General features: G+C 41.1%; 2 protein-coding genes across 2 annotated transcripts; one reads left to right on the forward strand and one right to left on the reverse strand.

The window, feature by feature from the left end:
• The first annotated feature begins 19,463 nt into the window (after positions 1–19,463).
• On the forward strand, positions 19,464–40,856 carry gsg1l2b (gsg1-like 2b). Its single transcript, XM_075457083.1, has 5 exons — positions 19,464–19,764; positions 20,858–20,905; positions 23,271–23,423; positions 36,127–36,238; positions 37,133–40,856. Exons 1-5 carry the CDS (start codon positions 19,464–19,466, stop codon positions 37,431–37,433), a joined length of 915 nt encoding a protein of 304 aa, XP_075313198.1. The 3' UTR covers positions 37,434–40,856.
• Positions 40,857–42,409: 1,553 nt separating this feature from the next.
• On the reverse strand, positions 42,410–57,782 carry hs3st3l (heparan sulfate (glucosamine) 3-O-sulfotransferase 3-like). The gene is made up of 3 exons (XM_075457453.1): positions 57,301–57,782; positions 43,786–44,015; positions 42,410–42,904 (listed from the first exon to the last, which is right to left on the reverse strand). Exons 1-3 carry the CDS (start codon positions 57,780–57,782, stop codon positions 42,516–42,518), a joined length of 1,101 nt encoding a protein of 366 aa, XP_075313568.1. The 3' UTR covers positions 42,410–42,515.
• Positions 57,783–60,948: the final 3,166 nt, after the last annotated feature.

Raw genomic sequence — 60,948 nt, forward strand, 5'->3', positions numbered from 1 at the left:
CAAATAATAAAACGAAAAATGTACAAAAATCCGTTATATTTCAAGGTGTTGTTGAAATATTTATAGATCACCATGAATGCATTGAGGTGTTGTGTTTGGATCCTGGCAACAGGATTTAGCAATAGGACAGATATATAACAGATATGAAACTGAATTACAGGACATTTACTTAGCTATGTAGTGTTACAGCTATTTCTTTTTTCTTATTCAGCTTCAGCTGAACAGCTACTGTGACAGTGCCCTGTCAGGTTCTTTGATAGACTACATCAGCCGAGGTTCCAAGTGAGCTGAACTGATACCATGAGAATAATTCGGACCACTGATCAGTCAGAGAATCATCACCTCTGGGCATGAACAACCGTCTACAATAATGTCATATGTGCACGGTGAGAACAAGAGGTCACCCAGCAGTATAGGCCTATAGCAGCATAACTATGGGATGTTTCAGGGTCACCTGAGCCATCCTCAACAATAAGATGAATCAAAAAGGAAAGTTTCAAGTCTAATCTTAAAGTTAGAGAGGGTACCTGCTTCCCAAATGCATACTGGCAGCTGGTTTGACAAGAGTGGGGCCTGATAAAAGCCTGTTGCAAACTCATTCACTCAATGAGTACTCTATACTCCTCTATCCTTTCGAGTTGCTTTGATTAAAGGTGACTACTAAATCGATGTGTGTGTTGTTGTCTGTGTTGCCGCAGCTTCACACACGCTGCAGTGATAAGTGGCTGATCCTGTCCGTGGTCAGAGATACTGTCTCTAATGGAAAACAAAGCATGGAAGGGCTGTGCCATGCGATTGAAAACTTCTCCTCATGTGAGCGGTTCAGACCCAGCGGTAACAAAGCAGCCCCAAACCATGATGCCGCCTCTACCATGCTTTGCCTTTGGGATGATGTTTTCTTGATAGCCTCATTCCATCACGCTTTAGAAAACTTCAGCTTCCTTTGTGGTGTATAGATTTGGTGGTTCTACTCTGCTTTTTAGCATTAATTACCCCACTGAGCATTCTGTGCTGTTGGAGTCATCTTAGCTGAGCGTTTACCTCCAGGGAGAGTAAGCATAGTCCTAAATCATTTCCATTTGTAGATCATCACATTCAAAAAGGCTGTAACACAAACTCCAATCCTATTTCACTTCTCCTGTTCAACAACAGGCTGGCCCTTCCCTTAGCCTGTACTTTCACACACTTTTACAAAACAATACCTTTACATACATTTAAGAAAATGTATGTATTGGTATTGTTTTGTAAAAGTGTGAGCATTCCATATATATGTATATGAACAAGAATTCTAGTTCTTGCTCCCCATTATTTTTTGTGAAGCTGTAACTTGTGGCTACTAAAGCAACAATATAAGTAAGCCCAGAAACCCATTCCCCCACTACCCCTTACAGCCTGCAGGACCAGTGTATACAGCATGTTTAGAATTGATTAATGATTTGTTTAGCTGGAGCTCCACAAGCAGGCAAAAGGAGTAATGACTCCCACAAGCTGCCTCAGAGGAAGACGGCAGCAAGCGTCTCCATTAGCAGGGGACATAACGAGTCAGTGATGCACTTTGGATATTATCGTCTGCAGTAAATCACATTTAAGGGAAGATGGGCTTCTACCTCATTTGAGTTAGTTTATTAGGAAGAACAGCTCTGACATTCAGCAATGACAGTGAGAGACTGACACACAGCCGGGGACACACGCTGGTACAACTCGTACACTCCTATTGACGTTTCTGGAACACTGACATGCAGACAGACACACTCGCTCACACCCCCAGACACTCAGAAACAAGCCTTGAGTGGAAATGCACCTCTCAACCTTGAAAACGATTGTCCATTTCACCAAATGAGACACATCAGGGATGTGAGTCATTACAGGTGCTCATAAGCAGCCAGAGAGAGCAGAAATAGTCAGCAACAGGGAAAAACATGGAGGGCAGGGATGACACCAGGGATGAAGGTGGGCTGGACGTGATGAGCTGCGTCCCCCTCAGTGAGCTGGACAGGGCAGTCAAAGGGCTACTGGGTGTTTGTGTGTGTGTGTGGTATGTCTGAAAACAAGGTCATTATGGTGGAAAATTGGCATAGCAGGTGTCATTAAACACAACATTTGCACAAACAACATTGGCAAATTTTAACAGCCCAGAAAGCGTTCCACTAAAAACATGCAGATTAAAGGAATAAATGTTATCTAACAAAAGCAGTAGTAGCACTAAAGATCATCTCCAGAAGAGATCACACCAGCCACAACACCCATCAGCTAGAACAATTGTAATGATGTAGTAATTACAAAAGGATTACATCTTGCCCAGGTATCTGTCCATCACATTTTGAGGGCTGTAAGTCTGTGGGTGGATACACTGTTTCCCTTCATTGACGAAACACAAAGAAAAATATTGAGTTTTCTTATCGGCTAATCGTCAGTTGGGCCGATTTCCTGGTTCTTTTCCTTTAACTGTGATGCTGGTGTAGCGTTATTGGGCATTTATATATGTATTAAATATAAGGATTTATAAGACGCTCTCACTGTCTCAATAAACCTTAAACCTCGAATATAGGGCACCACCTTCCTGTTGTTTTAACTTGTTTTAAGTTACAGTCCAGGGAGGACAACTGTTAAAATCTTACGATCCTGGTATGTTAAATTAATAATCAATTAATAATCAGTCTCATATCTCGCTACTTTCGTGAAAGTTCTTGTTTGGTTGGACAGACATTACGTAAAGAAAGCATACGACACAATCTGTGATCATAAGATATATATAGATATATGAACTATTTATTAAAATGATATGACCAAAACATGAACCTTAAACAAACAGGAGATGCATTGAATATGGGTGATTATATAAAACACTTAGTGCATGGAAAATAAAATAAGGGAATGGAGGGATACTGGATTCAAATAGTTTGGGTTGGCTGACTATTTGACGCTAAATACTGACATTTCGGATTAATGTATCATTCTGTGAAAGCCTCGAGACATCCATCAAACCCACTTTAAGGTGAAAACGGGTCGGTCTTACTGCGCTGAAGTTCTGTTTAGTCAGCTCGGAACACGGCAGCGGCCACGCGGGGTCCGAGGGGATTTCTCTTCCGCTCTCTGGGCCTTCCTGGTTGTGGTGGCTGACTCTAGCGGACTTCTCAGCAGCTGCCTGGATGGTCGCTTATCTTCACCAGGAAACGGGAACGCTGGTGCCAAAGACTTCACTGTGCATGATTAAACTCGTCCGAGCATCAGAATTGGTCCGTTGCTTCTCTGATGAAGTGAACTTAAGTTCACAGAAGATTAATAAAAGATTGCTTGGAGTTGGCTTTCTTGGTAGGAAGAACTGTGATGGCGTGCCATAGCGGAGGTTAGAACGTGCGACGTAAAAAGGACATGGATGACGATGGACGAACAAAAACACGGAAAATGTGTATCTTCAGACTTTATTCTGTATCTTTCTTCGGGTCTTTCTTCCTCGTCTTTCCTTGGGTCCTTCTGCCATCTCCTTCCTCCCTTTTGTCGTCTTCTGCACGGCTCATCCTCTCATCTTTCCGCTCTCTTCAAATCTCTCCAGATCTGAAAAACTGAACAACTGAAAATCAAATCCAATCTGCTCTCAACTCTGATCTGCGTTCTCCCATCAAGTCTGTCTGGTTTCGCGGGCTCCGGGGTTTGACCTAAGCTTACACTACTCTTTCAGCCAATGATATGCCTGAACTGTGGTGACGTCTGCCTTGGTGATACATTTTTTTTATACCAGATTTATCTTACTTTAAGTTACTTTAAGTTACTTTAAAACCCCTTAACGCCTGAATTTATATAGCTGTATATAAAAAAAATGTTTTGTGTGTATTTTAGCCTATAAGTAGATGGTAAATAATGCTGAGATTATTAATTTCACTTTTGCACAAAAAATAAATAGAAATTTTGGTATGTTGCAAATTTGCGACAACAGGCATCCTGGTCAATTTGGAGCCAATTTGGTATGTTTGGTGTGTAATTTGGTATGTTCCTTATTTGCAACACCAGGCATAATGGTCATAAATTAGATAACAACAACACAGTAATATAACAGTGAAAAAACAATGTGTTTTTATTCACCCTTTTTTTTTACGTATTTATTTATATAAATCTGCAACAGTAAATAAGTCCGTCACTTTGCGGTCGTAGTGAATATGGACTAACCGGCATTGGGGGAATAAAGATGCTATCTCAGCTGGTTGATTGAGTCAAACGGTTTGTAGCATATATGAGACAATAGGCGTTAAGGGGTTAAGTTACTTTATTAACTCTGACAAAAACCTTGTATAACTCAGCATTGCAGTTAATATGATGTATGATTTGATTTACAGCATATGAAACAACTCAAACTTTAAAAATGTCATTTCAGTTGAAGAAATTGCTTATGTAGTCAATTTTACTCCATGTCCCTTTTGCATCAGACTTTTTTTGTTAACTTAAGACTGTCAGTGTTGCTGCGCTTCGCTGCTTGCACGGTTGCTGCCCAACATATTTTGCCGATGATCCTGGAAAAATCTCAAATCTTTGCAGGAGTAATGCACAGTCAGCTTTCCAACGAGTCTGACACAACTCCTGATGGAGTCAGCTGATGAGTGTTAGGATATATTCCGCAGCCAACGTGCATGCTAATGACGAGGAGCAACACGAATGGTTGAGAAAATGGTGAAAAAAGTACAGAACTTACTATTGAACAGTGACACAGTGTAAAAATCTATCCATATCATGTTTGCGGGATGAGCTGGGAAAATGATATGGTTTGAGTTCTATGTACTACCCATCACAATTCTTCCCTGATTCTCCATTCTGTCTGTATGTGTGTGTACGTGTGTGTGTACTTAACATGTTACATGAATGTGAGATACTGACATTGATTCACAAAGAATTACAGTAGAGGTAGTGAGAGACAGCAGAAGGGGGAAGCCATGACAGGAAATGACTCACCTGCCTCCACTGTTGCATACAAGCTCTCGGGCATATTCACTGCCTGCAGAGGCCTGTCAGGCTTTTTAATCATACAATAAAACTATACAAGAAGCTTATTTATAACTATAGTGGAAATGTGTTCTGCAAATTGCACCCTGAGCTTGCAGATAAGTGAGTCTTGAGAGTAAAATCCAATCAAATTAATAAATCTAAAGGTATTTTACAGCCACAGACCTATTCAAATGAGGCTGTTATATAAGTGAAGAAATCTTTGTACGGAACACCGCTATTCCTCTGACAACAAAACATTATTGCTTTCCCTGTTAATGTCTTCATTTTGTAACTCTATCAGCATCTTTTACAACGTGGTCTGAATTAGCCACTGCACTAAAAGTGGAGTGTAAAACTGCAGTTAACCATCAAAATGTAGTTACTTTCAAAACACTGCACAATCATATCATTTAATCCAACATATAGATATATATATATATATATAATATATAGGGAAATATATCTGTTTAGTTTAAAGATAAGTCTTGCAATGTGGCAACAGAGTTTTGCTTGTGCAGAGACTGTACTGCCTTCGAAACTTTTGGATCCACAATCTTTTTCTGCTCATGGCAAAGGGTTGGGATCCCCTTGGAAATCTCACAAATTTCCAATTATGTTTTTAGGGAAATGAAACATTTCACTGCCTTGTCACTGTGTTTAGGAGTCAAACTCTGCCAAACAAACTGGGTCGAGCACTGCCTTTTGCCCCCGGTGTGAGCACAGGAGGAGCTCTGTCTGTACCTGAGAGTTACCTCCGCAGTGGAGCAGTTTCATGGATCCCATAAAAAAGCAGAGCGTCAGTAGTCTACAGGGAGTGCTGATTAACTTAGAGAGACAATGCAAGGAGTGCAGAGTCAGCGCAGAGTCAACTCTGAAGCAGGGGAATTCTCTAACTTTCCCAAAAGTTGCAGATAATCTTTTCAGTTAGCTTTCCATCTAATGCTGAATATTACTTTAAAGTCTCGCCTGTGTTGTTTAAGCTAAGTTATCATGGCACCGGTTTGATAACAGTCTTTCTTCTCTTGTTATTCATTAGGCTGCATAACAGAAGCAAGAGAGAACCAGAGACAAACGTTTGTCAACGCTGTTTAAAGCAATGAATAAAAAAAAACAAGCATTCTTGGATGTGGATGAAGCATTACTAAAATTTGAACTATTTTGTAGCTGAAGATATGATGCCCTTTAGAATTGTAGGGAGGACCAGAGTTTAAAGAACTGATGAAAGCAGTGGCGTCAAAGTATTCTCCATGCAAATGATATAGTTCCAGTCGACAATCTAATGATTATTGAGCCTTTTGGGGCTTCTGTTGCTTCGTGTTTGTCCTTACACTATATATAAAGTAAAACTTGTTCTTTTTGTGTACACTGTTGTAGAGTTATTAGCAGCTGTGCACACATCTCCACACTCATATTTTCTGTGTAATTAATGAACAAAGGAGCATCAAAGAACCCCCCATAATATTATCAGAATCTGATTTTGTGACACCCCTTCCTTTCATCACAAATAATTGTTTGCTGCAATATTAAAGCTCAAGACATTGTTTGTTTAACCTTTAAAGCTAAACTTTGTCACACACCACTCACATTTGGTGTCGTATCCAAGGTTTAAGTACCAGTCTCAACCTGATATTTGCCATACTTACAAAAGTGTGAGTAGAAAAGGTTGGTTTGTTCTTGTTTTGCCAACACTGGGGTAGTGGTGACTTTTAACTATTCCAACTATTCCAGTACAAACACAGCCACACTGTTCATTTGAATAAGGACAATTTAGAGGTTTTATATACAAAAAAGAAGGGTTTTCCAGCAAAAAAAAAGTTTAAAGGTGCCATGGCATGAAAATAAATGGAGGCTTTTATATATTTTTATAGGCTTTAGTGGTCCCCTAATACTGTATCTGAGTTTTTTTCCCCAAAATTCTGCCTTGGTGCAGAATTACAGCCAGTCCCAAAAATTAGCTTTCCTTATGATCCTTAGAATGAGCTGTTTAGGGTCTGCAGCTTTAAATGCAAATTAAGGCTGATTTATGGTCGGAAACCAGGTCGTCTGCGTGTGTGTCGCAGTTAACGCAGACATGCCCCCGCCCCTTACGCAGACACTCTGGTGCACCTCCCCAAAATTGTATCTCACCGCAGACAGTGCCGCAGACATCGCCGCAGGGAGGAGAGAAAGGAGGCCTCTGATTGGTCAACTCTACATCCGTTCTACACTATGCGTATTTCCAGTTTGCTAACCGGCTAATGGTGACGCTAACCGTGCTAACCGTGACGATTCTTTCGCCTCTCTGCCAGCTCCAGTAGTAGCAATATTTCATCTATTTCTAGATCGATCAGCTGCATCTCAATCAAAGTGCGCATTCGTCCAGTCGCCATTTTTGTTGAATGACCTCCGTAACCGTAACACCCACAATCCTAGCTTGTTCGTGATTGTCCCTCTTGCGTTGTGGCGTGGGATTAACATAGCGCAGACAGCGCTTCAAAAGTAGACATAAATCAAAAATAACTGCGTCGTGTCTGCGACAAGCTCACTGCGACACACTGCTGCGAAGTATACACGAGCCTTTAGGAGGAGAAAGGCGGGGCAAAGATTGCTCTGGTTTGCAAAGATGCACATAGCGCTAGTCATTTCAATCAGGGGAAAGGCAGATATCGTGCGCGCCATAACACCAACAGCAGGACGGCTATCAAAACAACAAATAAGTACACAACACTCGCGTTACAGTAAATGAGGTGTCCACTTGCATACCTCATGCTATTTACCGTAACATTAGCGACAGTGACTGAGCTATTAGCTGCAGAGCTAACGACACAGACAGACTGACCGTTTTGACTGGAACCATGAATGAATCATTATCCTGATGAAATGCACTGAATTTGCGGATTCATTGTTCTTCTTCTTCTGTGGGCAGGGAAAGGCAGTTTTGGCATAGCCATATATGGGCTCTGGGGGGAAATAAGCTCAACGTCATATGAGGCGCTACGTCATAAGAGGCAGCTTTCCTGATCAGGCCATCTGCATGGTCACATTACCAAAGGCGGAGAATAATTTCCAGTGCATGGTTTAGGTCTATCGTCATTTTTAGCCACTGGGGGACCGCAGGCAGGCTAGAGGAACTCATATTAATGTTAAACAACCTTAAAAAGCGAAAATTTCATGCCATGGCTCCTTTAAACAGTTTAATTTAAATGTTTGCAAGTTCTCACTCCTGGCAAATGACAACATATCTCTGACTGGCCATGTGAAATCTTTCTTGGTCATAATTATAAATCTTCTTCCAAAAATAAAACATTTTAAAAGTGTTTATTTTCATAACTTAAAATAAAAGAAACCATTTGCAAAGTTTTGTGTAATTTACACATCTGGGTATGTAGCAAATCACATACGGTACAGTATGCATGTTACTTTTGTATGAACATGCAGTGTCTGAATATCTTCTGGAGCCTGGACATGTATGGGCATTCTATAAGCAGCAGCAGTCAGTTTGCAATTGGCTTCCATTCCTTTCACGATAAATGTCTTGTGTGTAGTTCAAGTATTTGGTCAATTTGTTCACAGTCAGCTGAACCTGCAGGTGTGTCAGAGAGGGTTAAATAGAGAATAGGAGCAGAGATGAAGGATGAAGAGAGATAAGAGAAACAAGAATAGGTTATGCAGGCAGATGTAAGCATTGAATTGGAGTGAGACATGGTCACCTGAATGCTGTGTTAAAGTGGCCTGCGAGCAGTGATTTATGATATGACACACGAGCGCTACACAGGACACATAGATAGTCCCCAGATTTGAATTTAAATTAGGGCTTGGCAACAATTAAAATGTTTAATCTAATTAATCACATGATTTCCCTGATTAATCACGATTAATCGCATTTGTACGCAAAATCCAAAAATGAATCCAAAAGTAGTGTATAGCTTTTAGCATTTAGTTTTATTTTAAATGTGCTGCCAAATGAATGAAAGTGCCATAACATTTGTTGTGCAAACACACTTTTAACATCAGCATCTTTCTGTAGTTTTTATGTAGAAGCCTCGCTCCACTGTCTGTTTCCTTGAATGACTTGCTGCTATCAGTTGTGTGTTTTGCCTTTAAGTGATATTTTAGACTGGAACTACTACGCTGAGAAGACAATTCAACTTGGCAGAGTTTACAGATGACTTTGGTTCTGTCGACTCCGCCGTCTGGAAGAAGTTTAAAATGAAAATGGCCGAGTAAAAGTTCCGTACCCTTCTCCATGTTTGGTGGATCCGCCGATTACTTTCTTTTCCGGTTCCGCAGCAGACAGCAACAGACTTTTACAAAAAATGTTCTTTCCATATAATGTCCCAAATAAAGTGCTCTAAAGCTAAGCTAAACTGATTTCTTCTCGTTACTACAATGCCTTGAAAAATAAGTAAAAATTGAAAAAAATAAAACCCTGGAACATTACATGTAAACACTTGTGCCTTCATTCAAGATACCAGTGTGTTCATATGCAAGTCAACTGGAAAGCCATTTGTTTTCCCTTCCAGGATTTGCTTGTAGTAAAGTGAAAAAGTTTAACTTTGGCGATGAATTGTTGTTAGAGACTGTGTGTCAGAGAAGAGAATAAATAAAGCAACCAAGAAGCTACCCCTATGTCATGCTAATAGTTTAGCTAATAGCTAATACACTTCCTGCCTGCTTGAAATTAAAAGTCCTGCTTCGACTGGATAGACACAAACCTGTTCTTTACCAGGTTTATGTAGTCGAACATTTGCATCAGTTTGGAACAGCTTATCGGACTGATCCAAAGTCCTTTTAAGATCACGGTTGACAAACATGTTTATAACAGCATGGTTATTTCATTGAAATGATTTGAGAAAAGTGTTATAGACTGAAATGTGTCGTCTTTGGCGTGCACATTGTAAACACAGGTGTGCTTTGTTTCGGTTAGTTTTCTCTTTCCTCTCTCCCTCCCCCTGCACCGGCCAGTAGAAGTGGCCGACCTCTATTTGTTCATGTCAGCTCCAACCTTCCCCATTATTCGAAGCTTGGCTTTTTATCTAAAACCTGTTTTTTATTTGAGGAAATAAAGTATTTAGAAAAAAAAAAAAATAAGATTTTCATATTAGCTATTTGCATTGGAACTCAAATTAATTTAGCTGACTTTGCCAAACTGAGGTGTATGACTCAACTCCAGTATTTATCTCCCTTCCTCTTTTACTTGTCTCTTATATATTTATATATGCCATCAGCACAAGGTGCGTGGGATTTTTTTCTTTTATTTATCAGGGCCCCCACAAGGTCATCATAAGTGTTGAGACTGTGTAGCTCCACTTGTCCTTGGACTTTTTCCTTTTTCTTGCTCTGGGATAGAAAATGAGTGAAGCAGCATAACTGGCCCCTGCAACTAGATATTCCACTAAGAGCAAGTCCTCGTGCCACAGCAACAACATAGATCAACAGGAAGAAAAGAGAGAGCCTTGAATCAGGATAAGAAGGCCTGGGGATGCAGGATAAAAATGTGTGTGTGTGTGTGTGTGTGTGTGTGTGTGTGTGTGTGTGTGTGTGTGTGTGTGTGTGTCACATCCATGATCTGTGGAAACAGCAGCCTGATATCGATTGTGTCTTGTATCTCGTGGGAGACACGCTCACACACGCAGTCAGGTTATGCTGAATGTGACTGGAAGCAGAAACGGTGCATACATCACTCATATTCATTATGAGTTCGGCTCTGGGAAGAAAATATAAAAGGGGCCGTAATGGAGGGGACTTATTGTATTGCTTCTGGGAATACAACAGCATTAAACTGCTGCACTGATTCAGTGTATATGTGTGTGTGTGTGTGGGGGGGGGGGGGGGGGGCATAGGTCAGAAGAATGACAGCTGAAGGAGAGGATCATGAATTTTAATCTCACAGGACAAACATTTGCATTTCTTCAGCACACTGCTTTGCTCAGGCAGACAAAATTACTAACGAACATCCCAAAGTGCTGAAAACCTTCAGACGAGCAAACCCTGTGCACATATAAAAAGAACATTTCAGATATAAAAGCCATCATGAACAGTGACTCAGGACTCTGGATATTCTCAGTGTAACTCCCCTCATCGCCTCCCTGTGCGTCTCTGACTGACAGAAAGCTGTCCTACCCACAATGAGCCGATAGCAGCAGAGCAGTCAGACAAAGGTGCTATCCGTCTGTTGGGGGAGCGATACAGTTTTGCTGTCTGCAGTTAGTTCCCCTCTTCTTTCATGGGAGCTGCAGCTGTAGAAGGTCAAAAATGTGATAGCTCCAAAAAATAAATCACATGTTCAAGAGGGAAAGGTGTACGTGTTTGCAACCGCTCAGCCTTTTGGATTTTATGTCACACCTGTAGTGTAAAAGATCACCAGGAAGGGAATTCTTCGTTTACTCAAATATACAGTACATAACATCTTTTAATCAGTGGTGGGCCGCCATGGCCAGTGAGGCCTTCTCTGCTGGCCTAAACACTATAAGAATCACTGACCTATTTACAACCTAAATTCCAATATTCTCCTGGCTGCACTGCTTCCAGTATGTGTATGTTAGGTTTTTTTTGTCCAATCAGATTTCAGCCTCTATGTGGTTCCAGGGTCAATCTAATCCTCACAATAACGTCAGCATTTTTCCTTCCCCTGATTGGAAGGTCAGAGCAAAACTATTACCGCCTAGTTCGAAAAGCACAACAAGTTTACAGCGATCTGCACACAATACATTTGAGACAGGATGTTTTACACCCACAATGACTGACAGAGAGGGCGGAATTGATTTGGTTTTGGAAATGCTTAAAAGTCCAGAAAAGCTAAAGATTGTGAGGAGAGGTCGGCCAACCCCAAAGCTAGCTACCTTGTCTCAATACTATTGATGGTTTATTGGATCAATTCTTCTCCATTTCCCCAACATATGTCATAATATTAGATTTATATACACAGATTTATATGAATGGTTTTGTCTGTATGATTTATACCACAAGAAAACAAGAATTTCTGCAAGAAAAATTCTAAAATTTGTGTTGTCTCACTTCTCTAAAGTTTACCTAAATGCTAAACTGGTGATGATGTTCTCTTATAGGTGCAGACACATGTAATGCATGTTACAGCAGCACAGGGTGCAGGCTGAGAAGTAAAAAAGCAGATCATTAAAATAAAATATCTTGAGCTTTGCTTGTTAGAGAGTGCAAAAACGACTTAGAAATGTATTGTTTTTATTATTAATGATTAGTGGTGGGCATAGATTAATTTTTTTAATCTAGATTAATCTCACTGAAATCTTGAAATTAATCTAGATTAATCTAGATTAAAATGGCTCATTCAGGGGTCCGGTAATCCGCGGGGTTCGCGGAAACAGACGTGTAAACTTTGCTTCCTATCCAAACAATAGTCGTTTAATCCTGAGACTGTTGCAATTGCCGTGTCGAGTGCTTCAATACAATAGTGTAGTAACCCCTCGCATACCTTTCTCACTGCAATTAAGTTTTATTTCTGATTTATTTCGGATTTTATTTCGAATTTAGTTTCTTTTTCACAGCTGCCTCTGCTATTCCTGCTCTTCTCAGGTGTACCTAATGTAGTTTTACATCATTTGTAACGTGATGTATATCTTGAATAACAAATTGTAAATAACAACACGCTTATTCGTGTCCCTGCCCTCACTTTCCTCATGTTTTTTTCTCGCGGGGGTGCTGCACAGCCGCGGGGCCTTTAAGAATTTAACATTCTAAATGTGACGTCACGAGCTACCAAAGCTACCAAAGCAAATTCTCAAGCGAAGCTTCTCCAGCGAGGTCGCTCTTGGTGTACACGCAGCAGGCAGACCAGCTTATTCACATGCATGGCTCCAGCAGTTTCTCTAGCTTCGCCAACTTCTCATATTCAGCACTTGTTGGGAGGGCCAGGTGGTGCTGCTGTTGCGTTGTGTGCAGTGCGTCTCTGTTGCGCCACACGCGCTTGATCATCTCGAGGGTGGAATTCCACCGTGTTGGAACATCTTGCACGAGCGGCTCCTGAACTTGCCCAAGGGAGGTTTGCTGGACTTTCAGCTCGTCTGCGTTGGCCGGACTGTGTTTGATATAAAGTGATATAAAGTTTGGTAAAAGTCATCACAGTTTGCTTACCTATTTTGACCCAGTTCCCAACCCAACTTCGAGAATAGATTAACGGCGATATTTTTTATATCGCCCGATAAGACTCTCAAATTATCGCAGCACGTTAACGCCGATAACGGCCCACCACTATTAATGATTCATAATCATGAGTACAAAGGAAATTATTTGCACTGAGTATGTTTATCTGACACTAGAAAATAAATGATTATTGTGGTAGTCCGACCAAAAACCCACTACATGTGAACATTTTAGGCCAATCGAAATCATCCAAAACCGAGCCTCTCAAACCCACACAATCCCACCCAGGTAATATGGTTAGGAGTTGCAATGCTTAAACATGTGCAGGTTCAGTTAGACTCGCACTGCTCCAAAGAAGAAGCAGCCCATAGCAACAAAGAATAAAAATAAAACTCTCATTCACATATCGTTCAGTTTCTTTTGGTGGATGTCAGAAACTGTGACTGAAAACCAGCCCGACGTGTCAACTTGAGGTCACTTAAAGCCTTTCCAAACTGTTGTCCTGCTCAAACTAAATCCTGGTTTCATAGCTGCAGTGTCAACTGACGTACTGAACATTCAAGTAACAGCAGAGATTTCAGCAACACAAGCATGTACGGTTATTCCTTTTAACTGACATTTCTATTATTTGGGAACTAAAGGTACTAACTGTTGCAGTTTTTCAGAAGAATCTTGGTCAAATCTAACTGAATATACAATTTCATCTGATCAACAGTAGGTTGTTGTTTGATTCTCCTCCTCACGATGCTCCATACATTTTCAATAGGAGAGAGATGTGGACTGCAGGCAAGTCAAGCACCCTCTGTGTGTCTGAAGCCACGCTGCTGGAAGTCATGTAGAATGAGGTCTGTACGTTGGCCCTGAAGTGCAAATCACAACGGTGAAATCACAAAATTCATTTTCAATTCAATTAATTTTTATTTATATAGCGCCAAATACAACAAAGGTCCTCTCAAGGCACTCTCAAGGCACTTAAATAATAAAGTCTAATTCAAGCCAATTGGAATTCAATTCATTGTAATCATAATTATTTATAAAATAATCGAGACAGTGTCAATCCGTTGTATTTTTTGATTTGTCTGTCAGGACCCTTTGCATTTACATATTCCATCCATCCATCCATCCATCCATCCATCCATTATCTTCCGCTTGTCCGGGGATCGGGTCACGGGGGCAGCAGCTTGAGCAGAGAAACCCAGACGTCCCTGTCCCCGGCCACTTCCTCCAGCTCTTCTGGGGGGACCCCGAGGCGTTCCCAGGCCAGCCGAGAGACATAGTCTCTCCAACGTGTCCTGGGTCTTCCCCGGGGCCTCCTCCCAGTGGGACGGGCCCGGAACACCTCACCAGGGAGGCCCGAGCCACCTCATCTGACTCCTCTCGATGCGGAGGAGCAGCGGTTCTACTCCGAGCCCCTCCCGGATGACCGAGCTTCTCACCCTATCTCTAAGGGAGAGCCCAGACACCCTGCGGAGGAAACTCATTTCGGCCGCTTGTATTCGCGATCTCGTTCTTTCGGTCACTACCCACAGCTCGTGACCATAGGTGAGGGTAGGAACATAGATTGACCGGTAAATCGAGAGCTTCACCTTCTGGCTCAGCTCCTTCTTCACCACGACAGGCCGGTGCAGAGCCCGCATCACTGCAGACGCCGCACCGATCCGTTTGTCAATCTCCTGCTCCATTCGTCCCTCACTCGTGAACAAGACCCCGAGATACTTGAACTCCTCCACTTGGGGAAGGATCTCATTCCCGACCCGGAGAGGGCATTCCACCCTTTTCCGGCTGAGGACCATGGTCTCAGATTTGGAGGTGCTGATTCTCATCCCAGCCGCTTCACACTCGGCTGTGAACCGCTCCAGTGAGAGCTGAAGGTCACGGCCCGACGACGCCAACAGAACCGCGTCGTCCGCAAAAAGCAGAGACCCGATTCTGAGGTCGCCAAAACGGACCCCCTCAACGCCCTGGCTGCGCCTAGAAATTCTGTCCATAAAAATTATGAACAAAATCGGTGACAAAGGGCAGCCCTGACGGAGTCCAACCCTCACAGGAAACATGTCCGACTTACTGCCGGCAATGCGGACCAAACTCTGACACCGGTCATACAGAGACCGAACAGCCCATATCAAGGAGTCTCCATACTCCCGGAGCACCCCCCACAAGAGTCCCAGAGGGACACGGTCGAACGCTTTCTCCAAGTCCACAAAACACATGTAGACCGGTTGGGCAAACTCCCATGCACCCTCCAGGATCCTGCCGAGGGTATAGAGCTGGTCCACTGTTCCACGGCCAGGACGAAAACCACACTGCACCTCCTGAATCCGAGATTCGACTATCCGGCGGATCCTCCTCTCCAGTACCCCCGAATAGACCTTACCAGGGAGGCTGAGGAGTGTGATCCCCCTATAGTTGGAACACACCCTCCGGTCCCTCTTTTTAAAGAGGGGGACCACCACCCCGATCTGCACGCGATGCTGCAGAGGCGTGTCAACCAAGACAGCCCTACAACATCCAGAGCCTTGAGGAACTCAGGACGTACCTCATCCACCCCCGGGGCCTTGCCACGAGGAGTTTTTTAACCACCTCGGCAACCTCAGCCCCAGAAATGGGAGGCCCCACGTCCGAGCTCCCCAACTCTGCTTCCTCATCGGAAGGCGTGTCGGTAGGATTGAGGAGGCCCTCGAAGTATTCCCCCCACCGACTCACGACGTCCCTAGTTGAGGTCAGCAGAGCCCCGCCCTCACCATACACGGTGTTGACGGTGCACCGCTTCCCCCCCTGAGCCGCCGGATGGTGGACCAGAATCTCTTCGGGGCCGTCGTTCTCCATGGCCTCCCCGAGCTCCTCCCAAGCCCGAGTTTTTGCCTCAGCAACCGCCGAGGCCGCGTTCCGCTTGGCCTGTCGGTACCCATCAGCTGCTTCCAGAGTCCCACTGGCCAAAAAGGCCCGATAGGACTCCTTCTTCAGCTTGACGGCTTCCCTCACCACTGGTGTCCACCAGCGGGTTCGGGGGTTGCCGCCACGACAGGCACCGACCACCTTACGGCCACAGCTCCGGTCAACAATGGAGGCACGGAACATGGCCCATTCGGGCTCAATGTCCCCCACCTCCCCCGGGACATGATTAAAGCTCTGCCGGAGATGGGAGTTGAAACTCCTCCTTACAGGGGATTCCGCCAGCCGTTCCCAACAGACCCTCACAATACGTTTGGGCCTGCCAGGTCTGATCGGCTTCCTCCCCCACCAGCGGAGCCAACTCACCACCAGGTGGTGATCAGTTGACAGCTCCGCCCCTCTCTTCACTCGAGTGTCCAGGACATACGGCCGCAAGTCCGACGATACGACCACAAAGTCGATCATCGAGCTGCGGCCTAGGGTGTCCTGGTGCCAAGTGCACATATGGACACCCTTATGCCTGAACATGGTGTTCGTTATGGACAGTCCATGACAAGCACAGAAGTCCAACAACAAAACACCACTCTGATTCAGATCGGGGGGGGCGTTCCTCCCAATCACGCACCTCCAGGTCTCACTGTCATTGCCAACGTGAGCATTAAAGTCCCCCAGCAGGACGAGGGAGTCTCCCGGAGGAGCACTCTCCAGTGCCTCCTCCAGGGACTCCAAAAAGGGTGGGTACTCTGAACTGCTGTTCGTGCATAAGCACAAACAACAGTCAGGACCCGCCCCCCCACCCTAAGGAGGAGGGAGGCTACCCTCTCGTCTACCGGGGTAAACCCCAATGTACAGGCGCACAGCCGGGGGGCAATAAATATGCCCACACCTGCTCTACGCCTCTCACCGTGGGCAACTCCCGAGTGGAAGAGAGTCCAACCCCTCTCGAGGAGGCTGGTTCCAGAGCCCAAGCCATATGTCGAGGTGAGTCCAACTATATCTAGCCGGAACCGCTCAGCCTCGCGCACCAGCTCAGGCTCCTTCCCCAGCAGAGAGGTGACGTTCCACGTCCCAAGAGCCAGCTTCAGTAGCCGAGGATCAGACCGCCAAGGTCTCTGCCTTCGGCTGCCGCCCAGCTCACACTGCACCCGACCCCCATGGCCCCTCCCACGGTTGGTGAGCCCGTCAGAAGGGGGACCCGTGTAATTTCTTCGGGCTGTGCCCGACCGAGCCCCACGGGCACAGACCCGGCCACCAGGCGCTTGCCGGCGGGCCCCACCCCTGGGCCTGGCTCCAGGGGGAGGCCCCAGTGACCCGCGTCCGGGCAAGGGAATACGGTGTCCAACATTGTCCATCATCATAGGGGTTTTATGAGCTGTTCTTTGTCTGGTCCCTCATCTAGGATCTGTTTGCCATGGGTGACCCTACCAGGGGCTTAAAGCCCCAGACATAGCTCCCAGACTCATTGGGGCACGCAAATCCCCCCACGACGGTAAGGTGACAGCTCATGGGGAGGTACATAGTGATTTACTCAATTCTTTTATATAGGCATATCTGTGTGTTTACAAGTCTAATATTATATTATATATTCTAATAACATTCTATTAATATTGTGAAGTGTAATAAGTGAATTATACCTGATCCAGATAGCCAATAACCTCTGTTACAGGAGAAAACAGTAGACACAAAACAAACTTTCAAATGTCTTTTCATTTTATTTTTTGTAAGTGTTTTATTGCACAAGAACCTTTCTCCACAATTGATGCACAGTGATGCACCGCTCGGACCACCGCACTGGTCTAAAGGAAAAAAATGTGTCAGCTTTTTTGTCAGAGCATGAAAGGTCATCAAACACACAGACAAATACATTATGCTTACCTTTAAATAAAATGCCACCTTTCCTATGTGCCTCTAAGTGGCTCTGCAACCAATTTTGTTGGTTTAAATGTTAGGCAAAGAGTAGGGATGGGAATTTTTTCGATTGGGAAAGATTTTTACGATTCCTATTCCATTTTTGATTCTGTTTAACGATTCGGTTCTTTATCGGTTCCCTTATCGATTCTCATTTGGAGAAAAAGGACAACAAACCGGTCGATTAGCATCAACTTTGTTTAGTTTAGAAGTAACACGAGTCATGACCTTACAAACCCAACAACGGTGAGGTCCACATTGGTCTATCATGGCCTGGGTAATTTAACTCTTCCCTGCTCTGGTGAAAGGAGAAGCTGGAGGTAGAGGTGAACTGGGGGTAGTACCACCAGCCTCTGGCTCTGAGCCAGTCAGGCTCTGTCTCTCATGATTTCATCTAAATGGAATCCCTGAGAAGGCATTCATTTAACCTTAACCGTTACTAACAGCAGGTTTTACAATGAGGCAAATGGTGCTAACATGATAGGCAGTGTTTGTTTGTTAGTTAGTTACCTGCAGTGTTAGCCGAGGACATGCTAACGTTGCTAACGTTGCTGGGTTCAGATTCACCGACGTTAATCATTCATTCATAGTTATTGCATGTTGGTAGTATTTCCTCCCTTTGGTGAAATATTCACTTTGCAAGTTGCCCTGTTGTCGTCTCTTTTAGGGATGTGTAATCAAACTTTCGAGCGTTTGTATCGCTTGGGCGCCATGTTTACTGTTGGCTGCTGGCTGCACTGGACTCGCCATGCAACGTTGTGTGGTGACGTCATTCGCGCCCACTGGAATCGATAAGGGAATCGTTTGCAAAATCGCCAAACGATTCCAAGGAATTGAAACACTGGGAACCGGTTCTCAACAAGAACCGGTTCCCAGTGTTCCCAGTGACATAACATTTACTTTAAGAGTGCTTTGCTTTCAGGTCTCACTCACTTGGTCCAGAATTTTCAGCTTGATCTGAACCAAAAACCCCGGTGTGGAACTTCTTCCAGACCAGAGGTAGTCTTTGTCTGGATTCAACTTTCTGACCATTTACAGGAAGTTGGGTCCATCACAAAAGGAGAAAGCCCAGCGTTTTTGTTGTTTTTCTTATCTAAAGAGAGTAATTGGTGGCTTCCAGGGAGGTCATTGTTTTCGTGTAGCTACTGAGGCCTAAACATTCCTGAAAAATAAGTGCAGGATTAGAGACTATGAAAAATGGCCAATGACAAAACTGTAATGATAGTAAATGTTATTTTTAATAAGGGCCCATGGAGGTACACACTCTGCTACTCATCTACCTCTTTGCATGATGCTGAGAGGTGGTGTGTGTGTGTGTGTGTGTGTGTGTGTGTGTGTGTGTGTTTGCTGAGTGAGAGGGTGGAGTGCATAAGTGGGCGGGTGGGAAATAAAATGAGAGTGAGCTGCATTGAAGGAGCAGATGTGCAAGGCGCACCATCTAAGCTAGACACGCTGCGTTAATTAGCTGCGGAAATATTAACGGGATAACCGGATTATGAGGATTTGAGGAGGAGAAGTCGCCTGAATCCGGTTTCATACACGGTGGAGGTGGGGGGGGGGTTAAGTTAAGTGTCGTCACTCCGGCTGCTGTCATGGGGATAGACCGGCGGCGGAGAGCCTCTCTGGCTCTCACCTTGAACTTCCTCGCCTTGTTTCTGGCCGTGTCGGCGCTCACCACCAGCTACTGGTGCGAGGGGCTGCGCAAAGTGGTGAAACCCTTCTGCACCGGCCCGGTCACCACCAAGCAGGCGTTCTGCATCATGTTCAACAGCTCCAACATCAACGACACGCGGCTGGTCCAGTACATCTGGGAGACCGGGGAGGATAAGTACGTGATGAGGAAGTTTCACACCGGCATCTGGTTCTCCTGCGAGCAGAACGTCAACATGACCGGTAAGTTTGTGCGGGCACCGACTGGAGGGATGGAGCGCACAGCGGCGCGCGGACAGTGCGCGCGGAGAAAGGAACGTTGGTCTATTTACCACTGAAAAAAAAAAAATCCCAGCTTCGTTTTTCTTTTTTTCCTTCTTTTTTCAGGACCGAGATTCATGTATTAATTAATTAGGTTTTTTTTCTTCAATTACCAAACACTTCCAATCTTCTCCTCAGTGTTGACGTTTTGTGGTCATCCAAATCATATAGGTTACAGAACTTTAGTTTGGTCCTTGTATGTCCAAAATGTACGGAAGAGTATTAGGGCCAGGCATAAGAAAAAATAATAATATTTTGCCTGTCGAGATTAAAGTCGAAATGTGGAGAATAAAGTCGAATTTTCGAGAAAAAAAGTCAACTCCTCTGGTCCATCATCTAATTACTTTATTTTCGACATTTCGACTTTAATCTCGACAGGCAAAATATAAATATTTTTTTCTTATGCCTGGCCCTAATACTCTTCCGTAAAAATGCGTCGGGTTTTTTCAGTAATAAATTCTAATACTATTTGAAAAACTGACACCAGCTGACAAAGTATGAGTCACTATCTGAGAAATCCGTGCGCCTTGGTTTTAATGCCCCCATAAAAGCAAGGTTGCAGGCACACTGCGTGTGAGTTCATTTTCTTCACTCTTGTGGAACCTGCTCAGATGATTTACAGGTCAGCTGCAGAAAAGCCAGCTATTGCCTGCATACGCTGCATGTCAACAATATATTAGGCTACAGAGTTTAGTTTTTGTCTTCAGGGTGCCATAAGGCATTTGTTGTGTTGACTGTAAGGTTATAGCCCAGCAGATTTTCACTGATGGGAGGATAGAATTTGTTGCACTGCACAAACTCAGAAAGGAAATCCCTTCACAGATTGGATCAGACTATGTTTTTTTTTACCTTTAAAATCTACATAGCATCTTTATCCCTGTTTCAGAGAGTCTGCCTGTAGCTCCTAACATCAGTCTGAGAATATGATGGGATACAGATGAACTTATCAGAATGTTACAGTGGTGCCTGCAGTCACTGCGTGTCACTTAAATGTCTCATTTACTTTCTTTTTCAGGTGAGAAATGCAGAAGTTTCATATATGTCGCACCGCCTAATGAAAGAGGTAAGAATCTCTTTTATAAGATGTTGTATATAAACAAAGAAAAAAAATGTCAGTCATGTGAAAAAAGTGCAGAACAATGATTCAGGAATCATAAGAGGCTGAGAAAAGGCACCAAGCACAGTCAGACAAAGCTAATTTTTTCAGTTAGATCTGTTGGTTGATGCATCTAAATTATGCTTGTAATGATAAACATCCGGTTAAAGTTTTAGGGCAATCAGCTTCAAAGATTTTTGAAGTTGTTTTTATCCATGTTCAGACTCTTGTTAAAAAGTATATTTTGGCCGGGTGCTGCATATATTTCATTTTTTATATTCAAGCCAGCAATTCATTCCAAGCATCACTGGCAAGATTATGATAATTCCCCTCTTATCGATGTTTCTTTTTCTAATGGGTTTAAAATACTTTAGCCTAACACAAATGATTGGCTCTTGGGGATATTACAAATCTCTGGGAGTAATTGTTTGCACCGCTGGGAAATAAGTACAGATGTGTTCTTTAAAATCGATCACTTTTATATCTTCATCTGGCAGCAAATCAGTTCCCTCGGCTCTTCTGCTTTGCTGAGACCTGCTTCCTGCTGCATCCCCTGTGCAAACAGCCAAGCATTGTTCTCATGCGGGCTCTTTTGTTTGGTCTGAAAAGCTGCTGTTTTTTGCCTGATGAATCTATTTTTTCAACATCTGTAAAAAGGTTTAAACTGAACCATACAAAGAAAAAACATTTAAAAACAACATCCAGCAACATTTTCTGGACGTAAGCTCGTTTAAGGTGGACTGGTACAAAGAGGAAAACAGTCCGGAGGTCTGGAAGACCAAAATGTCACAATCTTTTTGGATGTTGTTGTTTAAAATGGTCTGGAAAAAAACTGGTGTGTCATTGACAATGGGTTGCTTCTTAGTTAATGGGTAATTACAGTAGATAACGGAAGTCCACATTCACAACACATGGCCCCGAACTACAGAGAACAAATTCCTAAATCAAGCAGCAAAGATGAAAATATTTTTTGCTTTATTTTCTCAACATACATTTCATATTGACAGCAGCCTCTAGTGGCCATAATAGTTATAACAGGTAAAGAAGAATATAGTAGTAAAGTAGTTATAAAACGATAAAGTTTGCATTAGGAGGAGCTTTGGGTGGATGGAGGGGCCAACAAAGCAGAAACTGCTGTTTATAACTACCATAACAATGATAATGAAGGATTTATTTTTGAAAACCAAAGCCATATTTAACTAAGCAGGCTGTTTATGTGCATAAATCATGTTTCCCCATCTAGAAGATGATCCTTCAGATCACATTCAGAGGGAAAGCACCAACAATAATGTTTGAAAAAGGCAGTTGATTTCTGTAAGAACTTTTGAGACCCTATAAAAATCGCAAAAAATTCAGCAAAGACCTGCAACAGGGCCTTCAGCTGATCCATCTACTGTTGACCCAAGCCTCATCAGAAATAGTCTCCATGGAAGGGTGGCTGTCAAGAAGCCATGACAGGGGGGAATTAAAGAAACTAAATTATTTAACGAAAGAAAAGTTCCCTGACCGGGAATCAAACTCAGGCCACAACAGTGAGAGCACCGAATCCTGACCACTACACCACCAGGGACATGACTTGGTATTGTGGACAGTATTAAATGGTCGACCTCCAAGCAAGAGATTTGCTAGTTTAATTTCTCTCTTCACTCTACAACGTACTGGTATCATATCAATAATAAAGTAGTACAACTATTGAAGAGCTATAAAAGGAAAGCATTTGTCATATGTTCCTGTTTGCATATAATTGTAATGCCTTAAATATGCACTCAGAACATTTCCTAAGCCTTTCCACGAGCCCACTTCAAATTCATGTAAAGAGATGTTTTATTAAAGTGTGACATTCCATTTAGCTGAAGGATGTAACTCTATTCAGGAAATCACAATGGGATACTTTCGGTGACAAGCATATTACATCTATTACACAACCTGTTATTAATTAACCACACAATAACTTCCTGCCCTTGGGTGATGTGAGCAATTTCACTGCAGCTTACATTTAAATCTGCCGATATTTCCTTCTACCATCCACACAGACCTTTCTCAGGATGTTGTGTCTCTTAATATATCTCACTGTATAGCCTTTATCTCCCTGTGAAGGTTAATAATATGGGCTATGGGGGAACTGATAGACCTTTCTTTACTCATTATTCCTCCCCCTCCTCCCTCTTTTCCACCCCTGCCCTCGTCCTTCACCGTAGCTAAAGCTTATCTCTCTTCTCACCCTTGCATTTCACCTCATCAAACTCACATCGTTTTCCCAACCATCGTTGCGACATGGATGCCTCTTTGTATTCTTCCTCTTTGCTGTTGCTTTACCAAACTGTCTTTGCAGGAGTGCTGTGGCTCTGCATCGTGGCAGAGTGCCTGTACATCCTTCTGCTGGCCACTGGGGGCATCCTCATGTCTCTGGAAGTGTGTCACTTTGGTAACGTCATCGATGGCCTCAAGCTCAACGCCTTCGCTGCCATATTTACTGTGCTCTCAGGTGAGAGGTGTCGTGATATTTACCATGTGTCACATAAAATGGAGTAACTGAGTCAAGTGTTAGGATTTGGATGTATATCTTGTTATTGTTCTTATTATTATAAGTATAATTTGAATTATCTTTACATTTTAAGAAAATAATTACTATTGCATTATTTTGAAAAAAAAAACAGGTATAAACCTTTCTTGGACATTGTTGGTGAAACTTTGTCTACAACATGTCGCTGATTGGTTAACTTGTGCAAGTAGAGCCTATGAACACTGACACAATTGTTCAGTTAAGTTTGGATTCTGCTTTTGAATAAAATGCGAAAGCAGAGAATGTGAGGGCACGTTACAATGGTTTGCATTATGATAAGGGAGCCCCATCTTCCATCTTTGCCGTCTGGTTGGCTTTGGTTTAGTTTGGCTATGAAATTGTTCAAAATGATCATATTTGTTGTTGAAAATGGAAAAAGAGAGAGATAAAGCTTCTTACCAAGAAAAAAAAAATTGCACTGCCAAGGAATAAGAGACAACATAGATCTGTACAATGGACAGCATAAAATCATTATCCTGAAGGTTTGCATGCAGTTAAAGACAGCCTTTGTACTAATGGTATCCTTCCAACATTATGCACAAACAAAAATAATTTCACCAACTTCAGTGCAGCCTGACGTCAACTTCACTTTCTCAGTGGCTGTGCATAGAAAAATTGGAGTCAGAGCTAGCATTAGCTGTCTCTTTGTCATAGGTCCAGGGAGGGTAAAAAGCTGTGTTTCAATGTAATGTATGAGAAAAATTGAATAGGAAATCATCCACTACTTATATGTGACTACTCAGGGCTGGGTGATCAGAAAAAAACTCTGGCCAGAACTGTAGGCAAAGAGGGTGCTATGATATGCTACGTTTGAGAACAGCTCCGTGTGCACTTAAGTCAGATCATTTCTTTAGAACATCATTTTGCTAAACCTTTTTATATTACACTCAGTGTCATTCACCTTTATTCATATGCCAAGTCCTCCACCTCTCCAAAGCGTAACACTTTTTTTTGTTGTAATACTTTAGCTTTGTTCTAATCAACATTGTTTTCATCCTGCTGTTTTTATGTATTGAATGTGAAAAAAACTTAACTACAGACAAGTCGTCCTGTGACATTAAAACATATTCCCTAAGGTAGCATCAAAGCTACAAACCTACGGGCTGAGGTTATCTTGGCAAGTACTGACTAACTTTCAAATGCTAGTTTTGTCAGTAGTATACTGGTCAAATTGTGCTACCAACTGGGTAGATATGGATATCTGGGTACATGTACTGTCAACAGCACGTAATCATGCATAGGACAGTTAGGAAACAGGTGTGTAACTTTGCTGGAATTTATTTTTAGCAGAGTAACACCCCGTCCTGACATACAGCAACGCAACAGTGACGCGAGCGAGCGATAAAAAGTAATTAGAACTTTTCAATGAGCCTGTCCTGACATGCCGCAAGCAAAGTCACTCTGTCCAGCAATGCCGCCTACCCCTAAAAAAAAAAACGCCCGCGCTGTCTCTATCTGGACGACATTTTGCGGCGGCGTCCCGCCCCTTAACACTTCTTACTGCTTGAACACGCTGTTTCCGGTTGACAAGCTAGTTAGCAACAAGTTAGCAGCGCTCAGCGAAGAATGGACGAGGAGAATTTGATTTGGATTGGTTTGGATTCTGAATCAATAGAATCACTCGCGACAAAATGGTCACTGCTTATCAGGACACCCTTGCGCGACATTTCGTCGTTGTTTCGCTCGCTGTATATCAGGACGGGGTGTTAAGGTTGCTGTTGTATCAGACATGAGTAGAGGAGGCGAGCAGTGGCGGCTCCTCCATAGGGGCGATTTGTGCGACGCACTACCAAACACGGAGTTTTTTTTTTTTTTTTATCTAGTTGCTAAAGTGGGACTGATCTACTGTAGGCAAACTGGTTGTATATGTCATTGTCCAATCAGATTAAGGTCGCGCCTGGTGTTGCTACGCCCATTTTGTGCGATTTCTGTCAGGGTCGAATTTGCACCAGGAAGCTCCCATTGACATGAATGGGACCTCGGTTTTTTTCAAAAATCCTGCTCCCAATGCATTTTCTATGAGGGTTTATGTGCTCGCACAAACGACGCACAACGTGCTTTCGTCATATGTCTGTTGCGCGGGACCATGAACATTCTACTTGTTGCTGTAACATTGTGGTTTTCAATAAAGAAAAAAAAAAAAAAACATTCTATGAAGAAGATGGCGAGTGTCGAGTGCAACAATACGGTAGTGTTTCTGACAGAAGTACCCTTTAGTCATCGTCGTACTAATGCGGAGAAGGAAGTCTGGAAGAATTTTGCAGGATTTTCGGGCTCGCCTTGCGAGGCAAAGATGAAACCCAGGGCTCCACCAACCCTGCTATTTTTCCAGGTAGTATTTGATGTAGCTGAATAACTTACCCTTTTGTGCTCAGTCATTGACTTGTAATGATTTAAATCTTTTATATAATGTTGACAATGATAGCAGAATGTATAATGACACATTCATTGTTAATGGTGCAGTATTATATTTAAAAAAGAGAGAAATCTCACATAAGTAAGCTGCACTTAACCATGTTTGACAACTGGTTATCCTTTTCTAAGTCATATTTTCCAAAACTTCAATAAACACTTGACTTGGATTTATATGTTGTCATTTTAATTACATTCTTTAGAATGAAAATTGAATGAATCTTATCATTAAGAGCTTATGTGTTTACTTATTTCATAGAATCCTGGAACAATATGAGGAAAATAAATAAATAATGGTTAAGGTGTAATATTAACTGATTGGCAAATTATGCAAAAAATAACAAAAAATTATTTAAAATTATTACAATAAATTATGCTACCTAGACAAATATACCTCAGTCCTATGGACTTTTATGGTACTTATGGACATAACGGGGGGAAATTGCAGTCACTTTGGTTATTTGGAAGACCAAATAACCCCTCGACTCTGCGTTGTGTTTATTTAAGGAAGACAAGGAGTTTCTGGATGATTGGACATTTTATTTCCTGCGTGGGAACATAACAGGTTTGCATCAGTGCAATCGGTTCAGCTTCGCACAGCACACTCTGATGCAGCTTTCACAGACTGGAAATTGCACTACCTAAAAAAATGTCAGGAGCCGCCACTGGAGGCGAGAAGGAGGAGTCATGGGCTACTTGCAAACGGCATACTCATTCAATCAGACAGTATGCAGAGCGTTCACACACAGTGCATTTCGCTCCTGCCCGAGCCGACATCAGCCGGCCTGAAGCTGATTTCGCTTAAGCTCTAAATTCTGTAAATATATAACTTTAGCAACATTTGAAACATTTTCAGGCGAGAAAGTAGTCGTTTAGACCCCAAAGGTGTTGAAAACCTGACAAAATACCAACTATTTACAACTTTGTTCCCATGAATTCGGCTCTACTAAAGCTAGCCGCAGTGAGCAACGCACTTCTGGTTATTTTCACAAAATAAAATACCCGTTGCCTTTTATCATAGGGAAAGCCATGATGGTACAATTGGTGCTTTTGTTTTGAAAACAGGAAGTGAACCTACCCTCGTTGTAGATAGCTTGAAACTGCCGTTTTGACAGGAAATGACGATCGGCGACGTCACGTTACGTTGCATCCTGGGTAGTTTGAGTATGAGTAGTAACCTCATGATGCATACCCAACATTTCGGAGAATCTAGTATGCATCCGGGAACTTAAAAAAGTTAAAGTTAGTAGTAGTGGGAGTAGTGGGAGTAGTAGGAGAAGTAGGCGGTTTCGAACACAGCCATTACCTCCAGCCAAGTCATACCAGTTGAACATTTTTTCATAAAACTTTACTGAGTAAAGTGTAGAAGCCTATAGTAAAGTTGCAGGAGAGGGGCTTATAAAGGGAATTTAGGTTTTCTTTCAGCTACAAATGGTACCGTTTAAAAGTGAAGGTTATCTGACAACGCCACATGGAGGCTACATTTCCACCCCCAAGATTATTAAAGATGAGAGTAAAGCACACAGGTTGGAAAGACCACCAACAGAGTGCAAAGTCTTTATTTACATAAAATCTTTTATTTGAACTCTTCTTTAAAAGAAACGGCAGTTTTCTGTAATAAAATGTAAAAGTAGTTGCAAAACTTGAGGCAGGACCATCATCCAAAGAGCAGGTCGCTACCCCTCCACCAGCCCCAGCTCAAGAAACATATGGCCAGAATTTATGAGCACAGCAGACAATTAAAACAGCACATGAGTTCTGAATTGGGTTAAAGAACTAAAACATCAAACACATGCAACACAAATTCTCAGAATTCTCACTGCTGCAGCCCACCACACCGGCACCAGGAGATCAGTATCCAGCCAGGGACAAAGGCCAACACCTGCTCATGGATGTGCAGGGCCACACCCTGCAAACAGAGCTACAACAGCTGTGTGTCTATCAAGGAGGAGGAGATGCCATCCTGCCACTCGAACGAAACATTATTATACTTTATAGAGTAAAGTAATGTATAGTTAACATTAAAACAAAGCTGAGTAACAAGGAGGCACATTAACTAGAAGATCCACTGATCCACTGTGTCCTGATAAAATTTGTACTTTTTGGTAATAACCAATTTGGATTATCTTTAAATATGCAATTCAGACACAAAGGAAGCACAAGCTAGTTTCCCATTTATTTTTAGTTCAACATTTTAGTTCAAAACAATTCAGTGTTTTACCCTGCTTGCATGTTGGCATCTGTCCAATCCCACATTCAGGCCAGTTGCTGCCCCAAAGCCCCTGAGGAGATTTTCAGCTAGTTTGCAGTCTGCCTCCAACTCTGAGTGCAGGAATTCTAACAATGACCTTCTCACTAATCCATCTGTGGAAATGATGCCGACCACCACTCTCTGAGCAGTGATTCAGCAGTGAAAGATACTTGGCTCAAAAGCAGCATCTCGCAGCATTTTACTTCATCCGGTCAAATTCGAGAAGTCTCTAAAACAGACATTTTCTGAAGAGTTGTGTCCCGTGTACAACCTTCCTCCTTGTACTAACTCAAAAAAAAAAATCCATCTGTTGAAAAGATATTCCAATCGGTTTTTTACCTGCTAGTGCAATTCTTGCTAAAGCGGTGGTGAGACTAATATACAGTATTTTGGCAAAAAGTCATCGTCGACAGTTGGAAAACAACACGATTTTTCCTTTATATCTATTGTGATTTAAAAGTTGGTCCCTTTTGGGAATTCCTTAAAGAAACACATGGATATTTAAAAGTTATTACACTTAAAGCTTCATATCGATCGATTTGGTGTAAGAACTGGATTCTCCGAGGCTGCTTTGATTTTTGACTCACAACACGGTGAAAATAAATAAATAATGAATTCCTGCCAGAATGTGAAGTAATGAACAGAAATGAGCTAGTTAAATAACACTCAAACCTCTCACTTGCTGGAAACTTCATTCGTGCCATTTGACATAAATCTGTCTCAGCTATACAATAAACTGTATAGCTGAGACTATACAATTAAATGAGATTCAAACCCAGGAATTAATGATAATATCCAGTGATATTACAGTTATAGTAATGTATCATTTTATTTATCCAGGAAAAAACACACTGAGATTAAAACCTCTTTTCCAAGAGTGACCTGGCCAAGACAGCAGCGTAAAACAAAGAACACACAACGAGACCAGAAATACAGGAGCAAATACATAAACACATGAACAACAGTTTCATGAAAAACACCCTGGAGATATCACAAAGTATTAAATATTAGGGCGGTTACAGGGGCCAAGTGAGCTTTAAAAAAAGCTGAAGATATTACATAAACTAGTTTGCTTGTTTGACTTGTCATTACTTGATTTTCTATGCATTTATTCAGGTTGTATTCTGATTTATTTCAACATTTATTGATCAAATAATTCATTTTTATTCTTATTTTGGTGTTTTCTTTTCATTGGTTTCTTTATTTATTGATGAAGTTGTTTTTTTTAACCTACATAGACATAAGATCTAACTATGAAATGTGTGATTTCATGAAGTCTATATGGCTGATCTGTAAGCAAATATTTGGCTATTCATATATCTAGCAGAAACAGAAAACTCTTCTCTTTTTTTTTTTGCTGCGTTTTTGCTCACCTGACAAACGGTTCCACAGCGACATTTTTGTGCGGTTATAGCAAGGAAAGCACAGGTGAAGTAAATTTAGTTCATTATGGCTCTGTTGCATTAAGTCTGCTGATTGGCCATGACAGTAAACCTGAATACAAAACCTCTAACTTATCTGAAATGAATCCTTTCGTTATAAGTGTTACACTTCTCACCTGTTACAAGCCAAGAAATGCTCAGTATAAAGGCCAATGGGAACTGTATGGAGGAACTGAACAATCCCTTCATTTCATATTAAGCTGAATTGCAGAATTGCCCATCAATCACAGTGGCTTGCTTGAATTAGTTAGTTTGAAAACTTAGTATATTAATACTTAATACACATGCAAACGTATCACACTGCAGTAAAAGTAACGCCTATTGTCGCATATATGCTACAAACCGTTTGACTCAATCAACCAGCTGAGATAGCATCTTTATTCCCCCAATGCCGGTTAGTCCGACTCCATATTCACTACGGACCTAGGAACCTTTATATAAATAAATATGTTAAAAAAAAAAGGGTGAATAATAAAACGTTTTTTTTTTCACTGTTATATTACTGTGTTGTTGTTATCTTATTATTGACCAGGATGCCTGGTGTTGCAAATAAGCAACATACCAAAATTTCTATTTATTTTTTGGGCAAAAGTGAAATTAATAATCTCAGCATTATTTACCATCTACTTAAGGGGTAAAACACACACAAAACATTTTTTTATATACAGCTATATAAATTCAGGCATTAAGGGGTTAAAACTAGCTTATTAACAAGCTAAGCTAACATTGTTTGGTTAGTTTAGCTGTAAATGTTAGCTGTTAGTGCTTAAATTACTATAGCGGCAGTAAAAGATATCTCAGGTGGACGATCATGCCGTCTAGTGCATGGAAAAAGTGCAGGTGATGTTAGTGATGTTGCATGGTTGTCTGAGTGGAGGACTTTTGTAAAGGGAAGTTTCCTGAGCTGAAATTTCCTTAGCAGGGATCACGGGGTAGGGATTGTTGTCCATGTAGACTAAAAAACATCCACCATCCTGCTAAGTCTTTGTTTTTTTCCCGGTTTTCCCGGTCTTATGCAAGAAATAGTTAGCTACCTTACAGCTAACTTACACAGATGCCACTAAAGCTGTGTTCACATACAAACACCAGAGATTTTCAGGAAAAGAAACAGACAATGTGGTCCAGACTTTTCTGCTGAACAGATCAGGTCAGGGGAAAGCACAAACACTCACCTGCCTGCACACGTGAAATTCACAGAGTCTCAGCATGTCACAAAACAGCTGTTGACAATCCATCAGTCATCCTATTATGGTGTCCTCATTTTTGCATTTTCAGTTGACAGGAGTTGCACTCAGAATGCTCCTTTGTGGCTGGAACACCCTTAAAGTTTTGTTTTCATACCCTTACTGAGGTTTTTTTTCCCCATTCTGACTTTCTTTTGAATTGTAACTGATTCTCTCAACCTTGTCTGCATGTGTTATGTTTTATTTAAACAAAGCTCACCGTCTGGAGAAGCGAGCTGCGTAAACAAGGAAGATGAACTCTTTAAAGGGTTTTATCTCGCTGCAAAACAAAGGGAAAAAAAAGATTTTTGACATTTCATATTGCATCATCTGTCACGGTGTGTAGGCTCGTAAACAGCCTCCAAAGCATACAAGATTGCGTGGGGCTTGCTGTACTAAAATGTTTGAATTTGGAAAGGCATTTAAAAGTTGTTGCTCCTTTTAATGGGATGAGAAGCATGAGAGAGACTATGGTAATGAGGTCTAGAGGAAGAATTCAAGGGCTAGATTAGAGTTTATTACACTTGTCAATTAAGCGGCATATAATGAAAATGTATAAGGAGCTTGCGACTGAGGTGACAATGGGAACAATAAGTGTGTGGCAGAGGGACGAAAAAAACACTTTATGATGTGAGGAAGTAGCTTGAGCTGCATTGGCATGCTTTGCACTATACAGTTAAATATTTACAAATGAAAATGACAGGGAGCACAGCTTGTTAGTGGTTCATCTTGGTTTAGGTCCATGCACATAATACATTAGATTAAAAGAATATCCCAAATTTAGTCAGTGGCATGTACGCATATTTATATTTGAAAAATAAGCAAATAAGGCAGTTGACATGGATGCCTATTATAATGTACAATTACCCTATTATACAAGTGTATGGCGTAATAGGTGTCCATATATACATATATATACTTTTCTATGTGTAAGTAGAGGGGCTGAATGGTAAAGTGAAATAGTCTTCCTGCTGAAACTCTTCAGAGAATGAACACTTGATCTATGGCAGAGATACTCATTATGCGGCTCCTCAAGCTTTAATTGGCGGCTCGCACTCGCATAGTAGCTTATAACAATATGGTAACAATAACAATACATTTTTTCAAATAACACACAGCGAATACTGCACAGTATTAAGTATTTTTATTAAGTTTGCGTTTTTGTAGTATGAAGTATTCTTATTAAGTATTAATTAAGGCTTAATGGTGTTTCCTAAAGGGGGCTCTGTTAAACCTGGCAACGCGGCCCGCTTAAACCACCATCACACCTGACCGCAGTGCACGCTAGCTCCTTTAGCCAGCGCGAGATGCAGCACAATGAATCAGTTTTTATTTAAAAAAGGGCAAAAAGCAGCACAAAAACCATGCTCATCCTGAATGTCTCACTATGATTACAATAACAAACTACAAATACAACATGAAGAAAGTCAAGGACATGTACGCCAGCTTCCGCTCATCCCAGTATTAAGGTAAATGTGGTCTTATTTAAAATGTATTGGCTGTGTTGTTTCTTTTTTTGTGGGATGTTTTATATGTAGAAATGCATATTTGCAAAAGGAGACTTTGGTATGTTGTCGTAAAAGTGGTTCTTCCCTTGATTTTGCTCTGCCAATGTGGCTCTTGAGAAAAAAAATAGTGAGTATCACTGATCTATGGGGTTGTCCTTTGGTATCTGGCACAAGAATTCTGGCAACTCCTCCTTTGTTTCCCAGGACAGCGTTGGGTCTCAGTGGATTGATCGTCTTCCAGTGCATCTTCATCAAATTGGGATCTGGGAGTTTGAAGGCCAGGTCTTTGCTTTTGGCTCTTTGCCCTGTTTCTCAAGCTGTTCCTGAGCAGTTGTTGTGGTATGGTGGGGTTGTTTTTTTCTTGCTGGGGGAGCTATTGCTATTGTCATGGAGTGTTGCTGTAAAAACATGCATTGGTCTGCATATTTTTGTGGATCGTAAGTGTCAAAAAAAACATCACGAGTGTAACCGGTATGAAACCTCTGCGTTGTGTTAAGGTTAGAACGAATGGAGACCACGCCGCTGCTCTTTTGGAAGGTCTTTATTTTCTTCCACCTTTCGTCACCGAACATCAGAAAAAAGAGGAAGAGTTTAGGCGGGACCGTGTCTTTTGTCGCGAATGTTGCTCCCCCATAAACGAATGTACAGAAACAGAAAAAGAAGACAAAAGTTCCACCTGACTATTCTTGTCAGGCTAAAAACAATCATTTTACACAAGCCAAATTAACCCTTGTTACACGAGTGCCACGAGCCAAGATTCCCAGCAGTGCACTGTATTGTAACAAGAACATCGATGCTACACATTTGACCTTTCTGTGTATTGGTAGACATGTATTACTGTATTACCTAATATTCAGTTTGAAATATTATTTATGGATCTCAACTTGCTATGTCTAGAACAACATTGTATTAGCTGTAGAAATGTAGGGAACAGAAGGAGTTATTCCTTATCACTCCATTTGATGAGTCACTTACTCGTAGAGCTCAGATAGCCTCGGCATACCAATAAACTAGCTTGCAGACACTTGGGACTATCTTGGATTTTACTTGCTAACATGAGGATATTAGTGACAATATGCTGAGACAGATGTCAAAATTACCTGTTAAATCAAAAGAATAGCTATTCAAAAGTAACTGACTCAAATCAAAGAGTCAGGAGTTTTCACCACCAATTAATAAGAAGCTACATCAGCAGCTGGCTTCAGCACAGACATTACTCCAGCTGTCGTTATGGGATGGCCCATGTAGTATTTTCTAATGCTTAGTATGTTCTATGAAAGGATGTAGCCTACACTTGCTAACATTATCTGTTAACAAATCCCTGTTAACGAGCCTGGAACTTTGAATAAAACATATTGCTTCTGTTTGGCATGAGAGCATTGGGGATTGATGAAGTATGTCAGGAGTTCATCAGCTGTTGGTAGGAGAAAAAAATGTCTGAATATTGATTTTCCAATACCTTCAGAATTAATTGGATCATATTTTTTTTGTAAAAGTTTAACTCAGGTTTGTGTACAAGAAAAGAACAGATAAATGAGAAACAAGATCATATTTCTATTGAAAGTTCTTCAGCATCTTATACTGTTATACCTCTTTTCTTCATTTTGGTTGATTTTGCTGCCCCCTAGCGTAGAATAAGGCTCAACTGTGGTACACCTGAAGGGTATTACATCCCCAGTGTAGCATGTCCCTGTTAAGTGCTTTGTTCCTAAAAAAAGATTACTCGGATTGACATTTTCGACTTCACCTTATGTGTACCAAACATGCATAATTTCCCATTGTAAGAATGTGCTGAGACCCAGAAATGTTTCATTCATCCTGACACAAAGCTGTCCCTGATCTGCATATAATTATGATAATGTAGCACTGGGATTGCTTTGAGAATAAACATAACCATTGATAGGGATGAAATGAAAATTGAGGTGTTTGCTGCGGAATCTGGTGCACCCTTGTTCAGTCCAGGGATTTGGGCGGCTTATGTGGTAATCGGATTGGAAGGCTCCACTTGCTGCTTTTTATTCCTCCTCTATTACTAAATAATCCTTTACTTTAGTAATATTATTGGCCAACTATAGCTTGTAACCTCAACTAGGTTTTACACACAGTTTTACACTCACCTATTTACTCTCAGACAAATCAGCATCCTGTCATTGTGAACACTGAAAACAATTCTAGTTGGGTTTCATCCACACCCATAGAATTTACCACTGCTTATTTTTAAATAGCTTTTTAGCTGTCCTGGTTTTATTATAGACACGTTTGGATTGGCCACAGCTCCTGAATCCTTTGTTGTGCTTGGAGTTAGTGTTGCCTTAATTAAAAATGAGATGGAATTGAGGAAACTTTGTGTTAATCTGCTGTAATATTAAATTGAAATATTAACCCGTTCCACTGATGGTAACTCACAGGAGAAATCTTCCTTCAATTCATCTAGGTTTTTAGACTTATAACTACAAAAATCAACTAAAGATACTGTATAATTTGCCACAGCTTCCACACTCTCTAAACACCATTATTATGTACATAACGAAGTGCTAACCATTTCCAGCTTTTGCTTTTACATTCATTTAACTAGAAAAGGGTGCTCACAGTTTTTAGCCAACTCATACAGTAAAGTATTTGATGCTAAGTACATCTCTGCTACTGCTAGCAGCAGTTCACCAGCTAGTACAGTATGACAAGCTGCTTTTTATATATACCGTATATTCAGTATGTCATTGTGAAATGCATTTGTGTCATGCAAGGATGAAAAGTTTAGCTTGCATAGCAACAGCAACTAAAACCATGAGGGCCTCGCAAACAGTAAAGTTACTCTCCTGATTTCTGCGTCTCATTTTGTTTTTATCTCATCGACAAAAAAAATTTCATTTTGCCTGTATTTACTATATTTCCACCTGCATATCTGTGATTGCACCACTTGGTCCTATTTGCAAGTCCTAAGAAGATGCTTATGAATCATGCATGAGCAAGTAGCTCCTCTACACTGTGCTGTGCAACTAAAAAGTACTGCAAGATTCACTCATCCCAATAAGGAACCTGTTGAAGCTGACAAAGAAACACTGGCTGTGGCACACATAGTTGACCAGTATTGTATTTTTTGACACCATAAATGTATATGTGATCATGGTCAGATGATACACCATTTTAAAAACAGCATTACCAGGTTTGACTCACTTAGAAACCTCAGAATCTGCTGCTGATATAGTGATAAATACTTTGGCTATTTCACTATACCTGCCAGAAAAGGTACAAGCAGATCTTACAAATAAAACAAATCTGGAAATATTTTATAAGCGAAAGTCCTGTATTCTAAGTGTTGTTTTTTTTAGTGAAATGTACTATCGGCACATTTCTGAATAAGCATCCCTTCCATGTGTCATTCTGATGAGTTTTTTTAGGGATTGTTGAAACTGATGCCTAATTCTGCAACTTCTACACACTATCTAGTAATTCTTAACCTGACCCACTGCAAAGTGTCATGAGTAAAATTTGCACGATCATAGGGTGGAAATGATCAAAAAGAATAGATTTCATATTTAAAATTGAAATATCTGATAAGTTTTTACAAGGGAAATCCCTTTCTGAAGCTGTATAGTGATTTAGTGGATGTGCAAAGCTGCATGAAGATAACATGTTTCATTCAGTTCATTTGGTTTTCCATGTGTACAATAATATACTCCATCTGCTGTTCACTCAGCTGTGCTACACTGCCACCACGTGGTGACATTTGAGAAGTAAACTGGTTGCTCAGAATTTGTTTAGCTCATTACCTCCCCCAACATGTTGCAGGTCTGCTGGGCATGGTGGCCCACATGATGTTTACCACAGCCTTCCAACTGACTGTTAGTATGGGCCCAGAGGACTGGAAACCTCAAACGTGGGACTACAGTTGGTCATATATGTGAGTGAGATTTTCTTCAGTTCTGCATTGCCCTGTTTCATGTCTCTCTGACTTAAGTCTTCAATAGCTTTCCAAAGACAAGCATTAACAACTTTGAGCCTGAGTCGGTTTCATAACAATGCGGACAATGATTGATAAAACAGGATGCATACAAGACAACAAAGGAGTCTTCAAAGTGACGGAAAAAATGTCACAAAACGTGTTCCATGAAAGATGAAACAAGGAATTTTTAGAGGTACACCTCAGCACCCCATCAGCACATCGGCACACAGCGTTGAAACTGAGTGATGTCGCCTGACATCACAATCTAAATTCAGCACAAAGACACCATGAAACACTTCCAGAGCAGCCGTGTGAGGACGTGGACGGCGTGGAAGATAACCATGCAGCAGCTGAATAATGTTAATATGAAAAGCTGTCCAAAGAGGCATTTTTTTCCTTTGGTTATTGTTTGTCTGCTGAGCACTTGTCAAAACAGACTTGTTTTTCTTGTCATGCAGTAATTATTAAGTGACAAAACAGTCTTGACAACCGATTATGTTTTTGTGCAGTAATTGTTATGTCAGCATGCTAAAATAATGAGAGATCCTTTTTTCTGAAGTTGTTTTTTCGGGCAAAACCATGGTTGTTGTGCCAGGATCGTTGAGGAAAAACTTTCCTGACACAAAAAAGTTTTAAAAGATCACCCTGGTACTTGCTTATCTTCCTCTTTGGCCTCCAGGTTACAAGTTGTTGTTGATATCATTTAGTCATAGAAAGTAGTAAAATTAGCAGTACAATTTCATATCTTTTGATCCAAGTTCTAAGATTTCCATAATTCAACCTCTTAGATTCAAAACAATAATCTCCTACTAAATAAAGTGGCTTACATGAATTTTTTTGTCTCTTTCTTAGTTTGGCGTGGAGCTCCTTCACGGCCTGCATGGCATCCTCGGTCACCACAATCAACCGCTACACCAAAACCATCCTGGAGTTCAAGCACAAGAGAAGGAACATTGAGAAGAACATGAAAATCAAGCAAAAGCTGCTGGAGCTGGACTCTCCAGAGCAGGTGTGGGACATGTACATCAGCTCAGTGCCGAGCACTGCTGAGGAGCTGCTGGACCTGTCATCAAACGGCCGCAAGCTGTCCAACACCTCCATTTTCCTGGACCTCAACGACCTGCCCGATCCACAGGGAGAGGAGTATTGTTAGACGAGTGGAGTGTAGCATTTTCAAACGTCATTATGTCATTGACATGTTCATGTTCGACACAGTGTAAATACTATAGACATTGGTCATGAGATCATGGTTGAGACCTCTGATGATTTGTTTTTCCACCACAACCCGAACATCACATGATGCACCTAAAAACACAACGTGGCTAACATATTTGCTAAAAGTTTAATCATTAAACAGACAAAGAACAAAGTTACCATTTAGTTGAAGTCATGTTTTTGGCCACCTGATAAATGCAAGTCAAACATTTATGTCTATTTGTCTTTACTAGCTCCAAGTAGATGTAATAGGGTCTTTAGCTTACTAGATGTTTCAGGTCCACCAGCTAGTTGTTGATGAAAGCTATAAAATCTATGAAACTTCAACAATGAGCTTAAAGACACTAAAACCTGAAGAGCTTCTAATGATCCTCTCTGGATTCATCATGCATACTGAGCAGAAGAGAGACCTAGCCAGCTTTAAAGCTGAAACTAAAACCTCAATGTTCCTTTAAGCTGATGTTTTTCCCTCCATTTCTTAAGAAAACTCTATATCATCAGAGCATCATTGACCTTTTCTAACTGAGTCTGATCCAAAAATTGTTGTTAATGGCAGACTTTGAATGTTGGATACTGTGGCAGTATTCTAATATTGGCAAAGGCCCACGTCTGTGGGTAGCAGTAAGGTGGTGCAGCACTGCCAAATGTAGTTGTAAGCCTACATTTAGTCCAATCAAAGCAAGTCAGACGTAGAGAATCTGATATAGAGGCGCCATTATTTTTGAGGTTTCCAACACATGCATATAATACAAAGCAATAGTGGGAATGTACGTATAGGCAAAGTACGTAGAGATGTCATTGTTTCCTCAGTTTGCTAAGTACACACAGATACTCTAGAGGTTTTTAAGCCTTTCTAAAAATACTCACTTTGAAATTAGTTTGGGATTATTATTGAAAACTCCATTTGCAAATGGATGATAGGTATAAATGCAGAAGATAAAGTCTGTTTTGCATTGGAGTGAACTTGGGCCTAATGCTCTTGGCACACAGTCAGTTTTAGGGCAAGACTGATGCGTAAGTAAGCAATACAACTCTGAACAAGGGAGGTATAATGACATGGCCAACACAGGATGTGTGTAAGAGAGAGCCACCATCGAGGAACATGCCGCTCTAACCATCAACCCTGTGGTCACCCATAATGCCAGCTTGCTGTGTGTAAGCACACACTGACGCGGCGCTGAACCTCTCTATCCAAGCAGAGGTCTCTGCAGAACAGATGTCGGCTTTTGTCAATTAAAATGGGACTTTTTCAATCAGTTTTCTTTAACTTAAGTGAGTGGTGGTTTTGACAGATGATGCTGTGCTGCGCTTTCATTAATACAGAGCAAAAGCCACATGGTGTATTCAAAGTGAACTTCAACAATGAGCGTGTGAACATGTAGTCTTAATGGCCCACCATTCATCTTCACTTTTAGAGTCATTTTGCTGCCTGACAACAGAAATAGAAAAATATGTGAATGAGAGCAGCTTTTTTGGGGAATTTGGTTCTATTAAGATGCAACATATATATATATATATATAATTTCATTATCTATATAGCCTAGTTTATAACTTCTCCTTCTTCACACCTACAAACATCTATTTTTCATGTAAGAACCAGTTCCTGCACAATGAAGTTATCGAGTGATTCCAGCCAAAAACATGATAGTACAAATGTCCACTTACATACTGCAGAGAACCCATACTCCCTCTATTTGGCCTGTATGATTTACCAGAAGGGAACAGAGGCAGCTTAGCAAGGACCTCTTGTTACGTTAAACCATTGCATTTCATATTTTGGCTTTCTTAAATGTCCTGAAAAGGCTCTTTATTCTTCGCCAAAAATCAGGGCAGTAGCAACCATTATGAAGACTGAGAGCCAAGTGTGCTGAATGTAGAGAGGTCACAAGGCCCTGGTCCCACATTCTTTATTGTGATTCACTGATTCAACATCTGAATCATTCCTTCAACTCTTTGAGTTCAGGTAAAATAAAGCAGGCAAACAAAGTCAGTGAAGATATTCAAATTTTAAAGTCTGCCTGCTTGTTTTTCCAATTTAAAGATTAAATTCAAAGTATTAAAACTAAATTCTTACTTGCTCATTACTTACTCATCATCTCATCTCACTCATTTTTCACCACTGTCTTTATAGGAAGAGATCAGATCATTTATATTTCTGGATTAGTCAGAGTTCCTGTTTCTTTACCATTAACCAACAAGAAACACAATCATAGAACTCAGGATGTAAGGCATTTCACATGTAAAAGTTTTTGCACCATCTGATACCATTTTGGCTCCTTCAGAAACAGATGATGAGTACCTAGACTTAGACATGGTTGTGTCAGCTTTAGCTCAGTCAGTTGAGCCCTTGTCCCTCAACAGCAGGTTCATACATTTGATCACATCTGTTCAGTTAGTAAAATGGCATTTTTCACATTTCATTTTTGAAAAAAGAATGCTCTGTTTCAAGGATTAGGCTGTGTAAAATGGAGTATTTGATTAATTATATCACAAATAATACTAAGGTTAGGCTATAAGTTAAAGCTCTGGCTTTTATAACATACTTAATACCTTGTCCGAGGAGTTTTTCCAGGTCCTTGCCAGTTTATATGCCAGTTTTGACTGACATTCATGCTAGCTTGCTAGGTTACAAAAAACCTAGCTAGCTAACAAACATGTCTACAAGCTAGGTTACAGCAAAACTAGTAAATGTGTTGTTTGCTAGCTAGGTTTTTGTTGCAAAAACTATCTTTAAAATAACATTTAAAGAACATTTTATTTTATTAACACCAATGCTTGCCAGAGTGAAAAGGATGTCGGTTCCATGGGTGGAGGATACCTGTAGGAATCGCTGAGTGCCTTTACATCCATGCAGCATGCCTCTGATCACACAGCATGCTTAATGAGCTACTGTTTCTCCAACCAACTGCATCAGAAGAAATGTGTAGCTGTCTGTGCAAACTGCCAAAATGCATCAGCAGGAGGAGCGCATCTCTTTTGAAGCTGTCTGTAGCTTAATGTATTTTAATATTTACTTGATAACGTGGTAATTTAGTTGTATTGACAGTACCAAATCTGAATCTTAATCTATGGGTCATTTTAAGTGCATTTTTAAGTGTATTTCTTCACTTGTGACGTCAATATTTTTCCAATTTTCTCTGCAAGAATTTAGATTATGTTTCACCACCCTGGGCTGTGAAACCATTGATGCTGAAGCATGGATCTTTTTGTCTTCGTATGTACATCTTAACTTGTAGTATTTACAGTGGCTCATTCTGTGTAGTGTTCCTTAGTTACTTAATGTTTTATGGACTATTATGTGCAGTCCAGTATATTAATATGAATAGAAAATATTTGTGAAGATTTTATTTAAAGATAAATAAGAAGCATATATCATAATAAAGAACTTGTTTTTATCATGTTTGCCATATTGATTTTTATCATTATATTTATATATTCTTTGAGGGCTGCACGGTGGTGTGTTGGTTAGCACCATCGCCTCACAGCAAGAGGGTTCCAGGTTCAACTCCCAGCTGGGGCCTTTCTGTGTGGAGTTTGCATGTTCTCCCAGTGTATATGTGGGTTCCTCTCACCATCCAAAAACATGCATGTTAGGTTCATTGGTGTCTCATTTGTCTCTGTGTGTCCCTGTGATGGACAGGCAACCTGTCCAGTCATCTTGCCCGATGACTGCTGAGATAGGTTCCAGCCCCCCCCCCCCCCCCCCCCCCTCCCCCCCTCCCGTGAACCAACCGACGGATTAAGCGGCTATAGAAAATGGATGGATGGTTTTCTTTGATGACCACAAGATGGCAGCATAGCGTTAAGTGTCTGGCATGTTACTTTTTCTCAGCATCTGCACAATTTGACCATATTTTTAGCTCATTCATACAGGATTTATCCATCTTTTAAAAAGTTATAATACAGTCACCAAAAAATAGCTCAAGGATTTTATGATATTAAAGTTATTATTCACATTGTTTACAGAGACCGCCAGACTCAGCATTCAACAAAAGCTTATAAAAATATTAAATAATGAGCAAAAAGAACAGTGAGAAGGAAATGTCTTTGCTTAAAAATAGTTTTATTCTTATGCTTTCAAACTAGTGCAAATACATGCAAACTGAAATCAGACAACCCTGTAAGCAGAAGCTGGAAAGCTTCAAACATCATATCCACAAAAATGGCAAGTGACGAACATCCCAACGTTGATTTTTGCTTTTGATCCTGTTTCGGTTGTCCTCCAGTGGTCCCTTCACTTGTCTAAAGGTTCGGCGCGGTAGACTTGTCTTGCAGTGGGATGCTAACCCAAGCACGGCATGCAAATATGCCAAGCGATCCTCACCGCTTCCACTTATCCTAATTCATTATTCAAGAATACAAAACCACTCAGTTACATCTGAGCTCATACAAAGACTCTCTCGCTCACTCTTCTGTTGTTTGCCACATAAAAGATTCATCCCCCTTCTTTTGGAAACAGTGCTTGCAGGACAGTACTCAACATGTATGCATTGATTGCCCCTTGAATTCTTAAAACTCTGCGGGTTGAAAGCAAATTAGTTGAAAAACAAACTTGTGGAAATTTGAGCTTGTAGAAAATGCTCCAGTTCTTGAGTTGCTTGTACAACTACAGCTGAGAGCGGGTCAGAATTTAACTGGAGACCAAAGACACTAAAAGCTATACTTGTTGTCACTGTTCAACATTTATAAAGCCACAATCTATAACAACCACAGTTTCATTACAACCTCTGCGCTGAAATGCTTTATTAAACCACCTCGACTGAACATCTATGATATATAAAATGGCGTGCTTGTCTTTCATATACTTGAACAGGATGACTGATTGATGGACTTGAATATATTGACAAAAGCATTTTATTATCAAGTCTCTGAGATGCTGCTTCGCTGGTCAGAGGAATATAATTGGCCCTCTTTTGTGCACTCTTTTTAGTCTCATCTGTCACAATCAAATGGCAGGTTTGCACAGGCTTCTACCCAAGGCAGTGTCAACAGAAGCTTCTAGTTCTACACAGTCAAAAGGTCACTGCCATCCAAAGTCTTGTCCTGCTATCTGATAGAAGCGCTGGTTATGGGGCTTGTAGAAATCCCTCAATAACTGAATGACCCCTGGGTCTATAGAGACGTGTGTCCTCCCTTTTGTCTTCCCTAGGCAGTGAGGTTTACTGCTGCCCTCCGGCTTCTTCAGGCAGGGAAAGCCCTTCGTTTTGTTAAAGTAGAAGTGCTTGTCTGTAACTATCCTCTGAAGGCCCAGAAAGTCCTGGACTTTGCCCAGTTCTCCAGCCGGGTCTGAGATGAGCCTCTCGCCACTGACCAGATGGATCTGAGTCCTGGGGAACCAAGCCAGCCAACGCTCCATGTGCTGAGCATACAGCCCGATCCACAGCGGGCTCCACAGAGAGTCAATCTGACCTAGAGACAAAGGTGGAGAACACGAGAAAAGTCTGTTTTATTTTTCTCTTGAGTATTAATTTACATAATGAACTGGCAAACAAACATTATCATCAGTCAAAGATCAATACTTATTTTTCAAACCATTAGGTTGGAACGGCTCTGAACTGGGAACCCTTGTAAAGGTGTTTCCAGTAAGCAATGGTAAGTAGAACCAACAGCTGTCCACGGAGGGACAAACAAGGTTGGGGGATTTTTAATTTTTTTTTAAAGTTTAATCCAAAATAATGCAAGACACCTTTTTTTCACAAATGATCACCAGAGATTAAGGACAATGTGTGGACAATTTAGTCCAGACTTTTTTTCACTTGCAGTTCATATATGTATTTCTGCATGATATGTGTGCTATTGGGTGAGGGGAAGTATCTGTATAGAGCACATAAGGAGGCAGGATATTATTCAAAAAGTACAGACTGGAAAGCAGTATACTCGTCACTGTTACCAGCAAGTACACTCGCTCACACAGCAGTAAACGCTCTTTTTTACTTTGGGGCTTAATACAAAACCTCTGCTAGAAGCGTAGAGCAAATGCTGGGGACATTTACGTTCTCACATGGCACCATTTCAGAACATTTCCAAAATATTTCCGAGCTACAGAGCATGTGTGAAAATAGCTTTTGTTTTTGGAGGCTATTATGGCAGCACATAAAGTACCAACAATAGTACATTTTACATGGATTTGAATGAATACTTCTGAACAGTTTGACATTAAGAAAATAGACAAATACATTTTGAAACCCTCTGGTTTCTCTGCACTAAAATGTGCTACTTTTTCTAAGAGAGAGCATGTGAAAAAATAAAACCTTAACCAAACTTGACAAGAAGCACCGGAATCAGTGTACCTTTGGTGCGGTTTTTGAAGGCCAGGGTCTCAAAGGGAGGGATGTCTGGGGTCTTGGAGATGATCTGTGTGTAATCAGATATGGCTCGAGTGACGGGGTCCCGCACGACCACAATCAGCTTCACATCCTGTGACATGGCGTGAACTCTCGCCGGCGCGTCCACGGTAACAAAGTAACGTGGCGTCTTCTCCATGACAATCTGGCCATCGAGGGCTTTAGGCATCATACTTCTGAAAGTACAGTAAAAAGAACATGTTCATTTAGCTATTTCATTGGACTTTTTCCTTTTTTTCTAAAGTGCCTTGAGATGACTTTTGGTAAACTGTTGTAAACTGTATTACATAAAGATCAAATTGAAGATAGATTCAATTAGTTGAATACATTACTCATTCTCAGATATCTGAAGCCAGTTTGGAATCATTAAGATTTCAACCCCTTCTTAATTTAGGCTTTGGAACTTTATTTAGAATCAAGTAAGAACTTCAACAGTATGAAGTGAAATCCTGAAATACTCAATTACCTTTGAGTTTTGTGGATGCACAACTCAGAAAGTACTCTAAGCACTAAGATTTTGTTTAATTTTATAACATTCTCCATAGTCCAACAGAGCATGTAGGGTAATGACATGAGTTCTAAATGGAAATCCAGCACAAATATACTTTTATTTCCCTTCTCAGTTACCTACACAGAAGCAGCAAAGGTCTCTATGCGATGACAACAACATTTAAGGCCTCTGTGCTCCATGTCTTTCTGTGTATTAATATGTGATATTGACCCAAATTATTCACCAAATGCTGAACAATGTACACGTTTGACACTCTTCATCTCATGGGATTGCTTCATGGGATCATGGGAGCTATTAATCCACAGATTAACCAAGACCAAGAGTTCGACACCCATTCTACAAATTTTCTAGTCTTTCTCTTTTTTCTTCAGTTTCACTCGCAAATGGTTAGAGTTTGCTGTTACATGGTTAGAGAGAGAATGAAGGTACAAAGTAAGGTTCAGATCATATTACAGTCAGAGGATAATATACGTGATCTGGAGTCACACATTTTACTATTCATGTGTAGTAGTTCTATACGTCATGTGAACACTGTGCTCCAAAAAACAACAACCTGAGCCCAAATTTATATGGGCATGAGGGATATGCTGCCTCACAGTTTAGAATGATTGATTGTGACACTACTACAATATGTATTAAATATTTTCTAGTGTGCACACTTTCTGATCAAATATCTTCAAATTTGGAGGAATTGCTTAAATCAATGTAACGAATAGGAGCATAAGGAAATTTGTATAGTGTTAAAATTAGGGCTGGGCGAGTTAATTCGTTATTATCGCGTTAATTTGTTAATTACTTAACGCCGATAAATATTTTATCGCACATTAACGCAGGTTTTATTTATTCCCAATATGGGACTTGAACCGGGGCCAGCTGCAGCGAGGACTATAGCCTCTTGTACATGGGGCGCCTGCTCAACCCACTACGCCACAGACCACCCTTGTTTTATTATTTATTTTATTATTGTAAAAGTCTGTTGCTCACAGGCTTTTATTTTGTAAAAGTCTGCTGCTGTCTGCTGCGGAACAGGAAAAGAAAGTAATTGGCGGATCCACCAAACATGGAGAAGGGTACGGAACTTTTACTCTGCCGTTTTCATTTTAAAGTTCTTCCAGACAGAACCAAAGTCATCTGTAAACACTGCCAAGTTGAATTGTCTTCTCAGCGTAGTAGTTCCAGTCTAAAATATCACTTAAAGGCAAAACACACAACTGATAGCAGCAAGTCATTCAAGGAAACAGACAGTGGAGCGAGGCTTCTACATAAAAACTACAGAAAGATGCTGATGTTAAAAGTGTGTTTGCACAACAAATGTTATGGCACTTTCATTCATATGGCAGCACATTTAAAATAAAACTAAATGCTAAAAGCTATACACTACTTTTGGATTCATTTTTGGATTTTGCGTACAAATGCGATTAATCGTGATGAATCAGGGAAATCATGTGATTAATTAGATTAAGCCCTAGTTAAAATACCTTACCAATTTTACAGAGGTGTTTTCATCTATAACAAACAGACAAAGGAGTAATTGTAGTTTTTTAATCTTCTATTTGTGGATGCAGGGTTAAATTTCTTCCATGAGTTCAGGATTCACAGATATTATCCTGTAAAGTTGAGTAAATGGTGAGGTTCCCCTGATCTCAGAACATACACTGATCACAGCACACACGGCCCCATACAAGCCCACACTCCATTACTCACTGTGACATACATCATACAAACACTCATGACAGCATGGGGAGTGGCAGAGTGTACAGGCAGTAGTTTCCAGTCCTCCAGGCAAACAGCGGCGCAACATAAACAGGAGTCCTCCGCTGATGTGTCTCACTCTGTTCCCGTCTACCTACACGCCAAGGCCAGCAGATGGGACTCATTTAGAGGTAAATGATTCCAGAGGCCCCACGGGACTGGCTGGGGCCTCGGGGGCATCTGCCAGCACACCTGCCACACACACCTGACCAACTGAACAAACACACACCGCCTCGATCACACATAGCTCTGAATCAGCATCTCAGCTCATTTAAATTATAGATCAGCCTCGCTTTAACTGCTGGTCAATTCTTAGAATTTTAGATGTAATTTACCTACCTACCGACACTCTGACATTCCAAAAATTCATTGGTTCCCTTTAAGTGAATAAATGCAAAGCAGAAGTTTGCCAATAAAAACAAATTACTCCTGTGGCATGGTTTAATTTATGTATGAATGGTGAAGAATGCCGATAGAAATGGCTGACAAAATACATTTGACTTTGTAAAAGCAGAAAGCAAACAAAAAAGTGACTTAACATACACAAACACAGTTTGTGTCTCTCACTTTCCTTTTAGCTGTGCTTTGGCTCATCAACCAACCTTTGAGGAAAATGTTTCAGTATTTTCACCAGCTTGTCAGTAGTATTTGTCATTCTCTTGATTTCCTCTGAAAACGATGCCCATATAAACAGTGAGACTGAACTGAAAAAGTTCCATTGTTGCTGTGAAACACTACGTTGAATACTCGATTTAAAGTTACTCTATTACTTTCAAAAGTTTAACTGAGTGGTCATGAAAAATATACAGAGTCCACGCTCATCATCACAGGTTACAGTGTCGGCTTTGTGACAACATTGCATTTTTTGGTTGGCTGTGAACACAGAGGTGCCCCTGTCTTTTGTTATTTTTTGTTTTGTTTTTCCTTTTTGCCCTTGTCTCCTATTTTAGGGGTATATCACAAAACTGAGTCCATGAAAATTGGTCTAATGTGTTCTAAATGAGACATTAATAAAAGAAGGATGGAGAGAGAGCGACCAGAGGAGACACACACACAGATGATAAGGACAGGATGCTCTGACTGTCCTCAGGTTTCAGATGCAACTGAAACACAACCTCATATCAATATATGCTCTCCCCCTAAATCTGACAAACACAAATGCACTCACGCTGCGATTTCATTTGATCTGATTGGTGTGAGGCAGTGCTCACCACCACTTAGCCTGAAGACTTCCCTTTTAACTCCAATACCCTGAGCAGGAGGAGCCATGTAGTCTGTTACACACACACACACACACACACACACACACACACACACACACACACACACGACTACATGTGCACACACTGCAAAACACAAACATACACTCATTATTCACTCATTAGTAAAGCCCTCGCTATCATGCTTCTGCTTTCCCCACAGACCCATCTCTCAAATTCTAACACACCCCCCCCCCAAAGGAACATTTTTAAAAATCACACACGCACATGGCACACAAACAATTTGCAGACATGAAGGGTGGGTGTGGCGGATTTTTACCAGACCCTTTAAGGACTTTGTGTGCGTGTGCGCATATGCGTGTGAGTGTGTGTCTGGATGCGCACATCTCAGAGCATTTGCTTAGAGTGTTTCAAATGAAAGGGGTGGGTGACTGATGAAGGAATGATGGGAGTGGATACAAACGCGCCTCCATTAGCAATCTGTCTGTGAATAGCCTCGGAGCCAAGAGCCCCATACCATTACCTAAGCACAAAGAGCTAATTACTGCCCCTAAGAGCACCATCAAAAGAAAAGATCTATTATAAATATGCTTCTTCTTTGAGGTTAGCACAGACGCACTAATTGACAGACAAAATAGCTGTTAGCTTTTCTAATAACTAAATATGCCCATATCATACTTCTGGCATTGAAAACTTTGTAATCTTGAGGATATGTCTGTGACTTGAATTCCATTTTATGCCTGGATGAATGAGGAACATTTTCTCAGAATCACAGTGCCATTGGTTGTGTTAAATGTCACTGGTCTAAGTATAGTGCATTAGTGAATACTTTCAGTCGACCATGATACTTTTAATTATTTTTTCATTTCGGCGGCCACTTGTGTGTTGATGCATAATTACTCCCGAATTGTGTAATACTTTGGTGTTCACTGAAAGAACGGCCACGTGACTGTACACCATAACAGTATCTCAGAAAGGTTCAGAGAGCTCCAATTTCATTCTTTTCCTGCCTCACATGCCCTCCCCCATCCTCTTTCCACATCACTGCTTGCCCACTTTTTGGCACTTTATGCAGTGAGGTTATTCCTTAATTTAGTGACTTAAATTCAGCCACTTTTAATTGTCCCAAGTCTATTAAATGAGCTCATGGGGTGGTGCGCTCCTGAGAGCTTTAATTTCTTCACATCTTCGCAGCTGTTTTCAAATCGGCCTATGTATTGCTTTAAACATGTTTCCTTTCAAAGGGTCCCTACCCTAAAGCCAATTACCAAACCTACCCACAGTCTAAGCACCAATGACAGTTGGGTGTGCTTTCCACTTCATTCCTCCAGCTGACTCAATCCAAGATTGGCCACCCCACATTCAACCCTGTATGCTGCTTGCTATATGTCCCATAAACGCCACCCCCTCATTATTAATGTCTGTTAAACTGACAGCCTGTACATAGAAGGACGTCACACCAGAACTGATAGTGTCCGACTCAAGTAACCGGAAAAGAAGAAAGGTTTGCTCACTGACCAAGTTAGACACCACCAATTGATGGCAAAGCATTACTTTGTATTTTGCCATGAAAATGACAGCATGATGGTGTTTGAGATCAGGCTAAGTGAGGTTCCTTTCACTTTCCAAGTCGGAAATCCAACTTTGGGGGGCATCCCAGAAATGCACAAATTCCAACTTAACAATTCAAATTGAATGCAGAAAGAACCCAAATTGAATACTCTAACTATACCTCACATGCAACATTTTTTGGATAATTTTGTTTTTAGTTTGGTATTAGATGGTTGTGTGATACAGACACATACAGATGTTTGTTGTCAAGGTCATTTTTTTTTGGGGGGGGGGGGGGTTGTTCATTTTAATTAGGGCTGGGCAAGTTAACTCATTATTATCGCGTTAACGTCTTAATTATTTAACGCCGATAAATATTTTATTGCACATTAACGCAGGTTTGTTTTTTTTTTTTTTTTTAATTTTTAAAAAACTTTTAAAATTTTTTAACTTGAACCGGGGCCAGCTGCAGCGAGGACTATAGCCTCTTGTACATGGGGCGCCTGCTCAACCCACTACGCCACGGACCACCCCTGTTTTATTATTTATTTTATTATTGTACAAGTCTGTTGCTCACAAGCTTTTATTTTGTAAAAGTCTGCTGCTGTCTGCTGCGGAACCGGAAAAGAAAGTAATCGGCGGATCCACCAAACATGGAGAAGGGTACGGAACTTTTACTCGGCCATTTTCATTTTAAAGTTCTTCCAGACGGCGGAGTCGACAGAACCAAAGTCATCTGTAAACACTGCCAAGTTGAATTGTCTTCTCAGCGTAGTAGTTCCAGTCTAAAATATCACTTAAAGGCAAAACACACAACTGATAGCAGCAAGTCATTCAAGGAAACAGACAGTGGAGCGAGGCTTCTACATAAAAACTACAGAAAGATGCTGATGTTAAAAGTGTGTTTGCACAACAAATGTTGGCACTTTCATTCATATAGTAGTACATTTAAAATAAAACTAAATGCTAAAAGCTATACACTACTTTTGAATAAATTTTTGGATTTTGTGTACAAATGCGATTAATCGTGATTAATCAGGGAAATCATGTGATTAATTAGATTAAAAATCTTAATCGTTGCCCAGCCCTAATTTTAATGTTGAGTTCACATTGTAGTTAGCAAATAGCAAGTTAGCAAGTATAAGCAGTAAGCACAACCTACTAATGAAAAATAAAGATGAAACAGTGCGAGGAAGCTAGCTAGCTAACAAAGGCTGAGCAACGGAGCTACTTGAGGTTAAAGTGATATCTGCTTGCAGTTGGTCCAGGCAAGAGGTCTTCTCCCCAGTCTCTACAACACAGACACAACAGTCATAAATAATGTCACCTGTGCAAAATGATGTCTGGTCTTTATGTACAATGCATGCTTCCATTTGAATGCAGATTTTCGAACAGAACTAAAGTGAGCTGAAAAGTGGAATAACACAGAATAGTCATGGTTAGCAGAAGCAAAGCATGACCCAGAAGTCTTCCAAATCAATGGTTTTGAACAGTGTAATAAATGTCTCATTGATTCTGCCTTTGTTATTTAGAAAATTAAGTCAGAAGTCAGATATTCTACTTTTGCTGCAGCAGTAACTTCTGCTGGATAGATCGGTGCATGCACAGTGAAGGAGTGGAATAGGAGTAAGGGGGAAGTAATAACCTCCCCTTCATTAGAGCCAAACATTAGCAGGTGAATAGGACCGTCTGGAGACACCATGTGTTACAGAAAAATCCCCCCAAATAAGACAACAGAATTAATTGTCAGTTTAAAACTCCTGCACTGGCTTTGTCCTTATACTGCTCATTTACTACTCAGTGTGAGATCAAACATCCAGTATGATGAACACAGGGATTATCCGGTAGCTTATATGAAGCCTCCCCTTGCCTTTGAGGATCCTCTTTTTTGTCGTCCATTTTCCAATATTTCAGCACACTTCCCCAGTGAATTACTTTGGGCCAGCCAAGGCCACTGGCTATTGATCCTATGGGGGCTTAGGGTAACTTCATATATGTGGGTGTGAAGGGTGCACAGCTAGGAACAGTGAAGATTATATGTATTGGACTGAGAGTAGTATGATGGGGTGTATGAAGAGTGGAGGTGCTATTGACAATGGTAATGTAGCGGTGGGGCTCAGCTGGGACTGAGAGTGGCAGGTGGAGACTGAGGGAGCCAGAACCCTCTGGAGCCCCATCAGTGGCATGCTGTGTCATGTGATGTGTGTGCGTGTGTGTATGTTAAAAAATGTGAAGCAATTACAATGATCATCACAAGTACAGCAGGACATAGGCAGCAAAGAATTGGAGGGGGAGGGTGGTTAAGGGTGTGCTGGATCAAAAATGTAAAATCTGTCCTGTTCATCTTCAATGTTTGATCCAAAGATGAAACAATAGCCAATCAGAGAGTAGCACCATATTGACTGCAATCGTTATACACACCTGACTGCTTATTTACGTGTCAAATTTCAGTGTGTATTTGTGTGTTTGTGTGAGCGTGTTACTAGGGGACCACTCATCCATTTTCTCTGTATGAGGGACCATTAAGGGATCAGTCCATTGTGGCTGTGCCCTGTCCACTTCCAGGAGACATCCATCATAGAGGGGCCCTGGACCCCCCTGCCTGTGCTTTTGGTTTCCAAGTCCCAGGGGAGGGCCTTAATGACGGCCAAATCGCCCCACCCGTCTGGGCCTTATGGTGATCACCTTCGGTACAGTACAAGAACAGGGCGGAACACACCTGAACCCCAGTAACACACACAACGAATAATACCCGAACCAGGAGCCAAAATGAGATCTGACCCTATAGCTTTAGTCGAGATGACTAAAGCTATACCCACTGAAATGCTATCTCAAAGTCAGCTATACAAAATATAGAAAAAAAAAGATAAATAAACCTTATTTGTCAAAATATCCACATTTTTTTTATTGGCTGCTAATTCCAGTCTGCCAAATCCTGCTGAGCAATAAATGCTTTGGTGGCTAATCTTCTGTGATTTGCATGGGAAAGTGTACAAACACAAAAACCCAAGTGACATCATGTGCTGTGTCATTGCAGGACAAAGCCATCAATGTATGGGTATGAATTTAAAAGCTTCCCATAATGAGTTCAATTTGAATTGCAAATGAATCAGTTCCATTGGAGCAGCTGACTCTGAAAAGACATTTTAGTCATTTTAGTCCTCCATTTATGTTATTGTATATGGTGACAGGAATGGTGTCACAACTTTAATTCTAACCAATTAAGGGTCATTTTTTTCTGAGTCTGAAGCTTGGGAAAAAGCCTGCTCTAATGAAAAGGCATAGTTTTTGTGTGGCATGTTGCGTATGATTAGTTTTGTGTGTCATTTTTCACTATGTATAGTGATAAGATGATACCCTGCCCTATGCTGTTTCCTAACCATAACCATTCTAGCGTAAAATAACATGCCAAAGGCTTAAAATATGAATAAATGACAAGCAAAAAGCACCTGAAATGGTGCAGTAAGGATTTGCCATGAGATTATGTTGTGGGAAATCCAAAGCATTTTATAAAACTCTTTAGAAAGTGGTTCTAACAAGAACAATAAGACTGGGGCCACCAGAGAATACAAATATAAATATACAAAACCAACAAAACTCTTTAGCTATCCTACAAAATCTGTAGCCATTAAAAATTTACCACGACAACACCTTAGCTAATGACCAACATTTGTTTTATGCTAACCTTTGCAACAAGGAGCAGTTTTTCCCACATTGATGACATATAGTTTTTGTGCCCCTAAAACAGCTTTTAACCACCCCCAAAGGACAGTCTCCGACATCGAAGTGATTCATACTGAGAAAAATTTGAAATCTTCTATGATTCTATGTTTCAAATAATTATTCATACAACTGTTGAACAAGAAAAATGATGTAGTCTTACATATGAATTCTTTGGCTTGCACTTGTCGACTTGTCAGTCTTATCTATAGCAACCAGGCCTATATTTTACACAAGGCTGTTTGGTAACCCAACTAAGTTGCCTTGTTTGACACAACCAAATATTCTGCTGTAAAGCAAACGCTAATGGAATCACAGTTTTAATCATTCAAAGTCAAAAAATGAGGAAAACTGCAGAGTGTGGTATGTTAGCCGAGTTTTTGTGTGAAGCTGTTGAAAGGCATATTTTGTGTTAGTGTGAACAGCAACTAAGATGTGATAGATAGGTGTTTTTCGATCTTTTATGTGCCTATTGTGATTGGGTGATCGTGCCTGTCTTTTTTATTTAATTTGCCTCTTTGCCTTTGGCTTCCACCCCCCTCTTTCAAACTAATGTTTTACTAATATTCGTATACTTTATGCAGAATGTAATTACTCCTTAAAGGCTCATTCTGTGCTAGGAAAACTGCTTTAGAGGATGGTGAAATTAAATGAATGATTTTACATGCCATCATCTCCAGCTGAACTTGGTGTAAACATTTCTATTTTTGCCAAGGAACTCATTTGTCATTCTTCATCCTCATCTCCATTTCTCTAGAAGCTTTTACTCTCTGTTAGCAAAATATTGTATACTGTTCATGGCCATCCATGTCATGGTGTAGTTGAGGTCATCGTACAGGATAAGAAATTATATGCAAGCCAGTCAATAACTAAGCTTAAGCCTTGCTCGCGACATGTCAGCCCTCTTATTCTTAAAGGGGTTGTTCAGATTTATTTTTCACTGTGACTTCTTGGAAATAACAAGTTAAAGCCGTGCCAGTAACTCAGTGTCAATAATATATTGACAAATTTTGCTGAATCTCAAGAGCAAAATACCAGCCTGGCTGTCTAGAGGACAAAACGGTTTCCAGACTGTGACGGAACCTGAAGAAGAGGTAAGGCTTACACACACACAAACACACACACACATGACCAGCTCTGATGACAGTCCCCTGGGTTGAAGCAAAGGTCAGCAGAGATGTGTGAGATTGTGGTAACACTGACTTCACCCCTTAACCCCCAACTACTCTGAGTTTTATCTCTACTTCCTCCATTTTATCACCCTTTTGTCACCCATCACCTGTCGTGTCATCTTTCAGCAGGAAACACTCATAAGTAAGATGTGAATTTCCAGCTGAGCAATTTTAATGGATTCCTTTGCAGCTGCCCCCCCAAAAAATGAAGAAGAAAAAGCTCCGTGTAATATGACCCCTGTGTGCCTATGCAAGGGAGCTGGGGTGGTTATGCCAATGTAGGATAAAGCTTCCTGCTAATTGTAACAGAAGCCGAGCTGACCAAAGCTAACCACTCTAATGCTGAAGTCAACCCAAGGTCAGGGTGAGGAGATAGCGCTATCGATCCCAGACGGAGCAGTAAGGAGGAAAGTTCCAGTCCATCTCAGGGCTCATCGCAGCAGTCTTTCAGATTCAATCTGCGCTCCAAACACCATTAGGGGATCTTTGTCAGGAGCTCTGATATCAATTGCCCTGGTGAAGCTAAATGTAATTTTACTCTCAAAGAAAAGAGGAGGGATTCCGAGGAAGATACTCGATAGCTGGCCCACTTTAATTTAAAGCAATGTAGTTTAAAGGAAAAATTCTTACACAAAAACGCACAATAGCTGACCCTCCATTTGCTGTTTGGTATGAAAAGTGCACTTATGCCTTCAGGGGCTATTTGTGCAAATTACAACCTGGATCTTCATGTTCATACTCTTGCCTTAATTCATGAGTAACAAGAAGTAATCGAGAAGTTTATTTCTGAAGTCCATGAGCATGGCATGAAACAAGCAATCAGAGAAAACTACATATTAGCTTTAAAATGAAGATGAAGTGTAAATGATTTTCAATCACTACTGAAGTAAACCTGAAATTACCTTTTGAAAAACAGCAAAAAACTAAATGTGTGAATTAGCATACACATTTATATTATTATTTATTTATTTTTCTCCTTCCAGTTATTTATTTATTAATGTCATTTTAATCATTTTTATTGCTATGCTTTTTTTCTTGTATGTACCTTCTTCTTCTATGTTGTTCACCGTTTGTAAATTAACAAAATGTGCAATAAACATATGTTTAAAAAAAAAAAAAAAACTAAATGTTAATCAGACATGTTTCCATTGACTGGTTTTAGGTGGCAGTATACGCTACACTGTTAGTGTTTGTAATTATATAGAAGAAGTAGTTTTCCCAACCAGAAACACACCTTGAGGAGGAAAAGACAACAACAAATGTGATGGACATTCACAAGAGGTAATGGAGCGAGCTCTACTTCAGGAATTACTTACAGCTCACGGAATATCCAGGAAATTACATCATACGTGGGAAGTCAGTCAGTCCAGTGAGTTTAATGTTTGCTGTCTCAGACCTGAAACCTGAAGCGAGTGGGTCATTTCACTTTAATCTAAGGGGTTGTTTCCATTCCCCTTGTGCACATCAAGTCTTCTTCTAAACAGACAACAAAACACCTCAATAAACTGTACACAACTTTTTGCATATTAGCTTTTCACATATTTCCTGTTTTCATTCACTTTTTCTTATTCTCAACGTGAATCATAAAACACTTGTGTTAGGCAGCTCTTTTTTTGCTAGCTTGGTGGCTAGCTTGTCTGTTTGAGCTGCAAAAACACTTTTAAAAAGCTGCTGTTTTATCCATATTTAGTATTCATGAGATGTTAAACATGTTAAGTTGAGGATAAATAAATATTATTTGCAAGCTGCAGCGTCCTCCCTCGACAACATGACAACCGCTGTTTCCGGAAATGTTTTGTTAGAAACACACTCTCGTATTAGTCAGACACAACCAGATTTCTTAGTGAGCAATTGTCTAACTGTTCAGGTTTTTTAGCTGTGTTGCCTCTATTTTTATTTTCTTTTTGTTTTCACAGAAAAAAATTAGTATCTTTTTTCCCCCAAACATCAATAAAAAAAGAAAAAGAAGTCCTTTGTCAGTCTGTGTTTATGGGGTGTGTGCTTTGTTATGAAGTGGTGTGAACACATCATTAACTCCCAGTGTAAAGTGACCTGGAGTCAGAGGTCAATTGACAGAGCTGACAGTGATGTCAAGTGGTTCAACACACAACAAGGCCCATCTGGCTCCAGGGAAAGACGTGACAATCTGCTGTCACATACACATCACCTGGGGTGACACACACACACACACACACACAAAACAGACGGAGGGTCTACAGTGGCTTTCCAAGACTTCCAGGTAGGGATTTTCAGGCTCAGTCTTGATCCCACAGCTTTGGTGTATGGTGTTTTTTTCTGTCTGTGCATCTAGTCAAATCAACGTCGAATAACCACAGAGAAAGAAGATATTCATACGGTTGCTCTATCACCCTCATAGATTAAATTGTTACTACAAGTAAAACAGGCTTCCAGAGCTCAGTCAATGATCCCCAGTGATATACTATAAGCTGGTTAACAACGTGCAACATAGTCACAGATTTGGATCCATTCAGGCCCAACTGCAATTACCCCCCTGGGTCCTATCACCTGAACCTACCCCTCTGTGTTACTGAGATGAGGTGCCCAATTCCTTTTGAGATTCAAGAAGTAGCGGTCATACAAGCCCAATCCTGCATTGGGTGCCATTTGAATGGCTAGATGACCACGATTGGTTGGTTCCCACAAGAAAAGAGCCACATTACCATTGCAAAACAGAGAGATACTGTAGGGCCAATAAGGGAAGAACATAAGAATCAGCCATAATCTGTCATACGTGCAGTCATCCGTAGGTCTGTAGTTACATACAGAGGGCACAGGTTGAACAAGCTAAAGAAAGCTCAGATATCTGAGAACATGAATGTGTTAGAAGCTATATCATCCCAAATGACCCTCAACTAGTTCTGAGTGGCATCAATCAGGACGGGTTCACTGAGCGTCCTACATGTGTGTGTGTTGAACATTTCCCAAGTTTTCTTGGAACAGGCGAGAAGAGAGCCACATGACAACAGAAACATCTGGCTCCGGCTCCAGAGCTGATTACTCTGCTGCACTCTGAGAACTCATCCTACAGCCCAAGCTCTATCTCTTCTGTTCAAACACACACACACTTACACGCACACTTACACACACACACAGTGAGCAATGCAGGCACACACATGTACTGATGCACAGATTGACAAAGCCAGATGGCGAAGTCTCTTTGTCACCTAAACCCTCACAGAATAACTGTGGATATGTTAGGGTATGCATGTCTCCCAAAAGCTGGGGTGTCAAAATAGTTTTATCATATTAATTGTAAATACAATAAAACTAGTGCTTGCACACAACAAAATGAGATACAGTACGTTTCTTATGGTTTTAGTCCAGCTCTGAAGAGATTATTTTTTTAAGTGGAAAACACTTCATAAATACTGAGAAATTGTCTCTTCGTGTGCTGAAAACTTTATATTTCTACCGTAATAACACATATTCGTACTTTGTAAAAAGAAAGAAAAGACAAACCGTTATCATTTCAGAAAATGTCATTCTTATTCTATGTTGCGTAAAGTGTGCGTACCTGTACCAGTCCAGTCCTCGCGCATAATGACGGTCGAAGAAGTGTGGCTCGGACCCTAGAGCGCGGATGTCCGGATGGAGCCGCAAGAACTCCAACAGAGCCCTGGTTCCCCCCTTTTTAACACCTATGATTAGAGCCTGGGGTAGTCTCCGCGTGGCCGTCCACTCTTTCCCCGAGCTGTTCGTCTCCAGCCCGGGACGACCGCTGCCGAGCGCGTTGGCACCCTCCCCGGCGACACTGGTTCCGTTTCTCTCGTATCGCCATCCTGAGCCCGACGCAAGGAAATCGCGCGTGGCTGGCCTGATTTCAAAGTTTTCTGTCAGTTCCGACTCCCGGCATCCAGTGAGAAGGTAGACCATGGAAAAGCAGAGGATGCTCAGAGAGGAGGCGATGGTGAGCCGGTGGAAGAGCCGCCGCAGGTCGTAGTTCGGATGGTGGTGGTGCTGGGTAAGGTGGTGCTGGCGGTGGTGAAAAGCTGCCATCCCTCAGTCGTCAGTGCCAGATGAGGGGCCATTCTACAACAAGTTCAGCTCACATCCCAACGCCGTCAACATACTTCTAACTCCCGGAGAGTCTCTGTCAGTGCGCTCCGCAGCTCTTCTCCTCACTCATAGTGCGCCTCTGGAGCGCACTGCGCATCACCCGCCGGCCCCAAACCAGCTCACCAGTTGGCCCGGTAGTAAATCAGCCAAACTAGCTTTGGCGGGACCCTCAGTACTTGCGCTCACTTACTTGCCAAAGGTGGGGAGAAGAATAAAGCTGTGATATCCGAGCCGCGCTGCGAAGGGAGATCTGTCTCTGTCCGTGTTCCTACTTTGCGGGAATAATCTGCCTCTCTCCACAACGGCTCATCTCACGAGGATTCCTCTTCAGGGATCTCTCTCTATCCTCCTGGTGTTCATTCTCTCCCTCTCTCACCCTCAAAAACCTTTGATTTGGCGCTCATGTCCTCAGGTGCGTTTAATTCCACTATTTTTTTTTTTTCTGTCTGGGGATCAATGAATGGAGTGCAAAGACCACCTCAATTGTACCATTACCACTCACCTCTTGTGACTGATCTGTTGGGTTGGATTATCTGCAACTTTGTTCCCTTTAACAGCCCAACTATTAACCCTGTTTCTATGATTAATGACCAAATGAACAACAATATACATTTTCACATCCAGGGACTTATACATAGGTAGACAAGTACTGGTGCCAGTTGCATTTGGGTTTTTCAGATTCAGCTGACACTCTCCACTTTAAGACCTTTGGCATAATTGGCTTAGTAATCAGACAGCATTAGATTCTGGAAAGCACCTGCCAATAGCCTGCTTATCTTGACCTCAAACTACCCTCTACAGGCTCCCACATTAAGTAATCATTCACAAAAGTTCCAAAAAAACAACTGTACAGAAAAACCTTTAGTTAAAATATCAGAGTAAATGACACTGGTTACTGCTTTATGATTCTGATCTAAGAAAAAGGTTTGCATATCATAAGCATTCTCTTTCCCACTTGCATCAGCAGGGGTGTGTGTATTGCATTGCAATCTCCTGCTAGGGAGCTCTGCAATGTTGGCTTTTATTATTGCAGAGTGTGGAGCTAAGGTACGGGTAATAGCTCATAGGAGACTCATTAGTCCCCCCTCCAAACGACACCAGCAAGAACAAGTGCACGCATACGCACACACACATAAACTCACAGACACAAACGCACATACTTCATGTTCCATTTGGCTTACCCCTGTCATTATCCCATAGCAGATGTGACCCATGGCATAAAACCTCTGCATTGTCCAGCGATGAATAAACAGATCCGCCACCTATTTTCAACAAGATGAAACTATTTTTTATGTTGCTGGGACAAAGACAACAAGCCATCACATGTAATGAGATTTATTCTTAATAAAGCAGGTACATGATAATACAATCTATAGCCTGACAATGAAAATTAATTTGCATGTTATGGTTGTTCTTGTCCCAGCAAGATGAGATAAGTGACGAGAGAAATGATTCGATCTAGTCTGATAAAACAGAGCACTATTTGTCCTTCTATTGTTATGCTGTCTTCTGTCTCATTAACACTTTATTGACCCGTTGCCATCACGGGGGGCAAGTTCATTCCTTACTGAAACTACAGAGTTCCACTCCTATGAATACCAAGAAACACAAGTAAAGCTGAGGATGCTCAAATATGTAAAAAAAAAAAAAATAAAATCCTTTGTACGGTCCTCACTTTGGTCGAGTAGGACCTTCCCCAAAGCGGAATGGAGCCATCATTAATACTCCTGTTCATACTTTGAAGTACCAAAATGTGAAAATGTTTGAGAGTAACAGTTTGAAATGAAGGAAGATACATAATATGTTCAGGCTCATTGGGCCTCACAGGGAAATCAGATATTTTGAAAGTAAAACAAACCAAGATCAGAACTGGGCATGATCCAGGAGTGGATGACCTCTGCTTTCACATCAGCTGGCCCTTTCTGTGAGGAGTTTCTTTCCTTTCACAGTCTCTCACAGTGAGAATGGATTTTTATCCAGAGGCTGAACATACAGGAGATCTCTATATGCTCCCTGTTTGGGCCTCGAAACGCATTCCTACATGTCATAGCACATAGACTCAAAAGTCTGATGAAGTTTTCAAAGCAACCATACATTATAAATAGAAATGAGATTGTTTGTCAATAATTTCCTGTAGCAACAGAAAAATGATTTAACATGATATCTATTATGTTTAATCTATTATGTTTAATTAGATGAAGTATTATAAAGCAAAACTCTACAGGATTTGGTGCACATTTACTGTATATAAAAGTGTAATATAGGAGTAAAGCATAGGTTCACTTCGGTGCAGAGCATAAATGTAAACTCTGTCCAGTGATGGATCTTATGCCGGGGAATCAGTCATTCCTATTCAGGTCCTAAAACGTCTTGTTGCTAGACATTCTTCTTGACATTCAGTACGTCATAAATGATTGGGAAAAAAAACACAAAAAAAAGCATGTGTATGCACAAAGAAATGCAATCAGGCTTGGACTCTTCTCAAAAACGTGTCACAATTATGTGAAATGTTCTGTTTTGACATTTTAGACATCTTACCAATTATTTTACAGTTGTTTTAATTGTTGCAATTATTCTATCGGAGGGCCGAGGGGAGCTTTCTTTTTTTCTGGCTAAGATCATCAAACATATCCCTGCACTGTTTACAAGCATTTTATCTCTTAAAATTGGAGTGTCACTTTTACATGTAAATGACCATCCATTACATCTAACTCCATACCGAGTGAGTTCACACAAAATTCCAATCAAGCCTTTCGGTGCCGTACAAATCTCTCTGCATTTAGCTGTAAACAGAGGGTTTAAATATGGTGTCATTGGAAACACTTCCACGCTGGTGCACATGTAGCGATGCATCTTATGTTGGTGACAGAAAGTGCAACAAATAAGAAGGGGGTGAAACCTGTGATGCAAAAACCCCAGAGGCATTGAAGAAAAATCTTCATGAGTTCCACTTATTTAATAGTACTGCCAGGTTCAGTCTATCTTCTACCTCAACATAACAAACATTTATGGCTTTCTCACTTTCATTTGCAATGAACACCGACATATTGCATATCCAATTATTTCCTGTTTATTCTACTATCCATGCATCACGAGGCGAGGTCAT

This window comes from Odontesthes bonariensis, chromosome 23 (assembly GCF_027942865.1).
Source record: "Odontesthes bonariensis isolate fOdoBon6 chromosome 23, fOdoBon6.hap1, whole genome shotgun sequence".
In the NCBI taxonomy this organism is placed as follows: Eukaryota; Metazoa; Chordata; class Actinopteri; order Atheriniformes; family Atherinopsidae; genus Odontesthes; species Odontesthes bonariensis.

What these genes read in the sequence shown, in the direction of transcription:
- hs3st3l (XM_075457453.1), bottom strand. Translation starts at nt 57,782, where the DNA reads ATGGCAGCTTTTCACCACCGCCAGCACCACCTTACCCAGCACCACCAC. An exon ending in CGAGGACTGGACTGGTACAG is followed by an intron (nt 44,016 to 57,300) that starts GTACGCACACTT and finishes CTGTACTTTCAG; the next exon opens with AAGTATGATGCCTAAAGCCC. An exon ending in CTTCAAAAACCGCACCAAAG is followed by an intron (nt 42,905 to 43,785) that starts GTACACTGATTC and finishes CTTTGTCTCTAG; the next exon opens with GTCAGATTGACTCTCTGTGG.
- gsg1l2b (XM_075457083.1), top strand. Translation starts at nt 19,464, where the DNA reads ATGGGGATAGACCGGCGGCGGAGAGCCTCTCTGGCTCTCACCTTGAAC. An exon ending in CATATTTACTGTGCTCTCAG is followed by an intron (nt 23,424 to 36,126) that starts GTGAGAGGTGTC and finishes AACATGTTGCAG; the next exon opens with GTCTGCTGGGCATGGTGGCC. An exon ending in GACTACAGTTGGTCATATAT is followed by an intron (nt 36,239 to 37,132) that starts GTGAGTGAGATT and finishes TCTCTTTCTTAG; the next exon opens with TTTGGCGTGGAGCTCCTTCA.